The 71,879-nt window shown below is 43.5% G+C and overlaps 2 protein-coding genes and 1 non-coding gene across 6 annotated transcripts; 2 read left to right on the forward strand and 1 right to left on the reverse strand.

Moving 5' to 3' along the window:
* The first annotated feature begins 6,461 nt into the window (after positions 1 to 6,461).
* CDC42EP3 (CDC42 effector protein 3) lies at positions 6,462 to 35,613 on the forward strand. Of its 4 annotated transcripts, XM_061155582.1 has the most exons (3): positions 7,058 to 7,350; positions 25,402 to 25,484; positions 33,598 to 35,613. In XM_061155582.1, exon 3 carries the CDS (start codon positions 33,834 to 33,836, stop codon positions 34,596 to 34,598), a length of 765 nt encoding a protein of 254 aa, XP_061011565.1. In that variant the 5' UTR covers positions 7,058 to 7,350; positions 25,402 to 25,484; positions 33,598 to 33,833; the 3' UTR covers positions 34,599 to 35,613. The 4 variants fall into 4 exon arrangements, with proteins under 4 accessions (XP_061011566.1, XP_061011565.1, XP_061011564.1 ...); XM_061155583.1 differs by lacking the exons at positions 7,058 to 7,350; positions 25,402 to 25,484 and adding an exon at positions 6,462 to 6,677; XM_061155581.1 differs by lacking the exon at positions 25,402 to 25,484.
* Positions 35,614 to 41,606: 5,993 nt separating this feature from the next.
* On the reverse strand, positions 41,607 to 41,680 carry TRNAY-GUA (transfer RNA tyrosine (anticodon GUA)). The gene has a single exon. It is a non-coding gene; the product is annotated as a tRNA-Tyr (tRNA).
* A 23,250-nt stretch (positions 41,681 to 64,930) lies between these two features.
* On the forward strand, positions 64,931 to 65,893 carry LOC133065595 (N-alpha-acetyltransferase 20-like). The gene has a single exon (XM_061156306.1). The coding sequence runs from the start codon at positions 64,966 to 64,968 to the stop codon at positions 65,500 to 65,502; it is 537 nt and encodes a 178-aa protein (XP_061012289.1). The 5' UTR covers positions 64,931 to 64,965; the 3' UTR covers positions 65,503 to 65,893.
* Positions 65,894 to 71,879: the final 5,986 nt, after the last annotated feature.

Consider the following 71,879-nt stretch of genomic DNA (forward strand, 5'->3'; position numbering starts at 1 on the left):
TAGTGACTAAACCATCACCACAAAGGAGACAGCTACCTTTGAGAAAGCTCAGCATTCAGTGTTCACTTGTGTCAGTCTCACAGCGTTTCTGGGAGTAGGTAAAAAGCATAGGGTCACCATGTGTTGACTCTTGTGTGGTGCCTAATTTGCATAACATGTACTTCTGCTCAGACAAATGACCAGACCCCAGTCAAGGGCATCTAGATGGGCCCCCGATAAACTCGTGTTGAATGTGTGAAATGGCTCCCCTCTCCTCCTGCTCCAGTTCAGCCGGCCGTCAGGCAGCTCAAAGCACTCTCAAGGCTGCATCTATCTATTATTATCCTCCTCAAGGAATGATTGTTTCTAGAGGGTTGAGGACAAACTCTAACGAGTGGGCTTCAGAGTATCCACAACAGCAGGTGCGAGAGAGGCCTGATGAGTCCAGTCCATCAGCCGAGTGCGGTGCGGCAAATGGCCCTAGCCTAAGTGACCTCAGGGTCCTAAAAGAGATTATTGTCAGCTGTGGTTTTCAAACGTCCTTTGGAATGTTCTCTGTGAAGTAAACATAAGGAGAGTCCTGGGTGTCCCCCACTGCAGATTTCCTGGTTTTCTGTGAAGTGAAGTGAAGTCGCTCAGTCGTGTCCGACTCTGCGAGCCCATGGACTGTAGCCCACCAGGCTCCTCCATCCATGGGATTCTCCAGGCAAGAATACTGGAGTGGGTTGCCATTTCCTTCTCCAGGGGATCTTCCCAACCCAGGGATCGAACCCAGGTCTCCCGCATTGCAGGCAGACACTTTAACCTCTGAGCCACCAGGGAAGCCCTGGTTTTCTGTGTGGGAGTCCAAATTCAGTGACCTGCAATAAACCTCCAGAAGTTGGTCTGCCTTTATGCATAGGACTTGTGACACTGTGTAAGATAAGAAAGATGATAGAAGAAAGACAGGGACGGTGAGGACATCAAGTCCCTGGAGGGCAGGAGTATGTTGAGTGCCTGTGCTGGGGAGAGGTATCTGGGTACCTGTCCTTCCACATAAGTTCCTGACTGTATGTAGGGAAGCAGGAGAAATGGGGACGTCATTGAAGACCTTTCTCTTTGTCTCTCTTTTTTCATTTTCTTACTAACCAGGAACATTAACAGACAAAATTTTACTTTCTGCTCACCTTATAATCACTGTCAGTCATACAATGTTTGTTTTGGCAGGTACCAAATTGGATGAAAAAAGAAACTTTGACAATATAACAGTTTGGATTTGCCACCCGGTATACAAACAAAGAGACACTAGAGAAAGAACTAGTAGGGATTGAAATCTATGTTGTTGTTGTTCAGATGCTAAGTCGTATCCAACTCTTTGCAACCTCATGGTCTGTAGCATGTCAGGCCTCCCTGAAATCTATACAAGCCAAATTATCTGTCTGCATGATCTTGAATGAATCACACACCTTTTTCTAGTTCATTCAATAAAGCATTGTTTTATTCAACAAATATTTATCATGTGCCAGGTATTTGTACTAAGTTTTGAGAAGGTATGCATTGACTCACTCAACAAATATTTATTAAGTCCCTAATATGTGCCAAACACTGATCAAATTGTTGGGATGCAGCAGTGAATAAAACAAGCAAAGCTTTCACCCTCATGGAGCTTATATTCTAGTGACGTTGGGTAGAGGAGAGAATCAAGAAATATACAATATGTTGAATGGTAAGTGTTATGAGTCAAGAGGGGTAAAGAGACAGAGAGGGCCATTAGTGATATTTTATACAGTCAATCCTAGGTACTGGTTTCAGTTCTCCCTGAAAATCCCCAAATCACAGGATACTCAAGTTCTTTATATAAAATAGCATAGTATTTGTATATAACCAATACACATCCTCCTGTATACTTTAAATCATCTATAGATTACTTGTAATACCTAAGAAAACATAAACGCTATGTAAATAGTTGTCAGTGTATGGAAAATTCAGGTTTTGCTTATTGGAACTCTCTAGGACAGCAGAATGGACTTCCCCAGGGCTCAGTGGTAAAGAATCCCCCTGCAATCCAGGAGCTGCAGGAGACACAGGTTTGATCCTCAGGTCAGGAAGGTCCCCTAGAGGAGAGTATGGCAACCCACTCCAGTATTCTTGCCTGAAGAATCCCACAGTCAGAGGAGCCTGGCGGGCTACCAGCCCATAGGGTTGCAAAGAGTCGGACATGACTGAAGCGACTTAGCCCACATGCAAGCAGGGAAGCAGAATATTTTCAGTCCATAGATGGTTGAATCTGCAGGTGCAGAATGTTTGGAGATGGAAGGCCGATATATAGGACACGTGGAAGGCCTCTGGGGAGCTAAGATTTAAGCAAAGCCTTGAAAGAATATAAGGAGGGAGACATACAGCTATCCAGAAAAAGAACATAATAGGAATGACTCCTCATTACACACAGAAGCTTTTTACGTTGCCTAGAATCTCTTCTGGAAAGAGACAAAGTGTAAATCAGTCCTAAGGGCCTCACCTACCCAACATGGACAAACAACCTAAGATGAGAAAGAAAAGAGATGAATGTGTTTTCCTTTTTTCTTTTTCATTTTTTAAGCCTGGAAGACCATTTAAGTATTAGGTAATGCTATTTATTAGTCACTGGTTTTCAGTCAACAATCAAAACCAAGTATGCATCTATATTTGAAGGTCTTATCCACAAATAAAATCGGTGCTGCCTGAGTTCAAAAGCTAATTCAAATGCCAAGAGTTCTAGGATCTGGTGGTTCACTGTCTAACCTGCTCAGAGCTGTATGCTAGGACTGTCGTCTGCATGCTCACACTGTCTCATATATACCATTTCCTGCTGCATTTGATTAGGTGAAACTGAAATCTCCTAACCAAGATGTGACCTGACGTTCTTTATTTACAGGGAAATCACTGGTTAGAAAATTCCTTAATTTTTGGCAGCTGTTCAGTCAAATTTATTAGCACAGATTAACTTTATTTCCAGGACTGGTACAATTCTATTTGGGTAGCAAGGAGAGGAATCCTACAGGTATAAGGACATTCTTGTTCAAAATGTTCTAAACTTTCAGTTTCTCTTACATTTTTCCTTAAATCAAACTTGGGATAATCGAGAACATACAATACATATGAATTCAATCTGAATGTGGCATTTTGGAGGAAAACCCCAGCTGAGTACACACCAGCGTGTTTCAGCTTTGCTACAAGAGAAATAGTTATGCATTATACATGGGCTATATAGACATTTTTTGTAAGCCTTGCTTTTAAATGTTTGAATTTCAGGACTTAAAATGTTCCATGTGTTTAGTATTTCTTGTTCAGCTAGACTAAAGACAAGTGGTTGAAAACAGTCTCAGCATATGTGTGGTATATTTCAGGAATGTTTCATACTTTATTATTTGTGGAGCTATGGAGTTTGTGAACACGGCTTTTACGTTCTTCACTGGTTGTAGTCAAGGGATCACTTATTCAATATATATTTATTGAGTACCTACTATGTGCCAGGTCCCATTTTAGGTATGTAAGCTACAACAGCAAACAAACACAATACATTAGGGGAAAAAGGCCATAAATGAATCTATAAGTAAATATAATGTAATGTCAGGTAATGAAATTCTTCCTGCTTTGAGCAAGGAAAGGGAAGGTGGGTGAGGCTGCTATTCTAGAGGGACAGAGTCTCTGCTGAAGTCTCATTTGAATAAAGACCTTAAAAGGTCCTTTCGGTTACCTGAGGAAGAAGTACCCAGGCAGACGGAGTGCCCCAGGCATGCTGGGGTTCCTGGAAAAGCCTAGGGGCCATGTGGCCAAGGTCCGCCGAGGGAGAACTGATCATTGGAAATGAGGTCTTACATATTAACAGAACCACATGTCAGAGGGTTCCTGGCGCCTCCCACCCCGACCCTGCCAAGTGGAAGAGCCACTGAACCCACAGTCCAGTTTCATTTTCTCAGAGGTCCAAACAGTGAAAATGAATTGCAAGGAAACCCTGCTATCAAACTATAGTCTCCTCATTGAGCTTCCCCTTACTCTGTGTAGAAACACATGTCTGTTGTTTTCTCTTCCGGACCGATTTACCCAGGCATTTCTCTACCTGAAATGTCCTTTTTGACTCCTCTCCCTGTTTAGTCTCTCTCATGTTTCAAAACTTACTTAAGCAAAAAAAAAAAAAAAAAAATTTACTTAAGCTCTGCCTCCTGAAAGAATCCTCCCCTAACTCTTCTGGCTGACACTCAGCAGCCCCTCTGAAACTATGACTGGAGGTTTTACTTAGGACTTCCTCATCATTGACAGATTAGCATTCGGGGCAACCCTGAAATTGAATGCAAAAGAGTTTGTGTAATTCTCCCTTCATGTTTTCATAAGAGTGTTCCTAAGTCACATGAGATTTTTAAATGAGTCTGTGATTTAAAAGACTGAGATCCACACTTTTTGACCAGTGCTTCTCACACACCAAATGTGCACACAAACCATCTACATTTCATTAAAATGAAGATTCCAATTCAGTAGCTCAAGTGAGGCTGGTGCTGCTGGTCCCAGGATTATACTTAATGGCAACAGGCCAGAATATTTGAGTCTGCACTTGTTTGCATACACTGGCTTGTTGCTCTCTGCCCCCTAAATAGATGGGAGGTTTCTGCTGACACTTCTTAGTTCTTCTCCCATGGCAGAGACTAATAGAAAAATAGCTCACCATTGGGCCTGCCAGAGGCTTGTTCTATAGATACAAGTGCATTAATTGAACCTGATCAAAATATCTTCCCTAAGTCCACTTTCTTAGTCTCAGTTAGTTTTCTAAGGTAACCACCTATTTTTCAAGGTGCTAAACTTTTTTGTAACACAGAGCAGAATCGCCAAACCCTTAAAATCTTCCTAAAGTAGTTTTCCCCTCTCTTCCATATTGAAATAAAAATCCAACAAACCTAAAAAACATCATAGTACAGGAAATACCTAGCTTGGAAGGATAATCCACTATACAAGGGCATTCTCCCTCACTGGAGATGTTCAGTACCAAGATGTTCAATGCAAATAAATACTGTGGAATGTCAAAGAAGCCAGGATAAATCAAATTAGCACCACTAGGCCCGTGAAGGGGTAGGTTTGGGATTAATGGTTTAGAGCCCAGAAGTGAAGTCTCATGAAGAAAGGGTAGAGAGGGAAAGTCTCCAGAAGTTGAAGAACAGTGTAGTAAAGGGAAAATGGGGCTTGGGAATAAAATTGCTACCTCAAAAAACTTGCCACTCTATATTTGCTCAAGATATAAAAGAAGTTATTTAGTCATGTGGAAATAAATTGTTATTAACAGCATCTAATCTAACAACAGAGCAAAATGAAAAAAAATGTTTACACACAAGACACGTGTAAAGAATGTGTGTAAAAGGAATTCTTCATGTGGTATCTAATAAATATATACGTATTACTTGTACTTTTATCATGTGCAATAAGAGCTATGCGTAAATATTTATAAAATACCTTTATCTAAGTAGGCCAGTAACATTGAATATTCTTCAATAAATTCATACATAAAATATATACATTAGTGCCAAAGGGAACATATATTTTGAAATATGAACGTCTAGTAAAACTCTCAAGAATCTGGAGTAAAATTCAGCTATCTGCCAAAGGAAACTTCGGAGTAGCTGTCACTTGAAGAAAGGAAACGATGCTGTCTCTTATCTTCGCGGACTATTTGGCTTGTCAGATTTCTAACATCACTTCAGCTGAGTTTTGTATTTGACTTCCAACTTCATGGCCATTTGACCTGCCAACTATTATTTTCTTTGAGGCTTTTAACACTCCACCTAAGTATTTTGCTTTCCAGGGCAGTTGTGTCTTTTTTTTTTTTTCACTTCACCTTAACTTCAGCCGAGGTTTACAAAGTAAGGCTTAATGTGCATCCTCTAAGGTTTCAGACAGACCCAGGGACCTTGCGGTGATGACCCGAAGCTGATACCACACCGGAAAGTCAAGGTCCCCTGGAGGACCGCTCTCTGTGCCAGGCTTTCCATTCAATTTGAGAGCCCCGGGGGCCGGGGCCAGGCCCAGAGTGCCAGGCTCTCCTGGGTTCCAGTCCCCTCCCCAGGCAAGAACGTGCGGGCTGGGGCCTTACAACCGGAAAACACCGCCCTTTCCTGTCGCCTACTCATTCCCCAGGCTGACTGCTGGAGTAGGAAGAGAAGGAGACGGATTAAGAAAATTAATTAACCCGGTCCACTTTCGGCTTCCGGGCGGAGGGGCGGGACGCGCAGCGGCTGTGGCCCGAAAGGCTGGAGGGCGCAGGTGCCGCCCAGGGCGGAATTTTACGCTCCTGGGCCGCCGCCTTGCCGCTAGTGCCCAGTCGCTCGTCCCCGGCAGCCTCCACCCGCTTGCCCCAGCTTTGGGCAGATCTCTTTTAGGGTCCCCACGGGAGAGGAAACGCCTCCCCCTGGACTGCAAAAACCTGCAGCGTCGGCAGTTCGTGTGCCCCTGCTCAGCCAGCAGCCCCTGGCGTCTCCAATTGCCAAATCCACTCTCCGGGTTTTGGCGGCAGCTCCAAGGGGATCAGGCTGGAAACTGACAGAACACGACCCTCCTCCCAAACCCGGGCGTCGAGTGGCCCGGGGGCCCGCGGCCCGACGCGGGCGGCGCGGTCAAGTGGCTTCTCCTCCGCCAGAGTCCCCCCCCGCCGCGCCGGAGCCTTGCCGGGTTAGATCGGGTCGTTGCGACGGAAAGAGGTGGGCGCACGAGGTTTAGTACAGGTGTCTGGGGGTGCGGGATGAGTCCCTTTGTTTGGGGGCACCTGGAACTTGCACTCCAGGTCCCTCTTTGAACCGAGCGTCCAGAATCCTTTCTTTGTGCGGAGAGAGCTGAACGCAGCCTCTCGCAGGGAAGCCACATCCCTGGGGGTGGCGCTGGGGCCGTAACAATGAACGCCCATTGTCCTCCGGGGGCCCGGAGGCCCCGCAGCGGGTGAACCCAGTCCGCCCGCTCCGGGCCGGGGCGCAGGTACCCTGGCAGGGTGGGTCGGCCGGCAGCCCGCGCCCGCCGGCCCGCCCCGGCCCGCCCCGTGCGCTGCCGGCCCCGCCCCGCGCCTCCCCGCCCTTCGCAGGTTCAGTCCGGGAGTCCGGCGGCTGCACGCTCAGTCTAGCTCGCACCTTCCCTCCCGGCTGTTGCCCGAACAGGGCGGGGGGGGGAGCGCAGCTGTGGGGCCCGAACTGGGGGCGAGCCTAGAGACCCCGGCCTTGGGCGCCTCCACGCCATCTCGGAGCGGATAATGCTGTGAGCGGGCGCCGCGCCGGCCGACCGGGTTGGATCTGCGCGTGGCGGGTAGGGACTGCGTGCGCCCTCGGGAGGTCGGTGCCGGGCGCCGGGTCCCTGGGTCAGCGGCTGGGATCCTTGGCGCCGCTGGTGAGTTTCTGCCTGCCCACGGCTTCTTCTCTGCGCGTCTGCGAGTCTGTCCTACCGGCGGCCGTGGCGGCTTCCGGCGTGCGCGGCTGCTCGGTTTGGTAAAGCAGAGGGAGAGAGGATTACCAGGGCATCACCTTTGAGCTGGTGTCCAAAGGACATGGGGAGCACAGAGCAAGCTGGGGGAGTGGGGGTACACGCGGCCCGATCGGGACGCAGAGCTTCACCTTTTGTGCCTACCACTTTGCAGGATGAGGCTGCGCGGCTACACTGCACCCTCCGAGCCATTGACAGCCATTCGGGGCGCGTGTTGCATTTTTCCATCTGAGAACAAGCCGCACATGGCTACCGCTCCCCTCCCACCGTGGACTGGCATCAGGGCCGCACAAGGGTGCACGGCTCAGATCTCCGGTGCCCTGTTTCCACTTGAGGACTTTGTGGCTGAGGCTCCAACCTGCAGATCTGGCAGGTTTTTTTTGTTGTTGTTGTTTGTTTGTTTTTTTTACGGTGGTTTCTGAACAACTGAAGTGTTTTCAAGATTTTTTTCCCCTTTCTTTTTGAAACTGTCTTGACACAGACAAGTGTCAGACACGAGGACGAATGGATCTGGCCAGTCATTTTTTCGTTATGAATTATTATGCTCCATCCCCCTCTCGACTTCGGGAGGCATGTGTTTCATCTTATAAATAGAAAGTAGCATATTTTTTGGCAGGACCTTTATACTGTACAGCCCGAGAGGTCAGTTTAAAAATAAATATGCACTTGAATGTTACATTACCGAGAGCCAGGCTGTGGCAGGGACAAGCTGCGTAGACCGCAGCATCAAAGCCGGGAGCGCAGCTGTGTTGAAAGGAGTAAAAGCCCCAGAGTGCAGCCCAGGCTGACAGTCAAGTAATTACATTTTGTTTAAAAAAAAAAAAAAAAAAGTGAGTGAATTAAAACGAGGGCGGGAATAGGAATGTCACGAGGGTATTGCAACAGGAATCTTTTCCAGAGCTGGTGTATTTGGGGGAGTCGCTGCTGAGGCGTGCTGAGGGTGTGGGGGGCGGTGGCGAGGGAGGTGCTGCCTAGGCGGAGGGAACTGATGAATGTCTTAGGGAGACAAAGATTTCCTCCCCAACCCCTCCAACTCTTAGGCTTCATAATATCCTAGAGTTTCTTGGGGGTGCTGCCTTTCAAAAAAGAACACAAATCAGGAGAGTAGCAGATGTCCCAATTTGAATAGCAAAGCCTTTCTTGGGGACTTCCTTGGGAAGCACTGGGAGACAAAGACTCACCGAAATGGCCTGATGATGCCCCAGGGGTATTCCTAAAGTCAATTTAAAAGACTCCTGTAATCTTCTAACCTCGAAAAGATGTTTCATCTAAGGAGCAGGAAATGCAGCTTCTTTTCTGGACAGTTCCAGAGATCCTCTTTTTGATACCCGCTGAAATTTGTATGAGCTCTTGTTGACAATTAAGAATAAGCTACAGGGGTATGTTTTCAGATTAAATGTAAACACTGTGAGATAAGTTAGAGCAGTTTTGAAGTGTTTGGTATTGTCAAATGTGAAATAAGTAATAAAGGCTAATAGAGAACCAAGGAACGGTTCAAATTTCTTCATTAAGTCTCCTAAAGCATGTAGGTTTCCCAACAGGCCTCACTCATTGAATAAAACACTCAGCACCAGTCTCTGGGCACACAGATAAGAACTTTGGGGGGGAAATTTGGAAGCCTTTCAGGATCCATGGCCATTTCTGTTTTCCAGTGGTTATCATCTGCAAGAGATTTATGTTATGAATTTCATGATTGGAACATGGTGCTATGGCAGCAGCAGCTACAGACATGAAATAAGATGAGCTCCCCATTCCCTTAAAATCTGAGTAGTGAAGTCCTGTTTTGTATCTCAGTGGAACATGTAAAGACAGCTAGAGTAATGAGTGTTGCACTTTGTTTTGCTTTTATTGTAAATTTAAACGTGGTGCAAGATGAATAAATGCAAAGCCATAAAAATCATTGCAGAACTATTCATATGAGCTGGTTTGCTCTCCAGCTTTTCCTTTAAAGTGGTGTTTTATGTCCAACATGTTCACAAAAGCTGCCCTTTTTCCTTTCTAAAATTCATAGTATTCAACAGCATTGGGAATAGAGTTGTTTTAACCTACATCACCCAGAGATTTTTTTTTACCAGGCCATAAATTTTTCACGAGCTCTTTGCCCAGTAGCCATAACATTTATCCAATGGGTGGACTTCAGTTCATAACCTGAAAAACCTCCAGGAAGACTCCTCTGATTTTTTTTTTATTATTACAATTTTTGCTTTCAGTCTGATTTTATTTAGGCCTGGCCTAATTTCTTTTTATCAGAATCCTGCTGACTGGTTTATTCATTGATGGATTAAGAACTTAAACTTGTTTTTTAAATCCAGTATGTTTGCTAGAGAGCAAGGACAGTATAGTCATTTGAAATGACTAGATGGAGCCAGCCACAAAATCTTTACCAAGCACCAAAGCCAAAGAATTCTAATATATCACACTGTTCAGTGAATTTATATGTTAAAGCTACTTCCTACATGGAGCCTGCCAGTAGTGCCAAGCCCTGTTCTATCCTTTTACCTTGATTAACTCATTTATTTCTAATAATCTAGGAAGAAAGCACTGTTCAGTTCAGTTCAGTTGCTCAGTCGTGTCCGACTCTTTGCGACCCCATGAATTGCAGCACGCCAGGCCTGTTAATATCCCCATTTTACAGCTGTGGCAACTGAGGACAGATGTCTTATATAACTTGTGCCAAATTACACAATAAGTGAAAGTGTGAAAGTCGTTCAGGCGTGTGGGACTCTTTCCGACCCCATGGACTGTACAAGCCATGGAATTCTCCAGGCCAGAATACTGGAGTGGGTAGCCGTTCACTTCTCCAGGAGATCTTCCCAACCCAGGGATCAAACCTAGGTCTCTCACATTGCAGGCAGATTCTTTACCAGTTGAGCCACAAAGGAAGCCCAAATTACACAATAAGGAACATACCTAAACAGGTTTATGCAATTTAGCGACCCAATATGTGCATAAATGAATGGCTAATTTTCCACAAAGATCAGCATCTCCTGCTTAAGGAAATGGGAGAAAAAACTTTGAGGTTAAGAGCCTCTGAGACAGGCTGTCTGGGTTCATATCTTGGCCCTGGCACTCAATACATTTGTGATTTGAAGCAAATTATTTAGCTGGTATACCTCAGTTTATCAATTACAAAATGCAGATAGTACTACTCTAAGGATTATATAAGTTAAAAAATAGCACTCAGAATGTACCAGGTACAGAGTAGACAGAATAAAAAGTTGATGCTTTCATTACTGCTTTTGTTGTTTCCCTAGGTGCTTAATACTGGTCTTGTTTAATATTCACAATTTGAGGTGGATAGTATTGTTATTTTCCAGATGAAAACACAGATTCAGAAAGGTTTGGTAACTGGTTCAAGGTCACACCACTGAGTAAGTAGCAGAATCAGGTCTGAACTCAGACCTGTTTGACCTTGCCCTAAATGAATACTTCACCCTCACCACCAGAGAGGAAGGCCAGAGAAGCTGATAAATCTGACTCTGTTATAAGGGTTTTTAGCCTCTGGCAGAGAACTCACTTTGCAACACACTGTATCACATAGTACCACTGCCCCAAGGAAGATGACAGTGATTGCCAGCCTTTGGGAACACCTTATGAATCATTATATTTTTATTATTTTTTAAAATATTTTTATTTATTTAATTGGCTGCACTGGATCTTAGTTGCGGCACGTGTGATCATCCTTTCTGCATGTAGGATCTAGTTACCTGACCAGGGAGCAAACTCAGGCCCCCTGCATTGGAAGTCTGATCCACTGGACCACCAAGGAAGTCCCTGAATTGCTTTATTTATTGGAGATAGTTGAATCTCATAGTATAGTCAACAGTCACCTGCAGTGGATCCAGCTTCAAACTACTACTAGCAGTAACTCGAGCAGTTTAGTTTATATCATAAACAAAGAGATTTATTAGGAATTTCGGGACCCAAACGTGAAATGGAGTTTAGTGTGCGGCAAACATCCTTGTTTTAAAGTTCTTAGAAAGATGGTAACAATAACCCTATATGCAAGACAGAAAAAAAGACACAGATGTATAGAACAGACTTTTGGACTCTATGGGAGAAGGCGAGGGTGGGATGATCTTAGAGAATAGCATCGAAACAGGTATATTATCAAATGTGAAACAGATCGCCAGTCCAGGTTGGATGCATGAGACAAGTGCTTAGGGCTGGTGCACTGGGATGACCCAGAGGGATGGGATGCGGAGGGAGGTGGGAGGGGGGTTTCAGGATGGGGAACAGATGTAAATGCATGGCTGATTCATGTCAATGTATGGCAAAAACCACTACAATATTGTAAAGTAATTAGCCTCCAACTAATATAAATAAATAAATAAATAACATTCTGGACAGTCAGGGGTTACAGGGTCCAGCAAGCGAGCTGGATGGTCACCTCCTTGAGACTAGTGACCACAGCCAGGGTGCCTGACCCCTCAGTCCCTGGCACTCAATGGACATTTAATACACATTTCATAATGATGTTGCTCCAAGGGGAGCTAAAGCAAAAGGCAGGAGCCACCAGTAAGGCGGGCAGGAAGGCTCTGTTCTTGGAGGAAGTCTGCCCTTACTCCAGTTCTAAGTTCTGCACATGACCCAGACTCTGCCAGATAAGCTTCTGGTATGAAAGATAGAGCAAGGAGGCCTTTGAAACAGAGAGAGGTGCCCCGGATAACCCAAGAAGACTGCCTGGCCTCCACTGCCTTTGATACTTCAGGCTTGTGATTAGCTGTGGGAGGCTGCTCAGACTGAAGTAGGGTTTCTGGAAAGGATGTCTTGGCTTGAAATAATCCAGGTTGTCTCAAAACCAAGGGCAGTAAGTAGCCTTAGGGCTGTCTGCCACCATTTTCTTCCCTGCTTCTGCCCCATCCTCTCAGGGTTACAAATCAAAATGGATCCCACAGACCAGAATAAATAATATCAGTAGCCGAATAGCTCTACAGTAGCCGGCAGGTATGTTCTTTCCTTTAGGAAAAAATGCCTTCCCTGGCCTTGATGTACTTCCTGAGTGCCAAGTTTCACCAGTCTCATGGTGAAGGACGGAGTCTGACAGTACCTCTGATGGAAGAGCAGTTTTTTTAAGTTAAAGCATATAGTGTTATAATATAAATCATACTGATATGAAAAAGTTTGCTGTTTCTGAATAACCAAGAGAACAGATGAGTGAGTTTAAGGGCTGGTGAGTTCAAGTTAGTATTTGCTTGACCGAGTCATGAATTAATAGTAGAATCCTAGAATCTCAAATGTTAAATTGTTTAAAACCTGGATTTTCAGTGATTTGGGTTTTATTTGCACATTTGAGAAAGTCATCATCAACCTAGCCTTTGATTCTTTGTTAAACTGTCCCAGAGATCACACACCTGCAGTTAGCTCATTCAGCACTGAAAAAAGAAAAAGTGAAAGTGTTAGTTCCTCAGTTGTATGTGACTCTTTGCGACCCCATGGACTGTAATCTGCCAGGCTCCTCTGTCCATGGAATTCTCCGGGCAAGAATACTGGAGTGGGTTACTATACAGCACTACGTCATGTGAACTCTGAGACATGAAGAGGATCAAAAAATGGTTCTTTGGAAACCAGTCTGATAGAGGTCCCTCTGTGCAGGACTTTTCAGAGCATTTGATGTCACTGTGTGCAGTGAATCTCCACAGGGAGGAGGTATCTATCAAATCATTTTGCCCAGAGAGCAGCTGGCAGAACTAGTCTGACAGGAAACACTCTGGGAACCATGAAGCCAGAGGCTAAAGCCACACGCTGCAGCCTGCCCTCCAGCCTATTCAGGGGAACAGGAACAGGGCCACCAGAACACACTGGAAGATGCTGGCAAACATGCAGCCATTCTCCTATTTGATAAAACTCATGCAGAATTAAATGGAGACAATCCCAGAGGGATTGGAGATCAGAAAGCATAGATTCTGATCGTACCTCTGACCCAAGTTGTGGAACTGTGACCTTTCAGGGTCTTATTCTCAATTCTAAGATGAGACATTTGGTGCTGGAGGATTTCAGATCGTCTCTAGCTTCTAGAAGCCAGTGAGCCAGGATTAGCGACATCTATGAGCATAGCAATCTTACTATTATACTAATCATGTAAAACCCTGTGTTGAAAAACAGACCCAGTGCAGATCCAGGCAGAGCAGCGTGAGCCAGCGTTGAAGGCAGAGAACTTCAAAGTCAGGCCTCTATTTAGACAGCTTACATGTTTGGGAATCTGTCATGTTCTGATGACAACCTGAAGGTCATATTTGTAGACACATCATGCCAGTGATAGATGACTGTGTGTTTAGTTGAAAAAGACCTTTTCTGTTCAAAACCATTATAATCATTTAGGCTACACACAACTTTTTAAACAAGCAAAGACATTTTTTGGTGAAATGTGGCTTTGCCATTTCAGAATATATGTGAATTATTTCCCTTTTTTATATACTTATTTTCTAAACTTTTTAAAAAGACATGTACCATTGATCTTAAACACAGCAGATGAGGTTCTAAGCCCTTGATTGGCCAGCTGTGTCTCAAGGCAGATCCTTGCCCATCTCTGGGTGAGTGATGTCTGTGAAGATGTAGAAGGGGAGGGATGTAGAGGAAGCTATTGAAATTCTCCAAGCACTCTCCTGGCTCTAAACAGCTGTGATCCTATTACTCTTTTTCCTCCCCCCTTGTATCTTAGGCATTTTCCATAGTGTCTTATACTATTTTAACACTTAATGTTTAAATTTTCATTTATTGACCCTTGTGACCACCTAGAATATTGGCTCCATAAAAGTAGGGACTGAACCTAGTTTAGCTTGGCACTCATCTTTTTTATACCAGGAGTTAATGAAAAAAGGAACAATTAGTCCTACTCATGTTATTTTCTCTTATAGGTTGCCAAGCCAGAAATCTTTTTCAGTTACCCACCTTAAGTCTGACCATAGTAAAATAATTTCTTCCTAGGCTACCAAATGTTCAAATTCCAAAGGAAGCACCTCTAGCCCATCCAGGGCACTTTGAAATTCAGGCCACCACCAGAACTTCCTCAAAGTCTTCTTGGCTTGGCCGTTGCAACCTGCATGGAAGCTTTCTCCTGCCTGGGTGTAATTGTGGTAGCTCGGTACCATGTGTCCACTCGGAGCACAGGCCGGACAGCCCCAGGGGTGGAAGGATGAGCGTTGTTTCCTAGTGCCCTCCTGGACTGCTCAGCCATGCCTACATGAGCCATTCATGATGGGTATGCTTACCGATCATCTGTCTCCACCCTGGGATGTCGGCTCTGTGACACATCGTCGCTGTAGCCTCAGTTTCTGGGATGCTGCCTGGCACTCAGTAGGTCCTCGGTAGATGTTTGTTGTTGAACGAATGTTTTAGAAGGTGAGTCACTAGCCGGGGACTGGATGAAGGCAAGAGGAAGGCTCTCTCCAAGGCCTGCTGCTCGCTGAATGAATCAGCTTAAGCCACATGTCCTGCTGCGCACAGCAGGGCACCAGACCGGAAACTCTTTTCCTGCCCTCTGATGACTTCAGAGCGAAATGTCTTCCAAACTAGGGTTGATCTTTGGCCTTATCTAAGTTTCGTAGAAGTTACATTCATGAGTGGGTTTTGTTCTGTATTCCCCGTAAAGAAGCCCTTAAGCTATGGGCTCAACTGATGGGGCAGGTAGGGCTCCCCTGCCAGCACCCCGAGCCCTCTGTCTCAGAGGCAGCCTGGGGAATGGAGCAGGGAAAGTGAAAGTCACTCAGTCGTGTCCGACTCTTTGTGACCTAATGAACTATGCAGTCTGTGGAATTCTCCAGCCCAGAATACTGGAGTGGGTAGCCTTTCCCTTCTCCAGGGGATCATCCCAACCCAGGGATCAAACCCAGGTCTCCTGCATTGCAGGCAGATTCTTTACCAGCTGAGCCACAAGGGAAGTGTAGAGCAGTGATGTCTTCCCAATTCCAGTTTTTTTCTCAGAGTGAGGAATTAAGACAGTTGGCGCTCTCTTTCTGTGGGTTCTGCATCTGTGGACTCAACCAACCACAGATCAAAAACTTTTGGGGGGAAATAAAAGTTCCAAAAGCAAACCTGAATTTGCCACGTGCTAGCAACTACTGACATGGTATTGGGCATGATAAGTATCTAGAGATGACTTAAAGGGTATGGGGAGGTTGTGCATAGGTTAGATGCAAATACTATGCCATTTTACATAAGAGGCTTGAACATCTGTGGATTTTGGTATCCATGGGATGTCCTAAAACTAACACTGGACAGATAACTGGGGGTGACTATACTTGAAACTAGACCATTTCGGCTTTCACATTATTTAAAACAATCAGTTTGGGTAGACAGATGCCAAGTAAAGTTAGGAAAAAATTCTGATGGTGAACTTTCAGCTTGTATTGTTCCTTATGCAGTTCTAGGTTTTGGGATAATTAATAACAATAACTATATCTCCCATTGATTTTAAGTTCATTGCCTCACAGGACTTTGTCAAACATTTTATGTGTGTTGTCTCTCTCACTAGCTCCACTCCACAGATGCACAAGCTGAGGCTTGCAGAGAAAGTCACTGGCATTGCCTTGTACCCTTAACTTAATGTGAGGAAAGATGAGAAAAGATAATGAAAATGCAATTCTAAGGATAGTCTTAACTTCATTAAAAAAACATGTTTTTTTCTTAAAATTCCCTAGAAGCTAGAAATTTCTGCAAACATATAGAATCACAGAACTCTTAACATTCATTTTACTAACTATAAATAAACTTCAAACACAGATCTATGATTCTGAAACCTATCTGTGTGTATATGAAGTCTACATGCACATACCTGGGACTGCTGCTTGAAATGAGACCAGCAGGTATCTCCACTAACTCCTCTCCCAATGCAGGAATGCTCTCCTTCTCCCTCCCCTCTGGAATCGCTACCAGTCTCAGACTCAGCTGGAAAACTTCCCCTGATGGGCCTCTCCCATTCTTCAAGCTGATTAACTTAAGTTGGTTAGACTTCTTCTTCCTATCCAGCCCCACTTGCCCTCTCCTTGAACCCTAATCACACACCTAATTCTTTTCAAGGGATGGTACTGGTTTCCTCTCACCTGATAGCTCACCAAATATTTAAAGAAAATAACTGTATGCCCTTAAATTTTTCTTTATCTGACCAATAAATGACAGTAATTTTCCTAACTCAAAGGAGTCCCACCTGTTCTCAAGGCTGGAAGAATTGCACATGGAGATAAAGGATACATGTGTATGTATAGAAGTTAGCTCCCTGTCCTGTTGACAGAAAGAATTATTCTCTAATTAAGCTGGAAATTAAAAGACACTTGTTCCTTGGATGAAAAGCGATGACAAACCTAGGCAGCATATTGAAAAGCAGAGATATCACCTTGCCCACAAAGGTCCATATAGTCAAAGCTCTGGTTTTTCCAGTAGTCATGTATGGTTGTGAGAGTTGGACCTGAAAGAAGGCTGAGTGCTGAAGAATTGATGCTTTCAAATTGTGGTGCTGAAGAAGACTCTTGAGAGTCACTTGGACTGTAAGGAGATCCAACCAGTCAATCCTAAAGGAAATCAACCCTGAATATTCATTGAAAAGACTGATGCTGAAGCTGAAGCTCGAATACTGTGGCCACCTCATAGGACAAGCCGACACATTGGAAAATATCCTGATGCTGAGAACAATTGAGGGCAAGAGGAGAAGGGGACGACAGAGGATGAGATGGTTGGATGGCATCACTGACTCAATGGACATGAGTTTAAGCAGACCCCAGGAGATGGTGAAGGACAGGGAACCCTGTTATGCTGCAGTCCATGGGGTTGCAAAGAGTTGGACACACCTTAGCAACTGAACAACAACAACAACACTTGAAATAAGAATCCTTTTCAATTGTGGAGCTTGTGCACAGGGCAGACACAAACCATTTTAGCCCCATCTGCAATCATACATTGGTGACTGCTGCAGACAACATTTAAGGAGAAAATGGACTGATTATTTGGGGAATTAGAATGGTTCCCCTCCTTCACATTGCATTTCAGTAGATGTTCTGGTTTTTCATTTGAGATGAAGATGCTTTGTGCTTGCAAAGCACTCTATGAAGATTGTCACTTAGAAAGATTCTCATACTCAGCTCTTATAATCATGAGAGATATATGGGTTTGGGGTGATTATCCCCATTTACATAGGAGGTAACTGGCACCTGTATGGTCTGGCATTTTATAAGAACCCTATAGCTTTAGCTCAAAGTTTCTTTCCTCCCCTAAGGCCTACAGTAGCAGCGAGAGTTCTTTCTACCGTTTTGCTTGCCCATGTGTTCATTCATTTAATAAATTTTTTTTAAGTACATGATCTGTGCTAGTGACACCTTAATATTCAAAACAGTCCTTTTCTATAGAATATCCATTAGAGTTTCTTACAGGTTCCCCTACATATCTTGGGATAAAAAATCCAGTTCAGTTCAGTCGCTTAGTCGTGTCTGACTTTGCGACCCCATGGATGGCAGCACACCAGGCCTCCCTGTCCATCACCAACTCCCAGAGTCTACTCAAACACATGTCCATTGAGTCGGTGATGCCATCTAACCATCTCATCCTCTGTCATCCCCTTCTCCTCCCACCTTCAATCTATTCCAGCATCAGGGTCTTTTCCAATGAGTCAGTTCTTCACGTCAGGTAGCCAAAGTATTGGAGTTTCAGTTTCAGCATCATTCCTTCCAATGAATATTCAGGGTTGATTTCCTTTAGGATGGAATAGTTGGATCTCCTTGCAGTCCAAGGGACTCTCAAGAGTCTTCTCCAACACCACAGTTCAAAAGCATCAATTCTTCAGCACTCAGCTTTCTTTATAGTCCAATTCTTACATCCATACATGACTACTGGAAAAATCATAGCTTTGACTAGATGAACCTTTGTTGGCAAAGTAATGTCTTTGCTTTTTAATATGCTGTCTAGGTTGGTCATAACTTTTCTTCCAAGGAGCAACAGTCTCTTAAAAAATCCAAGTCCCCCTTTAATCCGTTTAGTATTGAAAGGAGAGGTCAGCATGCAAGCCCATTGTTTCTCCTGGGCCTCATTCTGTAAGATTGACTTAAATGTAACTAGTCAGTCTGCATTCCCGGGAAATGTATTGTCAAATTTTTCTAGAGTCTTGCCTGTCTCTCTGTTTGCACATGGTTGTGGTGGATGGAAGTCATTTCCCTTTGAAACATCATGTCAACAAATGTTCTTTGCCTTAATCCCAAAGATCTTGTATGAGCCTGTAGAATTAACTGTGGCTTGCATTGATAAGCTGTTAAATTCTTACCCTGCATGGATAGAGAAAGGAGAAATGAAAGAAATTCTTTGCCACAAGCAAATAGATGACAGCTCCTTGCTCCGTGGTTTTCTCTCTTTCTTATAGGAGTCACAGAAAGACTCAGCTTGCATTTTCAGTAGGACAGGTAGGTTTAAAGAGGAAAGAAGTCAGGGCAATCTCAAGCTTTCTCACTTGTTCATTCAACAAACATTTGTTCAGTACCAGCAATGAATTATAGTTCTCCCCCCAGGAGAAGGCAGGCTTGTGGAGCAGACAGTAGTAACTGTAGTATAGTATGAGAGCTGGTGGGGTGGTTGAGTCGCTAAGTCGCGTCCAACTCTTGTGAGCCCATGGACTGTAGCATGCCAGGCTTCTCTGCCTATGGAATTCTCCAGGCAAGAATACTGAAGTGAGTTGCCATTTCCTTTCTCCAGGGGATCTTCCCGACCCAGAATAGAACCTGGGTGTCCTACATTGCAGGCAGATTCTTTACCAGCTGAGCTACAAGGGAAGCCCAATGCAAGCTGGTAGGTTGAGGTATAAACAAGGTAGTGTGGACCATGGGATCTGGCTGGACTTGTAGCTGCAGGGTTGGGTGAGATGCTGTTTGCAGAAGTGGGCCTCTCCAGCCATCTTATCTCTAGGCTTTAAGGGTAGGCTTGCCACCCAAGGTTAAGGGAGCATTCTAGATGCCTCATTCTGATAGATATTGAAAGATAAAGGGGGAGGCAATGAGGTTGATGACAGTGAGACAGGTAGGGAGGCCAGTGCCCTTGTTTAGGAGAGAGATCTCAAGGGCTAGAAGTAAAGAGGATGGACAAAGTGAGACAATAGGACTTGATGAGGAGAAGGAGGCACAGAGAGGAATTCTGGGTTACCACTGGGTTTTGGATCTTGGTGACTTCCTGCCATTTACCAAAAGGGAAAAGTATAGGAGGTGAAAGCTGAGGGCCAACAAGAGGAGGAGAGATGGCATATTCCATCAGGGATAAGTTAAACAGGAAGTACCTGAGGGGAGCAAAGTCAAGTCTGAAAGACTAGAAAAGTCCAGCGCGTCTTTCTGTGAAGGACCAGTGGTTTTTAGCGTTTTGTTTATTTCAATTTCCAGTCCATTGTATACTGATAGCAGCCACATCGAGTAGCTGCTTGGACCATACCCAGCTTCCATGGAAACCTGATGATACACACTCTCAAACATGCCAAGAGTCTGACCAATGGGAAAAATCCACTGATCTGCATGCTTGATTACGTGAGAAAGTTTCTACAAGCTCCCTTTCAATTTCTTTCCATATCTCATCATGGACTGGCCCTGGGGCACAGACCCACTTTGAGTTTCACTGGTGTAGACTAAGGTATGTGTGGGCTGAAGACTCCAATTTGGAAGTCAGCATTAAAGGTGGTGGTTGAAACCGAGGACAGGGGTGTGATTGCAAGGGCACTGTTGAGAGTTGGGGGATGGACAACCACTGTCCAACCCTGTGAAAATGCCAACGTCTAAGGCATGGGTTCCAGCTTTTCCCATAAAGCATCAGACACACAGAGTCTGTCACAGCTACTCAACTCCGACCTCGTCATTGGAAAGCAACTCTACCAGGGTTTCCAAACCTCAGCACAACAGAGAATTGGGGCCAAATAATGTTTTGTTATGGGGGGCTGTCCTGTGCATTGTAGTGTTTCTGACTTCTGTCCACAAAAATGCCAGTAGCACCACCACCTCTACAAATATGTCTAGATACTACCAAATGTCCAGGGGTGGGGGGAACAGAGTCACCTTCAACTGAACTGAAGATAATACATAAAAGAAGGAGCACTGGTGTGTTCCAGTAAAGCTCTATTTACAAAAACAGGTACAGGGCTGGATTTGACTCACCTGTCATAATTTGCAGACCCTTGATCCAAGGGATGGCCATAGGGAAAACTAAAAGTGCTTATTCAATAAGTTATAAGGGTCTCTTGTGTTCACAGCCCAAGAGGCAGCTCTGTAAGTGATCCAACAAAAGAGGAGATTGTTATCATAGCAGCACTTCTTTTTTATACCACCTTTGCCTACCTTATTATGGTGCTTACTACCTATCAGGAGATACCAGATACAACATTGTAAAATCCGGGAACAGGAAAGAAAGCAAATATCAGCTCTCTAGGAGCCCTGAGAAAACCTCCAAGTAAGGCAGTAATGAGCCTAGATTGCGTGAGGTGAGTTCGAGAATTCCTGCAGGAAGGAAGTGACTGAAGCGGGTCTTGGAGGATGTTATGAATAGTGGTTGATGGTAAGGAGGTGGGAGGACAATTCACGTAAGGAACTCAGGGTTCTTGGTTTCAGAAATTCAAGAGGGAAGTGAAGTGTCAATAGCGGGGGAAGGGAGCCATTGTCCCGATGAAAGCCTGTGGGTGTACAGGGCGCCCCGGTGCACAGCCACGATGCACGTGCTTCCTCTGGGAAAAAAAATTAATGGCACTTAACGGTTTTTTCTCAAAACAGGATATTTGTTTTTCTCCTCGAGACTCAGGGGGCTTTTATTACCTCAAATTTTAATATTTGGGTGTTTCTTTCACATCAAGTCAAATACCATTTGAGATTCTCTTTGACAAGGGCAAAAATAGTGAAAATTCCTAGTGAGTCGGGGAGGCTGGTGTCTGGGACCATTCTACTCATTCTTAGTTAATGACAAGATCAGATTATTATCTCCGACTCTTGTTAATGTTGAGATCATAGTGTATCATTTCCCCTTAGTGCTGCTGGACGGCAGGACAGATGGCCTGGAACAGCCATTCCCGTTCTCAACCCATTTCCTTGGAGGACCTCACGTTAGTTTTCGAGTCAGCGGCGGTTAAAAGCACAGACTGCGGAGTTCAGCCATGACTGAAATCCTAGCTGCTCCATGTTTTGGCTGATGGGCCTAAGACACAGGTCTGGTCTAGCCCTGCTTCCTAAGAAGTATGTTCTAATACTCACCTGCCTGGCCCATAGCATGCGCTTGAGCCATTGCTGTTCATATATGTACAGTCTCAGAGGACTCAGCATTTCAAATGTTATACTTTTTTGCAGACTCGGACAGGGGAATGGTTCCTAAGCACAAAGCAACTATCTCTCATCATGGAAGGTCTAGCAGGTCTTAGGGATTTAAATAACACTTCTTAATTATTTTACTTGTGTGCCATGTGTTGTGGGAGAGAAAAAGAAATGAATTAAGACCCAGCTCACGCTCACAGTAAAACTCTCAGCCTAGTCAAAAGGGATATTCATTCATGCATTCAACAAATATTTGTGTACAGATATTTATGTACAAATAGCACAGAGGAGTTTGCAGTGAAAGTGGGTAGAGTATGCACTGGCCACTGGCAGGCTCCAAATATACCCAGTGCTGGTGTGATACAGAGAAGCCAAGCTTCAGTCCATCCAGTGACTGTGGATGACTGTCAAGGGCCCTAGCAGGATGGGAGGGTAGCATGGAAATCCCTATCTGTCCCCTCACCCCATTAGGGAAATAATCAAGGTAGTCAAGGGACCTAACGTAGAGGATGTGCTATGAAGACAGGATGAAGAAAACCATGCCTTATGTAGTATGAGTGAAATGATCATAGTGTGAATTTCTGGACACTTGTCAAACCTGTTTGGAACATTTGATATTCCTATTTCTAGAGTTTTCATAGAGTAATTGCTGACTTTAATATTAGTGGTTTTGGGTTTTGTTTTGTTTTTTTTTTTTTTGGTGAGCAGCTTTACCAGTTATTTAACTTGAGCTGAGTCTACAGATTCAAGCCAGTTCCTGGCTGAACATTGCTGACAACTTAAGGGTGAGGTTCTCAACCTGTATTGATTTTGTCCTTGCTGCTTCACAAACCAACTCAGATCCATTCGTTCTAGAAGCATGGAAGCAACTGATGGGAATCATCCCATTTGATTCACATCCACCAGCTAGAGCGTCTGCCTTGGTCCTTGTGACCAGCCCTGAGGCTGAGTCCCCTGTAAAACTAGTCATGATAAATGAGCCAGACCCTTCCCCTGTCTCGTTATAACTGCCAGGGATCCAGGTCCGCCTTAAGTCCTCCCCAATAACTCATTTTAATAGGGAGAAAGGGCGTAATGGCCTCTCTTCAAAAGTGCAGGGTCAGTACTTTGAGGAAGATGTTCTTTCTTCCAATTTTGCTTCTAAAAACCCTTTCAAATAGTACAATTAGATCCTATAAATGTGAGGAGTGTATGCACATTAGCAGTGAGTCTCCCATATGGTATTTGTGGGTCTCTGTATAGTCGGGGTTGTAAAAGAAAAATAAATACAAGTTGTAGCTGAATCATAAAAGAAAAGTCCATTTATAAATAACTGAGGGTTGAGATGTAGCATAGACTTTCTTAGTGGGTCTATAAAATGCTGTCTGCTCAGTCTGGCTATAAGTTCATTTGCATGACAGCCAGGCGGCTGGGAACTGAGCTAATGGCATCTTACAGCCTTGCAGCATATAGCCATGTCCTCAGTTCAGATAATATGGGGAGAGGAAAAAAAATCTAAAAATAGAAAAGGCATCTTCTTATCTTTTTGTGGGTGGAGTAAAACAGACTAAAAATATGGAAAGCATCCCTCCAGGATGCCATTTACCAGGGTATTCTCTGGTTACATTTACTTCTGTCTTAGGTTTTGTTGAATCTCTGATAGTATCCTTTTTTTTCTCCTCCAATTTTAAAATTCTTTGGTCCAAGGAAGTACTCCTAAAGAGGCCCTCATTGTAATGATACTTTAGTATTTCTGATATGGGAGGTTGTCATCCCTATATTAGTAATAACTGCTGTCTTCAAATGGAAAGTCTTCCAGGAAGTCCATGAGTGCTTTTTCTATAGGTGAGTGTGAAGTGGGGCCATAAGGAAGTGAGCAGTGATGGTTTTCCCCTATAGGAGACTCAGAATGAACAAGGACGAGACCCCACCCCCTGGGCACATCCTGGAGGCTCAAAGTCAAGGCTACCGCTGTGACAGCCTCGCACATGCTCAGTACACCGCCCCTCCCACCATGGCCACCCATTCCATCTTTCCAGAACCCTGGGTTCTCCCTTAGAGGATCCAAAATCTGCTTCTCTTTAGCTTCTGCCTTTGTATCCCTAGGGCTCTCAAAACAAGTTAATCCCTTTTACATTACAGTTAAATGAATCCTTCAGATCCCTAACGATTCCTTTTCCCTCTGTATTTGAGTTTTCTTCAAGCTGCCGCACTCTACCTTCTCACGTGTCCTGAGTCCTGTCGTCTCCCGATTGGACTCCTGGGAACATGCGGGAATATGTTCCAAGTCACCTTTATCCCTTTCAAGTGTGGAGCCCAGGGTGAAATCACTTTTCCAGGGCTTATCAGGGCATTGTCTCCCTTGTGTTTCTCTGTGTTGGCAGCGGAGAGTAATACCCCAAAGACAGTGGTGGGTGGGGAAGGAGTAGCGGGTTCTTGGCTGAGTTAACATCCTTCCCTGGGACTGTGGATTCAGGCACGAATGAGGAATAACTGAGCATTTTTGTTTGGGGCCCAGATGGTGCAGCATCTAGGAGCTGGGAGGAAGGGCCTGCTGATTCTACACTGAGACAAAGCAAAAAGTGAGCAGAGGCTGGGGGGTCCTTCACACATGTGACAACAAGCAAGAAAGGGGAAGTCCAGCACAGACTCACTTCCCACAAGTCGAAAAAAGGAAAAGGCCCACAGGTCCCTCAGGACAGACAGACACACACACACGCACGCACACACACACCTCACCCCCACCTGCCCTGTTTCATGCATTTGTGTTTTAGATTAGCAACCTATTGTTCAGGATGCAAGAATTTTTTTACCCTCTCTCTCCCCTAAGAATTAATCTAGAAACAATTAGCAGACAAGCCACACATTCCTTTCTTAAAATAAATGGAATTTAAAAAAATCTCAACCCCTTTGTTCTTTTCAGAGCCCTGTGACTTGCCAGTACTGCCAGCTCTGGTCATCTAGGGAGTGGTTTTTCAGGGTGTAACTTTTTCATAACCCTTTGCTTTTCTCCCACCTCCTGTTTTAGTCTTCTTAGCATCATTCTCTTTACCTAAAAGATGATAAGGACATGAAGCAAAAGGTGGCCACTTCAGTTTTATTTCTTCATAGAATTATTATTGCTGTGTTGATTTCTCTTATTAACACTGTCACCTATGCTTAAGTCAGTCACATGTGAGAGACTGGATTTGTTTAGCCTGGTATCAGAATGACCACCTGACAGTCTACCTTTCTTATCAAAACCATGTCTTCAACTTCCTCTTGAGTCTTTTTGTGTCTTGGAACCCTTAAGCTTCTCAAATTCCTGAGAGTGGGGACCTGTGCCCTTGCACCTGGACTCCATGCCCACCCATCCCCACCCATCTGCCAGACACCCTCTCTAACCTTGACAGAGGTTGACAGGCGACCGACTGGAGAGTTGAAACCTTTTGTTGGCATATCTATCCTCTCCAGTGCCCAGGAGCTGGAACCTTTGATTTCAGAGGCATCTAATTTCCCAGATGAATATCATGTCAAGTGTCATTTGGGGATGGTGGGTAGAGGAGCAAATAGTGATCCAAAAACTCCCGGAGAAAGGAATTAGCAATCTTGGAGGGTTCAGATTTCAGGGTCAAGGGGAGAGTTTTGAGAATGGTCTACACATAGGATGGTTGGTTTCTCTCTCACTTTCTTTCTTTCCTTCCTTTCTCCCTCTAGTCCTTCATCCCTTCCTCCCTTCCTTTCTCTCTTTCAGAGACAGTGGGAGTGGAGGAATGACAGCAATGCAGAAAAGCTGGCCAGCAGGAGAACCCTGAGTGTGGAGACTTAGTGATGGCGGTAGAGTTCTGATGCTTTTCATTTGGCTCATGGAACGCCCAGGAGGCCTCCCTCTCCAGCTCTAGTCAGGCCTGTGAGCCCTTCTGGTTCAGGTCTTCCTCTCCTCTTCTCACACTTTCTCCTCTTGGGTGTCCCCCTGACTCAGGCTTTCCCTCTGATTCATCCCTCGCTCTGTCTGCTGCCACGTGGGTCAACCTACATCCTCATGGAGCCCAAGTCTCCTTTTCAGAAATGGAGAGGAGGGACAGGATTTTGTGTTGTTCCACCATAAGAAGCTGCCCATCTGTGTGGCCACCATCTCTCAAGACAAGGAGCTATACCCCTGAGCCCCAGCACCTCCACCTTCCCGTGCTGCCTTCCATGTAGATACCCTGCACCCACCCTTTCCCCAGTGTCCTGGGTCTCTTTCCTCTTCTCGTTTCCTTCTGATGAAAACCCTTCTCTTCTAAGACCTCTTCCATTCTGCAAATATGGCCTGGGGGCACCTCTTAGTGAAGCTCTAATTAACGCAGAAAGGTGTGCTCGGTCCCATTGACAAGATGAGGCTCAGCCTTCTGGTGAGGTCTTTGTAGATCCATGCACTTCCCCTGCAGACCTTGGCTTTTGAGCCCACTTTCCCATAGTCGTGTTTGCATTACGATCAGTAACTTATCGGGTGAGTAGACTTTTCAGGACCTGTGTATAAAATTGTGCCTGCAGGAAAGTGCAGTCTGAGCCCAAAACAACCCTCTACTTTTTTTGTTGTTGTTGTTTTAAATAGCTCATTCACTTGTGTGGTTCAAAAATCCCAAATCATGAAAGGATATACAGTGAAAAGTTTCTCTTCTACCCTTGTCCCCTTCCACCTACTTTCTCTCCCTGTGGGCACTCACCATTATTCCCTGTGTGTGCTTCCAGAAAAAGTTAATTGACATACAAGCCAGGACAGATGTTATTTGCGCACTTTGGCACCAATCTTTTTTTTTTTTTTTTTTTAATTATTTTTTTTTTCCAGTGGGTTTTGTCATACATTGATATGAATCAGCCATGGATTTACATGTATTCCCAATCCCGATCCCCCCTCCCACCTCCCTCTCCACGCGATTCCTCTGGGTCTTCCCAGTGCACCAGGCCAGAGCACTTGTCTCATGCATCCCAGCTGGGCTGGTGATCTGTTTCACCATAGATAGTATACATGCTGTTCTTTTGAAATATCCCACCCTCACATTCTCCCACAAAGTTCAAAAGTCTGTTCTGTATTTCTGTGTCTCTTTTTCTGTTTTGCATATAGGGTTATTGTTATCACCTTTCTAAATTCCATATATATGTGTTAGTATGCTGTAATGTTCTTTATCTTTCTGTATAATGGGCTCCAGCTTCATCCATCTCATTAGGACTGGTTCAAATGAATTCTTTTTAATGGCTGAGTAATATTCCATGGTGTATATGTACCACAGCTTCCTTATCCATTCATCTGCTGATGGGCATCTAGGTTGCTTCCATGTCCTGGCTATTATAAACAGTGCTGCGATGAACATTGGGGTGCACGTGTCTCTTTCAGATCTGGTTTCCTCAGTGTGTATGCCCAGAAGTGGTATTGCTGGGTCATATGGCAGTTCTATTTCCAGTTTTTTAAGAAATCTCCACACTGTTTTCCATAGCGGCTGTACTAGTTTGCATTCCCACCAACAGTGTAAGAGGGTTCCCTTTTCTCCACACCCTCTCCAGCATTTATTGCTTGTAGACTTTTGGATAGCAGCCATCCTGACTGGCGTGTAATGGTACCTCATTGTGGTTTTGATTTGCATTTCTCTAATAATGAGTGATGTTGAGCATCTTTTCATGTGTTTGTTAGCCATCTGTATGTCTTCTTTGGAGAAATGTCTGTTTAGTTCTTTGGCCCATTTTTTGATTGGGTCATTTATTTTTCTGGAATTGAGCTGCAGGAGTTGCTTGTATATTTTTGAGATTAATCCTTTGTTTCTTCATTTGCTATTATTTTCTCCCAATCTGAGGGCTGTCTTTTCACCTTACTTATAGTTTCCTTTGTAGTGCAAAAGCTTTTAAGTTTCATTAGGTCCCATTTGTTTAGTTTTGCTTTTATTTCCAATATTCTGGGAGGTGGGTCATAGAGGATCTTGCTTTGATTTATGTCGGAGAGTGTTTTGCCTATGTTCTCCTCTAGGAGTTTTATAGTTTCTGGTCTTACATTTAGATCTTTAATCCATTTTGAGTTTATTTTTGTGTATGGTGTTAGAAAGTGTTCTAGTTTCATTCTTTTACAAGTGGTTGACCAGTTTTCCCAGCACCACTTGTTAAAGAGGTTGTCTTTTTTCCATTGTATATCCTTGCCTCCTTTGTCAAAGATAAGGTGTCCATAGGTTCGTGGATTTATCTCTGGGCTTTCTATTCTGTTCCATTGATCTATATTTCTGTCTTTGTGCCAGTACCATACTGTCTTGATGACTGTGGCTTTGTAGTAGAGTCTGAAGTCAGGCAGGTTGATTCCTCCAGCTCCATTCTTCTTTCTCAAGATTACTTTGGCTATTCGAGGTTTTTTGTATTTCCATACAAATTGTGAAATTCTTTGGTCTAGTTCTGTGAAAAATACCGTTGGTAGCTTGATAGGGATTGCATTGAATCTATAGACTGCTTTGGGTAGAATAGCCATTTTGACAATATTAATTCTTCCAATCCATGAACACGGTATGTTTCTCCATCTGTTTGTGTCCTCTTTGATTTCTTTCATCAGTGTTTTATAGTTTTCTATGTATAGGTCCTTTGTTTCTTTAGGTTGATATACTCCTAAGTATTTTATTCTTTTTGTTGCAATGGTGAATGGTATTGTTTCCTTAATTTCTCTGTCTGTTTTTTCATTGTTAGTATATAGGAATGCAAGGGATTTCTGTGTGTTAATTTTATATCCTGCAACTTTACTATATTCATTGATTAGCTCTAGTAATTTTCTGGTAGAGTCTTTAGGGTTTTCTATGTAGAGGATCATGTCATCTGCAAACAGTGAGAGTTTTACTTCTTCTTTTCCTATCTGGATTCCTTTTACTTCTTTTTCTGCTCTGATTGCTGTGGCCAGAACTTCCAACACTATGTTGAATAGTAGTGGTGAGAGTGGGCACCCTTGTCTTGTTCCTGATTTCAGGGGAAATGCCTTCAATTTTTCACCATTGAGGGTGATGCTTGCTGTGGGTTTGTCATATATAGCTTTTATTATGTTGAGGTATGTTCCTTCTATTCCTGCTTTTTGGAGAGTTTTAATCATAAATGAGTGTTGAATTTTGTCAAAGGCTTTCTCTGCATCTATTGAGATAATCATATGGTTTTTATCTTTCAATTTGTTAATGTGGTGTATTACATTGATTGATTTGCGGATATTAAAGAATCCTTGCATTCCTGGGATAAAGCCCACTTGGTCATGGTGTATGATTTTTTTTAATATCTTGTTGGATTCTGTTTGCTAGAATTTTGTTAAGGATTTTTGCATCTATGTTCATCAGTGATATTGGCCTGTAGTTTTCTTTTTTTGTGGCATCTTTGTCTGGTTTTGGAATTAGGGTGATGGTGGCCTCATAGAATGAGTTTGGAAGCTTACCTTCTTCTGCAATTTTCTGGAAGAGTTTGAGTAGGATAGGTGTTAGCTCTTCTCTAAATTTTTGGTAGAATTCAGCTGTGAAGCCATCTGGTCCTGGGCTTTTGTTTGCTGGAAGATTTTTGATGACAGTTTCGATTTCCTTGCTTGTGATGGGTCTGTTAAGATCTTCTATTTCTTCCTGGTTCAGTTTGGCACCAATCTTTTTTTACTTTGAAGACACACATCTTTGAAGCTTTTTCTATATCAACATATCAGGAGCTGCTTTGTCCTTTTGTAGACATCCATTTGTATGGATGTACCTTAACTTGTAGAATTAATCCTCTAAAGGTGGACAATTAAGTTGTTTCCAACTCTTTTTTTCTTTTCTTTAATTTTGTCTACACAGTGTGGCTGGTGGGGTCTTCGTTCCCCAACCAGCAACTGAACCCAGGCCTTCGTCAGGGAAAGCTCTGTGCTCTAACCACTGGACCATCAGGAAATTTGCAGTAGTTTATAACTCTTGGCTGCTATAAACTATGCTGGAGTGACACCTTTGTATAATATTATTTCCTTATTTCCCATATACATAAATTGGATAAACCTATGTAAATGGAAATCTGGGGTGAAAGGCGTGTGTTATGTAGTTTTCATAGATAAATGACTTCCGCTGGGGTTGGACCAGTGTATGCTTCCCTACTCTTATTAGCCCAGCGTGTTATTGCATGTTATATCTTAAACAGGTTTTGGAAGGCACCCCCTTTATCATTTGGAATTCAATCACTGACAATTCACAGGGAGCATGCTCCTTAAATGTCAAGACCTCTATGTCTGGAATTCAAGCCTAGACACTTGGCTTAGTGCCTGGGAGCCATGCCATCTGGCAAAACCTGTGCCTCAGTGCTTTGTCAATAAAATGGGAATTTAACAGGGGTCCTTGTCAGTGACCTAGAACACATCAAAGGCTGAAGCAGTGCCTGGCACAGTGAGACGCTCTCAAACATTTCCTGTCATAGGAAGTGTTGGTGGTTCCCAGGAGACACACACATACCGTCTCCAGGCCAGATACTTTGTTCCCTATGAAGACACTGCCTTGTCATTTCCTACTTTAGTGAGTGCAGAGAAGATGCTGAGCAGTCGGCCTGAGGCATGGCTGTCCACTGACTGATAAGCCAAGGAGCCCAGGAACATTGAGAAAGGAGGGGAGCAAGCGATCAGGACAGAGTCATGATATTGGATGGTCTCTCCTGGGATCAGGCATGGTTTCCTTTGCGTTGGAAGAGGAAAGATAACAGATATAACAGGCAGATGGGTCTGAGCGCTCAGATATTTCCCCACAAACATAAACTCATCTAAAGCTATAAAACTGACATTTTTGCACCAAATTTCTTTCTTTTTTTCACCCAAACTTTCAGTGAACTGGGGGGCTCCTCACCCTGGCACACAGTAGAAATTCAATACCAATTATTCTTTGCAGAGTCCTACAGGCCTCCAGCCCTGTCATGCAGTAAAACTGATGTAAATATTTGTAGAAAGAAAGAAAAGCGCCTTTTAAGGTATCTCCTCTCTTTTCCCACTCTGGAGAATCTACTGCCTGCAGCTTATCTAGCCTCTACTCACCAACTCTTTTCTTACTTTTTCCTCTATTTTTTGGTTCTTTTCTCCCATCTTTGCATGCAGTCCACTAACATAAAATCCAGCTTCTACCAGACCAGGCAAGCCTCTGCCGAAGGGCCTGCAGTGCCTGTGGCCATGGCCATAGCCCAGCAGGGACTGAGGACTGGGTGTTCCTCCCTGAGCCTCGCAGGTACAGCGGGAGTAGCCTTTACCTTTTCTCACGTTTGCTCCCAACATCCCCAGTCTCTGTACAGGTAAAGGGTGGATGTGAGTGATTCAGTCAGAGTGACCAAGAAGCAGTCTGGCTGCATCTTCATGATATTTTTATTTTTCTAAAGAATCTGAAATGAATGCCATGCCTGTTCTGGCCTTGCATAATCCTGGCTCCACCAGCCGACCACACTCAGCCAGCCCTCACCCTCGCATGCCCCGGAGTTGTGGTGGACACACAGTATCTTTCCATGGCAGCTGCTCTCCTGGCTGGACACAGCTCCGGTGGGCAGCTGCTGTTCGGGGCTGCCCTCTACCTTCTGCGGCCCCAGAGCCCCTGCTGCTTCTGCAGGTGCTCACTGCAGTGCCAGCCTCCTGGGATGGCAGGGGCTCTGGGCTGTTGTACACTTAGAGGGGAAGGGTGTTCTGATGTTTTAGCAGGAAGACCCAGGGCTTCCCCTTTAGTTACTATTTCAAGACCCAAATGAGAGTTGAAACTATGAGAATGACAGACCCAGAAGCATGTCTTCCTGTGCTGGGGTTCCCCATTGACTTGCTTGGTATCAAGCATCTCTTTTCATAACGTAGTATCTCCATGGCTTCCGAGTCTGAAGTGGGAAGGCAGAGCCACCAGGCTCCTCCAGAGAGTGTGAGGTCTTTTCTGGCAGCTTCCAGGGTAGCCTGCTCTGGTGCAAACCCTCATGCCACCTCAGCCTCCTCCCTGCTCCCAAAGCTGGGGGTGGGGGTGGGGGTGGGGGTGGGTCTCTCCAGCTCATCCTTCCCTGCCTTCTCAGGCCTGTGTGACTTCCCAGAGTCAGTTCTTACCTTGCCAGTGGGTACTGGAGCACAGTTCTCACCACCTGCCACAGGCAGATGAATTTAAAACTTGTGCTGAAAGGAAAGAAATATGGGGTATGGAACAGATGCAGACGGCCTCCAGCTGCTACAAAACAAATGTAGCTCCCCTCAAGCCACCAACTAACCCAACCCTTGGAGGATTATTTATTTGCTCTGTGGATAAGGGGAGAGCCCAGTGGAAGAAGTCACAGCAGAGCCATTTCAGGAATTCCCACAGTGGGGAGGGTTTTAGCTTCTCCAGGTCAGCTGATGTGACTGAAGATTTGAAGGATTCTTTTCAACAGATGAAGAGATTCTCATCTGTAAGATGAGAGCCCCCAAACCTTCTTGCAGCCCATCACTTCTAACTGTATCATGCAGCATGGGCAGGGAGGGTGTGATAGTTTTCTACACATGTGGTGGTAGATTATAAATGTGGTGGCTTACAGCCCTGCCCGTGTATCGTCTCCCAGCATCTGCGAGTCAGGAGTGCAAACAGCTTAGATGCATAGTCGCATCAGGCTGTAAACTAGGGGCTGGAGTTGTGGTCTAATTCGAGGCTCAGCTGGGGAAAGATCCATTTCCAGGTTCCCTCGGCTTAATGGCAGAATTCAATTCCATACGCCCTCTCAGTATAGTGGCCTATTTTTTCAAAACCAATAAGGGAGTCTCCCTCCAGTGTGCTAAGATGGTGTTTTTTATAATGTAACCATATCTCATTACCTTGCTTGGAATCAAGTCACAGGTTCCGCCTATTAATACAAAGGCATCAACACCAGGCGGCAACTCACTGGGGTTACTTGGAACCTTGCCTAATATAGGGAAAGGATACAAGCTTATCAACAAATGTTTCAAAAGTACTCACAAGTGAAGACCACTTGTGAGTGATATAGGATCCCACTTTTTTCTTTGAAAAGAAGCAGTTTTGTTCTTTTCCTTCTGTTTCAGAATGTCTCCAAATCCTAAAATTTTTGCTAGCCCTGTTCTCTCTACCCCAAGTTGATTCCAGCTCCAACTTCCATAGTGACTGTATGTTACTGAGCAAGGCTGTTGGGTTTTTTGTTGTTGTTGTTTTACTCCCAAATCTCAGTTTTCTCATCTGTAAGAATGCATTTTCACTGAGATTTTTTGGACACTAGCATCACTGTCACTTAGTAAATGATAGTTCCAGCTCCTTATGGGACTTCATTGTATTGCATTAATTTTATTTATATATAGAACTCAGTCAACAACAAAATAGCCTTGCTGGTGTGAACATCAAAGCACAAGAGAAAATATATCTTAAATTCAGTTGTGTCTAAGGAGCTGCAGTCACTCTGGTCATGTGCTGACAGCAGTTCTTAGAGGAAAAGGACTTAAAGCTTAAAAATATCCAGAAAATTTGTGTCCATTACCATGTTTTAAAAGTGCAGATATCATATGTTTGGGTTTTTTAATCTCTCTTTCTCTCCCTTTTTTCTTTTTTTCTCCTGAAGTAAGACTAAGATGAGTGGACCCTTGCTAGGATTAAAGTTTTTAATCCTACTTAATGGAGGGAAACATAATAAAGCTTGACTTCAAATGGGAACTGAAGTCCTCCATTATTTACAGGCGCTTGTGGAAAAGTCAGGCCCACGTGACCTGTGTGTGTGTTAGTCACTAAGTTGTATCTGACTCTTTGTGACCCCCATGGACTGTAGACCACCAGGCTTCTCTCTCCATGGAGTTCTTCAGGCAACAATACTGGAGCGGGTAGCTATTCCCTTCTCCAGGGGATCTTCCCAACCCAGGGATCGAACCCAGGTCTCCTGCATTGCTGGCAGATTCTTTACTATCTGAGCCACCAGGAAAGCCCAAGGGACCCCTGAAGGGGCAGCCAATTTTAACCTGCTTTGGTTTCTCTTCCAGGTTTCTCCCTGCTGTGGAAGAGGCTGGAGGATGTGAGTGGCTCTCCAGAAAGGCCTGCTTGGCTGTGCGTCCAGGAAGCCCTCTTAGCTTCCTTCTTGTTTCAGAGCCACTTCTGGAGCTATTTGAGAAAAATGATGTGACAGTACCTATCCAAAAGGGTACTGGGAAACTTGTAACATCCGTGAAGAAAGTGGCCCTCTTTCCCTTTTACAAAATCGACATTCTCAAACTCCAAAATGCCAGCTAAAACCCCGATTTACCTGAAAGCTGCCAATAACAAGAAAGGAAAGAAATTTAAACTGAGGGACATCTTGTCTCCCGATATGATCAGTCCGCCCCTCGGAGACTTCCGCCACACCATTCACATCGGCAAGGAGGGCCAGCACGACGTCTTCGGAGACATTTCCTTTCTCCAAGGCAACTATGAGCTTCTGCCCGGAAACCAGGAGAAAGCGCACATGGGCCAGTTCCCTGGGCATAACGAGTTCTTCCGGGCCAACAGCACCTCCGACTCCATGTTCACGGAAACGCCCTCGCCGGTGCTCAAGAACGCCATCTCTCTGCCGACCATCGGAGGGTCCCAAGCCCTCATGTTGCCCTTGCTGTCCCCGGTGACATTCAGCTCCAAGCAGGAGTCCTTTGGGCCGGGAAAGGTGCCCCGGCTTAGCTGTGAGCCGGTCATGGAGGAGAAGGCTCCAGAGAAAAGCAGTGTGTTGGAGAACCGGACGGCCCACCAGGGTGACGTCTCGTGGGGGTCGAGCGGGTCCGCGTCCCAGTCCAGCCAGGGGAGGGACAGCCACTCTTCCAGCCTCTCGGAACAGTACCCCGACTGGGCGGCGGAGGACATGTTGGACCCTCCCGCCCCTTGCGAGCTTGTCAAGGAAAAGACTAAGTCGGAGGAGTCCCTCTCTGACCTCACCGGTTCCCTCCTGTCCCTGCAGCTTGATCTCGGGCCCTCCTTTCTGGATGAGGTGCTGAATGTCATGGATAAAAATAAGTAACGGGACACCGCCGGGCCCTTTTCCTTTGGTGTAAAAGATACCAAAAGACAGAATGGAAGAAAACTAACCACAAAGAGGAGAGCTTCACTGGCTATACTTGCTGTCATGTGATGGGTTTCTAAAAAACCTTCCCACAAAATATTTTTTTACCTGGGATACCCTGTTTGCAAAAACAGTATAAAGGAAAAAAAAAAAAAAAAAAAAAACTTGTCCTGGCAAAAGAGAGGAAGTGAGTCAGAACCCATTTTCAGCGGGCCATGCTGATGTATACAGCTCACATTTTTTGTTTCCAGACACGTGAGAAATCTGGCTTGGCCAGGACTGGTATTACTTAGCTATGAAGGGCTGTGCCAGTCACATTAAGGGCCTTTACAGGACTCGCATTTTCTGAGCAAGAGGAAGTCAAAATTTATTTAACACCCACGCCTTTTTTTCTAGACTCTTTTCTATATTATGTGGTTTGGGCTCACCATAGCAAATTCTTCAGTGTTAAAACTTTTCTCTTGTTTCCACATTTGAACATTTTGGGTTCCGGGGATTTGCTTGTAGCTCTTATATATCCCTATATGTTATATCTATATTGCGAAATTTTGACTGTCAGCTACATGTTGGTAAGACACAAGCGAAGTATTACTGTAACTAAGTTATTTTTAAAGTTAAAATATATTTTTATGTGCCTTTGGCTTTTTATTGCAAAGTCTACATTTTATAGATACTACATCGAATGTGGTCATTTGACTTTTTCCATTGGGTTCCATTGTAAGCTGTGTATGTGTATGTTTGGAAAAGTGTACTCATACTTAGCTTTATTTTTTTTTTCTTCATCTATTATACTTTTCACAGCAGCCAACAGTGGATTGTAAAGTGTAAAGGCACAGGTTACTCACAATGCTTCTGCAGAGACTGTGGGCTATACCACCTAATGTTCTTTGGAAATATGGGTATTTTAGTGCAGTACATACTTGCATTACATAGGTACTTCATACAACACAATAAAGAGTAAATGTTAAAATCAGCTTGCTTGGTTATAGTACTAAACAAAAACATAAGACAAAGGTTATATTTTCTTGACATCCAAGGCTAGAAAAAATTGCTTCTGTAAAGTGTACACAAGTCTTTAAATGAGGTAAGAGGTGTATTCCACTCACTCAGTAATTTTGATTATTTTGATTATTATCCAGAAACAAGGCCCTTCAATTTTAGGAAAACTGAACATGTGAGATGATTTTTCTTTCTTTTTTTTTTTTTTAGGCAACACTGACGCCAACCTCTCAAAAAAATTCATTTCCATGAATCTCCAACCTAAATTTAACACAGCAAACTCATGCAGGCCTAACCTTGTCCCTATCAGATGGATGTCTCCTTGCTGCGGGTACCATACAGACAAGATTAAGGAGGCCAAAAACAGGGCAGTAGAAAGCACTTGGCCCCCAAGGAGACAGAAATGCTCTGAGAATGTTGGTTAAGGAAACAGGAACAGGAAATGTACACATCGATTCCTGTCCTGTTGTCAACCACCCTTTCCCCCTCCAAGACAAACACTCACAAAAACTTTCATTCTTTCATTTCTCCTTGAAATGTATCCCTGAAATGACTACTGCTTCCAAACACTTCAGCGATTCTCTCACCATGTCTGAAATTGTTGCAATTCTGTCATCTGGTTAGCTGAAATAATCTTTGAGTTAGAAGTGAAACACAGTAAAAGAGGCAACAAGCTCCCCTAATGCACTGAGTTCTTGCCTTAATTTCCCTGCTGTCTTTCTGCCTCACAATTTCCAGTGTTCTTTTTCTGCTAGACCACACGCACTCATGGTTCAAGTTCCACACAGAGACTTCCCAGCCTCTTCTAACTCTTACGCATGAGCAAGAGTCCAGTATATCTCAGCCTTTTTAAGCAGACTCTTTCAACACATCTTAATTTTTTTACTGATCATATTCTCATTTTACTCTTCATCTGCAGATTAAACTGTTAGGTGAAATGACAAGGAACGTCTGTGTATTTCCTCTGCTCCCTCTGTGACGGGTAGAGAGGACAGCTCTGCCAGGGTTGGGTTCGTGTATAGAATCTAAGCAATCATGCATCCGCTAGACTTTCTCTGAGCCCTTTTACATATGGTCCCTCCCGTTCGGTTAGATACCATTGAGATGGCAATAAACATACCCTGTAAGAAAGGAAACAGCCACATCCGGCTTTTGAACCATACTGTTGAGTCATTTCTCCTGTGGCAGCCCTTCTAATGCTCAGTTCCTTCTCTAGGGAGCAGGTGCAGGGCTGGTGGACATTTTCTCCTGCAAAAAGGCTCTTCCTCCTTGCACCTGCTGAGAGCTGAATTGATGTTCTCAGCCAGTGACCATTCTGCCACTTTTACCCTAATTTACCAAGATACACTTTATTTGCAGATCCAGGATGTGAGCCCCCGGTGACCCAACAACCAGAAAAAAAGACCATGCAGTTTGTACAGGGTAGAGACCCTTGGTGTTGTAGCAGTCAAGGTTCTTCCCTTTGAGTAGGTCTAACAAAGAACAAGACAGATTATTTGTACCTAAAATTACCTGCTGAAAAAATATCAAGGTACTTAGGTCTTCACAAATGTAAAGTCATTAAGTATCACATTTCAGTGAGTCAGAGTCACAAACAAAAGACTAAATTGGTTGAACATAAAAAAGAGTTTCCAGAGTCATGGTCTATTCCTTTTTTATGTCACTGAAAGTTACCATTTTTTCTCAAGTCTCCCCATGAAAACACTTGAAATCATGGTAAGGAGGAATTTCATGAGTCCATGAGTTAACTTGATAAATATTTTGAAACAGAGAAAATAAAATTGTACTTTAGATGATGGTTCTGATCCTCTTAATGTGGCACTTGATGAGACTCAATTTTACTGCAAAATATATCAATACAGTAGAACAAGTCAACATGATGGTTTCTCTCCAATAAGAGTTTCTCCCTTGGAAAGTACGTTCCCAGCCTAGTCCAAAATTTAACAGGTCTAGTAAAGAGAATTCTCAGACTTTAGGATGAGTCTATCAGATAAATATGAGTGACTGAACTTGTTTTTTCTTACATAAGTCAGTCAGTCATATAAATAGGGTTACTGGGTGTTACCCTGTGTCTCCACCCATATTTTTGCGTCAGATTCAGCAAAATAAAGTTTTTTGTTTCCAGATGCCAAGTGAAAAGCTACTACTGACCCAGATGGGTAGCCTTCTGGTTCACTTGACTATATGTGACTCAATAACATCATGCAACTCAAAACCATACTTGTACATATTCAGCATGTTGGTTTTGAGAAAGCAGTATGTTTATTTTCTAAAGCAGAGGGTTTCCCTTGTAGGTTTTCAAGAAATGTTGTTTCATCTGACAATACCTGGAACATCACATGCTTTATTCTGATGGCATACCATCTTATCCAGCCAGGCTTCCCTTTCTGAGAATGTTTAATTTTCACCTTATTCTTAGAGCAAGTGCTTATCAAAAAGTAGGCCTCAGCATCTAACTTGAGTTGTCAGGGAGTCATTATTCTGTGGTAAAGTGCTGCAAAGGAAGTTGCGAGGAAGAATGAGAGGTATGCTTATTTTATGAAGTGAGGTACAACACAGTGAAATCTGTTTTACAACTAATGTGCTGCGTTTAATTATCTTCCATCTTTACTTCAGATACTCTGATAGAGAATTTACTTCCATTGGCTTTTAAGGGAGGTCAATAATCATCCTTTGAAGGTTAGCCAAATTTCCTTTGTGGGAAGCAGATTGAAGCAGGTAATAGGTTTTAAAAATCTGCCCAAATCAAGACCACTATGCAGAATAGAGTTAATATTTCAGAGACATCACAAAGACAGAGATGTCTGCCATACATCAAAATTAGTGATGCTGAAAACGTGAAATGGGTATCATGCTCACCATTAAGAAATTATTGGAGAAAGTCGTCAGGCGTGTGTGTGCTTCATTGCCAAATCACTGGAAAAACAGAGCTTTGAGTTCTGGGGAGGAAAAGATCTGGGATGGCTCCATGGAAGAGCAGGACCCAAATGGGGCCTCAAGGGACTGGTGAGTTTTTGTTTTGTTTTTTTTTTTTTTTTAGGGGGAGGGACATACGGAGGAAGATTTTGAGCAAATAAAAGGATCCACTACATCCTAGCAGAGTTTCTACTCAAAATGGGTCAGAAAAGGGATTGACATAGAAAATGCTCAGTTCCAGGGACTTCTCTGGCAGTCCAGTGGTTAAAAACTTCGCACTTTCAATGCAAGGGACGAGGGTTCAATTCTTGATCAAGAAACTAAGATCCCACATGCTGTGTGGCACAGTCAAAAATATATACATTTTTAAAAAAGTAAATTAAAAAATGTTCAGTTCCAGGCCTGAAAGGATTGGGTCTGAGCCTGATAAGTCTTTCCCTGTGGATTAAGAAAAGATTGGAATCTGAGAGTGCTGAAGAGGTGGTTCCCAGGGTTAGGAATCTGTGTATAATAAGCCACCATCTTGTGAAAGTTCCTGCCAGCCTGCCTGTGCTGTAACCTGAAGGCAGGCAGACTGCTGGGTATCAAGGAAAAGTCATTCATGATGAACGCAGCGAGAGGGGCTACGTTTCTCCTGAAACAGCACCATGTAAAACGAGTTCATGTCCTGGCACCTGGAATGAACACTCCTGGGCAGCTCTCCCACCAGCAGCACTCCGGAGTTTCCTCTGGCCCCCTTTTCAACTTATTTCCCCAGGTCTTAGTTGTAATTTCTGATTGAGCAGCCCAGGGTTAAAGGAGAAAGTGCCTCAGAAAACAGAAAGGAAAGTATCAGCGAAGAGTCTAGGCTGAGGATAAAAACCAGCTAAATGGAGTAGAGGCGAACAGACCCTTCCTGAGATGCTCTCCAACTCCTTCGAGCCCAGTCTCACAAAACTGAGGTCCAGAGAGACGAAAGTCCAGACTTCCAGACTCTGGTTTCCTGTCTCAGGACCTGCATCTTCCCAGGGGTGACTTGTGGGCTGTGCACCTCTCAGCAAAGTCCAGATTCTCTCCTAGCATGAGCCCTTACTCAGGAGATACATCAGGAAAAAGGTCATCTCAGCACAGCAGGAAGTCCCCAACATTTACACCACAAATATCCACAGTGAGAAGTGGAAAGATCCTTTCATTGCATTTGGGTCTTAAACAAAGAGACCCTTGAGGTTCTGCTTCCATGGAAAATTCCATCTTTAATAGGAGTCACAAGAAGTATGTATTACAATCCCCAAAGGATGTTGTCCCCATATCCATGAGCAGTCTTATTTGTAAGTGAAATTGGCAGAACTTGAGGGACCCTAGAAAGACAAAACTGCTCAAAAAATTTCTCCTCTGTGTAACTGCCCTAGGGCCAGAAAATCTACCATTGGAGATTGGTTCCTTTAGATAAGGTGTTATGCCAAGCATGGAGTCTCCTTAAAACACTCCCAGGAATATTGGCATCTTAAAGCCACCAACAGCAGGATGTGAACTCACTTATCAGGTGTCTATTCTAGGAGCATAAGCCTCTAGCAATTGGACTGGGTCAAGGGAAACACAGAGAATAAGCAAGAACAGGAAGAGCATGAAGAGTGAGTTCATGTAATGCAATATTTTGCCTGGCACCCCAAAAAAGAGGGAGTGGGGAGACAGTCTTTTCCAAAAGATTTACCCATTACCAATGGGGCTACCTTCACCAGAAGAGATAATAAAGGTTATAGTTGACTCATGTCCCTGGTGTCGGAGGAATAAATGCAAATAGTGCAATTAAATCTAATACTGAATTGGTGTGGAGAAGGAAATGGCAACACACTCCAGTACTCTTGCTTGGAAAATCCCATGGACGGAGGAGCTTGGTGGGCTGCAGTCCATGAGGTCACAAAGAGTCGGAAATGACTGAGCGACTTCACTTTACTCACTTCACTCGCTTCATATTTTATCACTGGAGAAGGAAATGTCAACCCACTCCAGTATTCTTGCCTGGAGAATCCCATGGACGGAGGAGCCTGGTGGGCCATGGTCCATGGGGTCGCAGAGAGTTTGACATGACTGACGTGACTAAGCACACACGCACGCATGCACTGAATTGATGCAAATTAGATAGTACAAGAGAACATGAATATAAAGTTCCCAGTGATAAACATGGTTCCATTCACCCTACAGATCACCAGGTATAAAAGGATCAATGCCTTGACACCAAATGTTGATATTTCTAAGTCACTGTCTAACCTTACTTCTGCTTCTTCCTCCCCATCCCTTAACAATGGCATTTTAGTGAAGTGGTTTCCTAGAGGGGATTATGCTTTTATCCTGAAGTCTCCTTCATAATAGTTTCTATTCATTTTAAGGTAAACCATTAGTAATGCCCCAGAAACACACAAAACTTTGAAAAGCCTGAAACAATATTCAAGTTACATATTGAATTTTTCAGAGTAAGCAGTAACATAGAGCACAGTAAGCAGAGATGTTGTTAAATGTGGGAGAAGAACATTGCTAATTATCTTCCAACCCCTCCTCTCATTGTGAGAAAATGAAATTGGGATGAGACTAGAAAATGAGAAGCAAAACATTTATGGTGCTCTGGCTTCAGATTTTTTACCATAAATGGCAAGAAAAAAGAGCAGACAAATATAATTTTAGATGTTAGATTAGCATCCAATAAAGTCCTCCCATCCTAATAGTGGACCGTGGATCCTGTGACCAAATAAAGCACTGTTTGTGAAGATTGATTCTGCAGTACCCTCTTTGTTAAAACAAAACAAAAAAGTGGTGCTTTCACCATTGATTAAAATTGCTAATTTTCAACACAGTTGCCTCTTTGGACTTCATATGACCCCATGGACTATACATACAGTCCATGGTATTCTCCAGGCCAGAATACTGGAGTGGGTAGCCTTTCCCTTCTCCAGGGTATCTTCCCAACCCAGGGATGGAACCTAGGTCTCCTGCATTGCAGGCAAATTCTCTACCAGCTGAGCCACAAGGGAAGCCCAAGAATAGTAGAGTGGGTAGCCTATCCCTTTTCCAGCGGATCTTCCTGACCCAGGAATTGAACCAGGGTCTCCTGCATTACAGGCAGATACTTTACCAACTGAGCTATCATGGAAGCCCTTGGACTTCATAAGTAAATTGAAAATTGATCAGGTGCTTTAAGTAATCCAGAAAGGGGAAATAAAGCATCATGACACAGAACACAGATTAGGGACAGACTCTGTTTTGTAAGAGGGGGGAAAGCAGAGTCTTACTGCCCAAGACTCAGCCTGGAGATTGCTCTAACTAGAAGTAAAATTATTGCAAGTGAAATGGCTTATAGGAGTGAGATACCCACCACTCTAATCAGCCGTGAAATAGGAATCCATGGAAGATGCTCTCCTTTCCTTGCTCTCCCATCCTTGATCATCCAAGCATTTTCTCTCCAGGGAGACTTCTCAGCTTCTCAACCTCCAGACCACCCTTCAGGTCCTAGGAGTAGACCACAGCAAAGGACAGAGCAGCTGTCCTTTGGATGGACAAACCTGTCCAGCAGGATGGTTTGGAGGGGTGTGATCCTGCCTACACACACCCAAGAAAGACATCTTTTAAGTCTTTCATAGGTTGAGCACGTTACTAAAACACCAAATGATAGTGCGTGTGTGTGTTCAGTCGTGTCCGACTCTGTGACCCCACGGACTGTAGCCCACCAGGCTCCTCCAGTCCATGAAAGTTTCCTGGCAAGAATACTGGAGTGGGTTGCCATTTCCTCCTCCTCCATGGGATCTTCCCAATCCAGGGATCAAACCCACATCTCCTGCATTGGAAGGAGGATTCTTTACCTTTGAGCCACCAGGAAAACCCCCAAATGATAGTATAAGAATTATATACCTGTAGTGGAGTGAATAATGGCCCCACGAAAAGTAGCAGGTCCAAGTCCCTGGAACCTGAAAATGTAACATTTGGAATACAGATCTTTACAGATAGGAGTAAGTTAAGGATCTTGAGATAGGTTGTTTTCCTGGTTTATTCAGGGGGTCCCTAAATGCAATCTCAATTGTCCTCATGAGAGAGTAGTAAAGGAAAATTTGATACACAGAAGAGGAGGAAAGAAAGTGAGCACTGCAGGGGCAGAGGTTGGTATGATGTGGCCTCAATTCAAGCAATGCTATTAAGCACAAAAACTGGAAGAGATAAGGAGCAGGGTCCACCTTAGAACTTCCAGAGGGACTGAGGCCCCGCTGGCAGCTTGATTTCAACTCAGTGATACCGATTTTGGACTTCTTGCCTCTTGATCAGTTAGAGAATAGACTAGTGTTGGTTTAAGCCACCAAGTTTGTAGTAATTTGTTAAAGCAGTCATAGGAAACTAATGCAATACCCAAGCACTGGAGAAAATGCAGAAAAATAGAATGTGCTAAAGATAGAATGTTATGGACTGGATTGTGTTCCCCCAAGGTTTATATACCTTTACTTGGTGGCTCAGAAGGTAAAGCATCTGCCTGCATTGCGGGAGACCTAGGGTCAATCCCTGGGTGGGGAAGATCCCCGGGAGAAGGGAATGACAGCCCACTCCAGTGTTCTTGCCTGGAGAGTTCCATGGACAGAGGAGCCTGGCGGGCTACAGCCCATGGGATCGCAGAGTCAGATATGACTGAGCGACTAACTTTCACTTTTTTCAAGATCTATATGCTGAAGTTCTAAGCCCTGATGCAACTGTATTTAGAGATGACACCTTTAAACAGGTAATTAAGGTTAAGTGAGGTGGTAAAGTAGACCCTAATCCAACAGGATTTGCGGACTTACAAGAAGAGAAAGGAAACTCTCCCTTTCTCTTCCTCCTCCTCCCTCTCATTCTTCCTGTCTCCCCTCCCCCACCCCGGAAAATGCTCTGTGAGGGCACAGCAAGAAGGTGGCATCTGCAAGCCAAGAAGCGAGGCCTCAGGAGAAACCAATATCATTGGCACCTTGGAACTCTGAGAAAATAAATCTCTGTGGTTTAAGCCATCCAGTGTGTGGTGTTTTGTTCTGGCAGCCCAAGTAGTTGACAAAGAAGACCCCTTTTAAGAGTTAGGCTCTTCAAGAAAATAAAGCCCAGCTGACCCCACCTCCCTGGTTTCAGTCTCCCCTGTAAGACAAGATTTACCCTGAGTCAGTGGTGATGAGGGAGGGGAAGATACTCCAGGCAGGAGATCGGCAGGAGCAAAGTCCAGCCCCGCATTAACAGTCCCAGGACGTGTACCTATAAGAGCCCAGGAGAAAGCTACATTCATGCACCATGTGTTTCCACGGGGTAACACAGTCTAATCAGACACTGGTGTGATCCCTTGGCCCGTGGGGGTGGAGTCAACTGCCTTCAGGAAGGTCACTGTCACTCACGGCATACAGGTCAAGGGTGTGCATGGTGGGCAGACTTGGGGAAGATGGAGGGGAAAAAGGGATTTAAAGTGTGTTTTGAGGCTTGTCCCAGCCCCAGACAGCATTTGATGTGGGCAGGGGCCAGACTGTCCCTGTCTCCAGAGAACAAGGAAAGGGAAGCGGAGAAGACAGACAGCAGAAGGACTCTGTTACACTAGGAAGAAAGGGTATCTTCCCGGGGCGGGAAGGCGGGGCGGGGAGGGGGGTTTGGAGTCCTGTAGGGTAGAGCTTCCCACATCACAACTCGCAAAGGAAACAGGGATTCAAAAGTAAAGCATCTGCCTGCAATGCAGGAGACCCCGGTTTGATCCCTGGGTCAGGAAGATCCCCTGGAAAAGGGAATGGCTACGCATTCCAGTATTCTTGCTTGGAGAATTCCATGGATGGAGGAGCCTGGTGTGCTACAGTCCATGGGGTGGCAAGGAGTTGGGTATGACTGAGCAACTAACACTTTCACTTTCTTTCAAAGGACAGCCTGTGGGAATGAGAGGGCTGCTAGACTGAGGCAGCCCTGCCCCCGCCTACTCCAGCTGCTACAGGGGCAACACCTCAGCACCCTTGTAATGCATCCAAAACCCAAAAGTTGGGGTGTGGAAAATCCCATTCCAGGGTTCCTATCATCACACTGGTCACCTGGCTACTTATGGGACCATGCCGGGCTCTTGCTAGGACTTGGAGTCCTGAGACCCATGTGGGCACAAGTGGTGAGGAGCAAGTATGGGTCTAGAGGGGACACAGAATAAGGCAGAGGTGAGGCCTGACTGCCAGGTGGCAGTGGAGGTGGTGATAGTGGAGGCGGCGGCAGGGGCATGGCGAGCTGCTTGCCTCTGACAGTGGATGGGAAGCACACCCAGGACCGGGAGCCTGGGAAGCTGGCGAGACATCTGGTGAGTCAGAAAAGTAAAAGTAAGGTCTTCCATCTGATAGGAGAAGCCCAACTGAGACGGCTTCTAACCATCGGTGGCCAAAACAGTCCTTTCAGCATCGTGGACTGCTGGAGAACATGAGGCGGAGAATCTATTCAAGTCTCTCCCACTGGAAACCAAACAGCAAGCCTTGAAGCTGTGACCCATTCGTGACCTTCAAAGGGAAGCTGACACCTATGTCCCCAGCTTGTGACCTCGCTGAGCCCCGGGTTTCTATCCCTACCACCATGCCACCAAAGCTGCATTGAACAGTCACCAATAGATTCTGTTCCTAAAGTCACAGACGTCTCCCATCCCACCTCCCTTCCTTCTCTGCAGACTTGGACTCCACTGGGCGCTGCTTGGTGTCTCACACCCTCCCCTCCTCCGACCACCCCACTCTGGGTCCTTCCTGGTTCCTCTTCCTCTATGTGCCTTGTCCCTGCTGCACACCTGGGGGGACATCCTTGTCCTTCTCTTGGTCCCTCAGTTTGGTTGCAGAGCTTTAACTTCCAGCTACTTCTGATGACTCCCAAATCTGTGTTTCCCGCCCAAACTCAACTCCCAGGCTTCTTACTTGAATGTGCAGCCAAGGACTGCTCCTCTCTACTTGTTGGTCCTCCAGGAACCCCCAACTCACTTTATTCCAAATGGAGTTCACCATCACCAATAATATGCTTTCATTCTCCTCCTCTCCTAGCGAATGACACCACCAGCCAGCTGCCTGAGATGAAAACCTGGGAATTGACTCCATCCCACCCCCAGCAACCCTCGACTTCTACCCCCTTGACATTCTTCATGTTCAACCTCTTTTCCCCATTCCCACTGCCACTAACTTTCAGATCCTCATTATTCCTTGCTTCTATGAGGGCAATAGATTTGTAACAACTTCCTTGTCTTCAGTATGACCTCTGCCAATGTATTTTCTTTCATTTTGTTGGTGATGTGTTTTTTTTAAAGGTTTTGATCATTTAAATGGATAAATGGATATAAAGCAGATAATAAAATTGAAGTTCACCAGAAGAATTCTTTTTATTAGTCCACAAGATATAAAGTCCACAAGAAGTTAAGACTTCTCAGGAGCCTTAATGAATGAGAAAAATGCCATAAATACTGAGAAAGCACTTTTAGGGAAAAAAAAATAAAGTACAATGCATGTTTTCAACATATTCAAAGGAGGTGGTAGAGACTAATAGGATTGAAACATTTAAAAGCACCAATATATACACATGTAAATGTTTCCACGGATTGTTTTACATGTTTACACATTTTCGTTATTCTGAAAGAAAAATATAGCCCTATAGAAATTTATTATTATTTGCTCCAAAAAGATAAAGCCATTACAGCATGCTTTTAAATATTGTTGGTTTAAAGAAGGACGAGAATGTAATTTGGAGTCTATAAGCACTCAGAGTCCTGAACAAGCCTAAACAAACATTTTTAATCAGCGTTAGTGCTTTATGAAATTTTTAAGCTGCCTCTTAAGAGACGCTAATGTATAAGTTGGCAAAAAAGAAAAAAAGGCCTGTCACCTTTACCATACATTATCTAAATATGCTCAAGCAAATGCATTCAAATACCCTACCCTACTGCTGCAGGAATACATAATAGGACAGGAAGTCAGCAGTAACTGATTTCATGTCCTAATCAGTGGCACTGGCTATTTTTAGAACAGTCAAATTGTGTCAGGAATAAAAACATAAATTATTCACAGTAACCAAGGGGAATAACATGTAAAAATTGACTATATTTTCTCCTGGTAGACAGCAAAGACTGAATCTTAGGCTATCCAAATATTTTTAAGTGATATAAAATGTGATTTTAGTTAAGTAGCTTTCCATACTGACAATGTAGACCCCTAGCCATTGAATTACACATAACATCCCATTATTTCATCTAACACTGCAGCTGTCACAAGTCACAGGACACTTGATCCACAGGCAAGTCAAGATTCAAAAGAGCTAAGTTCTAACCACAAACTGGAATACCCAACAGACATCTAGAAGAATTTCCACTTGTGCCATGCTGGACATCTTGGCATTCTCAGCATACAAGGACTTGGTTGTCTGGATGCCAAATCTGAGAATGACAGTAAGTAATCCTGGACTGTATTTTCTGCATCAGATATGGCGCTCTTTGTTTTATGAATTTCATGTAGATGGTGACTGCAGCCATGAAATTAAAAGACGCTTACTCCTTGGAAGGAAAGTTATGACCAACCTTGATAGCATATTAAAAAGCAGAGACATTACTTTGCCAACAAAAGTTCATCTGGTCAAGGCTATGGTTTTTCCAGTGGTCATGTATGGATGTGAGAGTTGGACTATGAAGAAAGCTGAGTGCCGAAAAATTGATGCTTTTGAACTGTGGTGTTGGAGAAGACTCTTGAGAGTCCCTTGGACTGCAGGTAGATCCAACCAGTTCATCCTAAAGGAGATCAGTCCTGGGTGTTCATTGGAAGGACTGATGCTGAAGCTGAAACTCCAGTACTTTGGCCACCTCATGTGAAGAATTAATTCATTGGAAAAGACCCTGATGCTGGGAGGGATTGGGGGCAGGAGGAGAAGGGGATGACAGAGGAAGAGATGGCTGGATGGCATCACCGACTTGATGGACATGAGTTTGAGTAAACTCCGGGAGTTGGTGATGGACAAGGAGGCCTGGCGTCCTGCAATTCATGGGGTTGCAAAGAGTTGGACACGACTGAGCAAGTGAACTGAACTGAACTGAACTGAAAGCAAGGGATAAATTCTATGTAAACATGCTGCCTATTCATTAAAGCAATACGTTCATCAGTTGTGTGTGCATATTTGTGGTATGGTGTGTATGTGGGGAGAGCGAGAGTGAGACAGAAAGAAAGAGAATGGCAGACTAAAACAGGCAGATGATCAAAGAGATAAAGAGAAAGGGTGGCAGTTTATCAGCCTGAAAAGAAGTTGAGGGGTACACAATATTATGAGACATAAGTTGATTTTTGAAACAGAGACAACAAAGAAAGAGCAATCTAAGTAAGCAGAAAACATGCAAGAAAACACAAGCCTTAAAAGAGATATGAGAAATTGCAAATAAAAGCAAGAGCACCTTAATAGGAAAGAAAATAAGATGACCCCAAGGCAGACAGTCCCTAAGGTGAGTGTCTCCAGACAAATATACTTTTCAGGGTCCCTGCCATTTGGCTTTTTAATATTTTTAAAAATTCATGGTTCTGCATGAGGCATACTAATTATTGATGGAGATACAGAACACTGGGTAGAGAAGAGGTATTTTCGCATTTGTTTGTTGTCTAATCAGTGTGAGTGAAGATTATTCACAGTATGTAGACACTTCCTATGCAAGTGCCACAACCATCTCTTTGTGTTCTTTATTGTTAGATGTGCTAATTTCACCTCCACCCACCTCCTTGTCCCCAGGAGAAGCTGTTATTATTCACAGCATCATAGCCCTTCAGAACACGTTTGCACTGAAACAACATAAGATCTGCTTGCCTCTGCATTTCCCTGATACTATTTATGTATTTAATGCTGATTATGTCACCTATCCTGGCACCCATGAATTCCAGCTTCCAGTGACTCTCTCAAGGGTTGTTACTGGCTTTGTGGATGGTGACCACAAAGGCAAGCCTTCCCCTTTTATACTCACCCTGAGTATGAAAGAAAATGTGAAGTTAATTGGCTTTCTGACAGTGTTAAATTCACTGCTTGAAATTTTCTGGAATAAACCTAGAACATCACATTTTCAGGCCATAGCTTCTCTTGAACTCCCTTGGGGAATTACTGCATTCCTAGAATGTGATTTCTTCCAGTGTTGTCTGTACCTCTGCCTTCCACAGACCATCATCAGAGGGAGGGCGAGGGGAGGGAAGAGCCTGGGAGTATACAAAGATGAGTGGTCCTATTTGCGCAAAGAATGCCTATCTCTCACCAACATGGCTTAAACATGAATATTTGGAGCCTAGTGAAGGTGTCAGTCAGAAAGGATTTACAGGAATTGCAGGCCAACAGCTGGAAAGCCCTCTGAGGAGAATGTCACAGATCTCTGGAGGACTGGGCAGGGAGGAGGTTTGACCATCCTGGTGCCAGTGAAGGGAGGTTCTCAAAGTAAAGGAAGTATGATTCCACCATTGCTGCCCTGGGGCAGGGGTGGGGGGATGGAAACCAGACAGTGCCATATATCAGAACATGGAGGGCTGAGAGCTGATGCATGGACCCGACACATGGCAGCCCAAGGGTTGACAGTGGGCCATGGGTACCCCAGAGTCATGAACTCGTGTCTCCCAGATGGAAGTCACCAGTGTGTCTGTACTTGTATGGTGACTTAGTCTCACCAAGTCTCACTAGAGAAGACACAACCCTCCTGAGGAACAACTGCTTTTCAGGTCACCCTCCTAAAATCAGGGCCAGGGCAGGGACCCCAGAATGATCCCATAGATATAAGGCCTGGAGTTCTTTGGGGAATCTAGTCAATTCAACATGGTGGATGAGGAGTAGAGATCTAAAAACACCCCCAAAGGGAGAAAAGGGGACCAGGGTCCACAAGGACCCTGCCCAGATAACACTGCTACCCTGGTTGTTCTTGAGTATTTGAGGGGTACTTTGAAAATGTTGAGGAAATCATTTTAAAGCAGACAGACACTGGGGTCCGAGGGCTGTGCTGATGTCAAGGATGACCAGCAGCAGGTATTACCAACCGGAAGAGTTGTGGAGAAATCTGAGACACTGCGCAGTCAAGCAAATGTCCAACGTGCAGCTACGAAGTGGTACAGTGTGATATGAAAACAAACAGTCTAACTTTAGGACCTGTGTCCTCTGCTGTGAAAATATCTAAAAAGACTATAGATTTTATATTCAGACAGACCTGAGTCTAATTTACCACCCTTAACCAGTAAGTGACCTTGGCAACGAGTGGGGATAACAGTAGTTACTTTGTAGGATTGTTTTCAGGAATCAACTTTTTCTATAAAGGACAGATTCTTTAGGCAGCCCATACAGTCTGTTGCAACTACACGATTGTGTAGCATGAAAGTAGCCTCAGGCAATGCATAACTGAAGGGGCGCTCCTGTGTTCCCATAAAACTCTATACAAAAACAGATGGTGGGCTGGATTTGGTCCATAGACCTTAGTCTGGTAACTACTTGTTTTTAGCATTAATTCAGATAATACCAATAAAAGCTTTATAATAGTCACCCACACTTAACAAACATTTAATAAATATTAGCTGTTATTAAAACAACAAAGGGTTTCCCTAGTAGTTCAGCTGGTAAAGAAACCCCCTGCCATGCAAGAGACCCTGGTTGGATTCCCGAGCCGGGAAGATCCCCTGGAGAAGGAATAGGCTACCCTCCAGTATTCTTGGGCTTCCCTGGTGGCTCAGACAGAAAAGAATTCACCCGCAATGCAGGAGACCTGGGTTCGATCCCTGGGTCAGGAAGATTCCCTGGAGAAGGGCATGGCAACCCACTCCAGTATTCTTGACTGGAGAATCCCCATGGACAGAGGAGCCTGGTGGGCTACAGTCCACGGAGTTGCAAAGAGTCAGACATGACTGAGTGACTAAGCACATACATACCAACAAAATGAATACAACTTAAACTTACTGGCTTAAGGTTCTAGTCACTATTTTTTTCGGTCTCCTTATTTTACAGTTACACTGTACACACTCAAGGAAAAATGATAGGTGAATAAATACTTCATTACTTGAGTTCTTCCTCATTACTATTATTTTTGAAAAGTTCTCCTTAGAGTTATTTTCCATCTGAAAACTGCCAGTCTTTAAAACGTGTGAATCAAAAGTCTTTAAGTATACCTTTATTATGTATTTAAAATAGAAAGTTTCTGTTCATATTTCTACTTCAGTAATATAAAATAGTGGGAATTGTAGATGTTACAAATCAAATTTTTTGAAGAATATATATATTTCAAGAGTACATATAATATGTAAACAATCTGTTTACCATCATTTACGTGTGATTCTCATAACCATTTATAACATCATTTATCTGGAATCTATACAGCTCCTTTCCACACTTCCTTTATGAATAGGATTTCTTCTTATCTTTGGGAGATAATCTCTTCCTCCATCCTATTCAAGTGGTTTAAAAAATCAGTGTCAACTGGTTTAGGGGGTGAGCCCTGGACTTAAGTTATGAGCTGAGTGGACTGGTTGCTTCTGCTGGTCTTATTTCCAGCTGTCAGGAGGACGTTGTCAGGCAGAATGGAAACAAAAAGTAGAGTGCAAAGAGGCCATGAAAGGAGGGATGGAGGCTTATAATGGTTGAGTTCTCATCTCCTTTACCCTAAAGCCCAACCACATCCCTGGCCTCTCGTGGTTTAGTTATGAGAAACAATGAGCTCCTCTTGTGCCTAAGCAAGTTTCAGTTGATCTTGGACTATGACATCACCCTTGGGTGATATGAATCATCCCCATTCGGCTTATCCTGGGGGAAGCTCTCCTGTCTGCCACTCACCAGATGTGTGGCTTTGGCATCAAAGAAAGTAACTTGCAGAGAAGAAAGCTCATTTGAGGGCCTTCTTTCATCTGGAAGACCAGATGAAACCAACTAAGTCAAAAAGATAATTATTTTAAAAGACTATGCATGACTTTATGCATTTTTTAAATCACTAATACAATTGGGAACATTGTACTCAATTAGGAAAGGGGTAAAAGGAAAACTCCAAGCTAATATCATTAGGTTAAGAGAAATTATGGATTATTTTGTAGCAAGTGGCTTGTACTCAGAGTCTCAAAGCAAAATATAATTTTAAGAAAACCTAGTAAGAAGACACCAACATAATTTCCTGTTTTTTTCCCAAATTCTTTCTCAGTTTCTTGGGATACATCAGGTGAGCATTTGATAAGTAAAAAAGATATGGCTAAAAACACATTGGCACAATGGTCCTAGTTCTCTTTGCATTCTCCTGTATTAGATTGGGCTGCCACAACAAAGTATCACAGATTGGGTGGCTTCAACAGTGGAAATTTATTTTCTCACAGTTCTGGAAGTTAGAAGTCTGAGGTCAGGGTGCCAGCACAGTCAGGTTTTGGTAGGAACACTTCCTGACTTGCCCTGTTCTGTCTCTCACATGGCTGAGAGAGAAAGCAAGCAAGCTATCTGGTGTCTCTTCCTCTAAAGGCACTAATCCCATCGTAAGGACTGCCCCCCCTCCTTGTGATTTCATTTATGCATAATTATAAAGGAAATCAACTCTGAATACTCACTGGAAGGACTGATGCTGAAGCTGAAGAAGCTCCAATACTTTGGCCACCTGAGGCAAACAGCTAATTCATTGGGAAAGATTCTGATGCTGGGAAAGACTGAAGGCAGAGAAGAGTGCAACAGAGGATGAGATGGTTCAATGGCATCATCAGTTCAATGGACATGAACTTGGGCAAACTCCGGGAGATGGTGAAGGACAGGGAGTCCTAGTGTGCTACAGTCCATGGGGTTGCAGAGTCAGACACGACTTGGCAACTGAACAACTACAATCTTCCCCAAAAGCCCTCATCTCCAAATACCTTCCCACTGGGGTTAGAGCTTCAACATATGAATTTATTTGGTGGAGATACAACTCAGTTCATACTCCCTTAGCAGACTGCTACTTTTTAGAGATTGGGCTTCCCAGGTAGAGAATACACTGGCCAATGCAGGAGACATAAGAGACTCGGGTTTTATCCCTGGGTTGGGAAGAGCCCCTGGAGGAGGGCATGGCAACCCACTCCAGTATCCTTGCCTGGAGAATCCCATGGACAGAGGAGCCTGGCGAGCTATAGTCCATAGGGTCACAAAGAATTAGACATGACTGAAGCAACTTAGCATGCACACACATATACAACTCAGTTCATTGTACCCCCTTAGCAGATTGCTAATTGATGGAGATTAAACTATCCATTACCCTATTAACGGAATTTGAGAGGAATCAACTATCTAAAAATATTTTCCCCTGTTTTTCAGGCAGCAGAGTGTGAGGGAATGGACACAGCCTCTTGGAGTCAGTGATCTGGGTTCAAGACCTACCTTGACTATTTTAGTAGGTTGCTTATGTTTACTGAGCTGCAGTCTGTAAAACTAGGGCTTCCCAGGTGGTGCAGTGGTAAAGAATCCTCCTGCCAATGCAGGAGACATGAGCGATGTGAGTTTGGTCCCTGGGTCAGGAAGATTCCCTGGAGTGAGGAAATGGCAAGCCAAGCCAGTATACTTACGTGGAAACTCCCATGGATAGAGGAGCCTGGTGGGCTACAGTCCATGGGATTTCAAAGAGTCTGATATGACTGAGCACACATAAACACTGTAAAACTGAGATTTGCATCACAACAGAACAGGATATAAAATATTCTCAACCACTTGACTTTTAAAGGTCTTCTATAATGAATAACCACTTTAATCTTATAACCCTCCAAGGGCACCAAGCAATCACATATTTGTGTAAATTAGTCACTTTGCTTCTTCTGAGGCTGGCCCTCAGGGAATTTGTTGTTGAGTTGCTCAGTTCAATTTTGAACCAGTCCGTTGTTCCATGTCCGGTTCTAACTGTTGCTTCTTGACCAGCATATAGATTTCTCAAGAGGCAGGTGAGGTAGTCTGATATTCCCATCTCTTTAAGAATTTTCCACAGTTTGTTGTGATTCACACAGTCAAAAGCTTTAGGATAGCCAATGAAGCAGAAGTACATGTTTTTCTGGAACTCTCTTGCTTTTTCTGTCATCCAATGGATGTTGGCAATTTGATCTCTGGTTCCTCTGCCTTTTCTAATCTAGCTTGAACATCTGGAAGTTCTCAGTTCATGCACTGTTGAAGTCTAGCTTGGAGGATTTTGAGCCATTCTGAAGAGATGGGTTATAGGAATCATTTTGGAAGGTGGGGTATTGGAGTAAAAAAAAAAGAAGACTTTGGTGGTATGCCAGAGGAAGATTAAATTGGACATTTAGAGAGTAGGACAAAGGGATCTGTCAGCAGTGAGGATGAGAGTGGTGTGGAGGATAGGGTACACCAAAAGGACACAGAAGATGATGGTCAACAAAGGTCAGTCTCATGATTTTCTAAAACTTAGCTCTGGGAACTGGGTTTCTGGCCCTTCCAGAAAAACCACTATGCTCCCCTTCTTTTTCCTCTGTGACCCAAAAGAAGGCAGGAATAATCCCTGTTAATAATATCACATCTGGGGCAGGAGAAGGGAGCAATGATTACTGGGTCTCTTTGGCTGAGGGCCATCACCACCATAACCACACCTGACCCAGAAAATTCTCAAGCCATGCTCAGGGCCAGCTGTAGTCTGTGAAGCACTAGAGCAGATGCTGCCGACCTGGGTTTTCTGTGAGACACTGTTTGTAACTCTCTGCCAGGAAGTGCTTTTGGAAGGCAAAGAAACAGAGACCAGACACCTAACTTCATAAAAACTAACAAGAGTCTGATCCTCCCGGCAGCTTGCTTGTACAGCTGTAGCGGCTGCTTGGGACATTTCTTTTCCTCACACGCTTGCCAACCGTAATACACAAGGAGAACACTCTTTCATACACATACAGGGAAAGAAGAAACCAAACACGGCCAGGATTCTTTTCAAAAATGATTTGAGAATACCCTTCCTCTCAAGATTATTTGATCCAACAACATTCATCCTACTAATATTTTTCTGTCAGAAACTGTACTTCAGTTGACAAAACTCTATTTTCCGGAATCTTCCACACTGGAACTGCCTATTAATTACCTTTGCTTGTCAGCTGGCCCCACACACATGGCTTAAATGTTTAGTCTGCCGTTTGTATAATCATTCTCCTGCTTCATAATTACTCTCCAGAATTACTTCACTCTGAAGGTACCACCACAAAGTCTGTGCTTTTCATGTCTTATAATAATGCCTTATCAGGTCTGCATTCATAAAGCCTTGTTCAGGAATTGAAAGGAATCTTGAAGGAATTCCCTGCTGGTCAAGTGTTAGGACTCAGCACTTAACACTGCAGTCTCCTGGGTTCAATCCCTGGTTGGGGAACGAAGATCCTGCAAGCCTCATGGCACAGCCAAAAAAACAAAAAAACAAACAAAAAAAAGAATCTTGATGTAATACTTATCACACAAACAAATTCTCAATTTTATACCCATTTCTTGAGTTCTTGGGTTGAGAGCCAAGTGAATGGGTCCTGGGGATAGTAAATAGGAGAAGCCTTTCTGTTTTCACCGTGCACATAGAGGGAATTTCCATACACTCAGAGGCAAGAAGCCTTCACCACTCCATTTCCTAAACTGGCCCTGTCCAAGTTGGAATAGTAATGAGATTTAAGGAGTTCCTACATGTCCCTGGGTCGGGAAGATCCCCTGGAGAAGGAAATGGCAAGCCACTCCAGTATCCTTGCCTGGAGAATCCCATGGATGGAGGAGCCTGGTAGGCTACAGTCCATGGGGTCACAAAGAGTCGGACATGACTGAGCGATTTCACTACGTGGCCTTGACACTCACCTGCCATGCCTAAACTTGTGTCACACTTGGACCACTGGAGCCAGGAAGGGCAGGTCTATCCAACAAGAACAGACTCGGCTTCAAGGTTAAAGCTGAAAGGGAAAGAAAGCCAAGATGACTTGAAGGGGAAAGTGGATTCGGAGATGGTTACCATGTCAGAGCAAGTCTTTCATGGTGCATGGTGATTATCCTGTTCCTGATACTTGAGCCAACACACCAGCTATCTCCAATTATTTATCATCCTAAAACTTTTTCACAGGCAGATTGGCTTACTCATTTCACTCTCGTGCACAGAAACCATTCACCAGCACTGTGATTCTGCTCATGGCTTCTGCTGCCTGAAATGCCCCCTTACAATACACAATGCAAATTTACCTCCTCTTGAGAGATTGTCCTTTCCTGACAGCCCCAAGTAACCTCTTACCTCTCTGAGAGAACTCCACATGTTCCATTTAAATACTCATCATCTCTGTCTCTCTTCTGTTGTTATCTTCTAGTGTCGTTCACATCTTTTATAGTGGCTTAATTTTGCATTGTTAATGTATCTTTTTAAAAATGTAAATTCCTTGAAGGCAATTTACTTATCTTCACATCCCTCACCACATCAACAATACTCAAAAAATGTCTCTACTAGATTCAGTTCATTTGCTGCATCACACTCAGAAATCGCAGATTCTTTGCCTTTCTGGGGAAAATAAGAGTAAGAATCAGTGAACTTGTGATTGAGTCTTTTTAGCAACAATGCTTAGTTCATTTATTAATTGGTACTATGATTTTAGGGCTTTCCACTGGTTCAGTGGTAAAGAAACTGCCTGCCAAGCTGGAGACATGGGTTTGATTCCTGGGTCAAGAAGATTCTCTGGAGAAGGAAATGGCAACCCACTCCAGTATTCTTGCCTGGGAAATTCCATAGACAGAGGAGCCTGGTGGGCCACAGTCCATGGGGTTGCAAAGAGTCAGACATGACTTAGTGACTAAACAACAACAACTATGCTTTTAGGAACTGCATTTGTTATCTTATTTCTGCATTCTACCTGTATGTCTACTGCCAGAATGCACATAGTAACTTGGGGTGTGTGTGTGTATGTGTAGACTGAAAGCCAACTTGCTCTCTACTCTCTGTGTAAAGGGGAATTAGTCATGGTTACTGAAAAGAGGGGAACATATTCAAAGTAAATATCAGTGCATGAGATTGCTTTTCACTCAAAATCTGAACACCCACATGAGACTGAATTTGTAAATATTTACTGTAACTTATGGTGAAAATATTGGCTTCCTAAGCTATACTGCTGCCAAAATGTTCTGCTTCCCAGTGTTCTGGCCTGTGGCTGGAAACTTAAGTTAACCTCCTAGCACTGGTAAAGCTAACCACCTCGCATTGGTAAAGCTTTATATGTACTTTTTTCCTTAATTTTTATTTATTTATTTATTTTTGGCTGTGCTGATTCTTTGTTGCTGTGCACGGGCTTTCTCTAGTTGTGGCAAGTGGGGGCTACTGGTCCCATGTGTGTGCCTCTCCTTGTGATGGCTTCTCTTGTTGTCGAGCATGGACACATGGGTTCAGTAGCTGCAGCACCTGGGCTCTAGAGTGAGGGCTCAGTAGTTGTGCTGCAGGGCTTAGCTGTCCCGAGGCATGTGGGATCTTCTCAGACAAGCAATCAAACCTGTGTCCCCTGTATTGGCAGGCAGATTACTAGCCATGGGACCACCAGGGAAGTCTCTGGACGTGTGTGTGTATGGAGGCATAAACAGAAAGGAGGAAAGAGAGAAAGAGAAAAAGCAATAAAAGATAAACTTGAAAGAGAATTTTAAAAGCATCATAATTAGTGACAAAGTATCAGTACTGTTTCTCATGATGTCTGAAGTCTACTATATGAGTTACACAAAACATGGACCTAACCAATGCAAATGTTTTATAAACCGCCCGAGTAAGGATGACAAATCCCAAAGCTGACAGGCTCACAGCTTACACAGGCTTGACTCTGCTCACGGGAGCATCAACCATCCCCACCACAGTCTGGGCCACAGACCCTCATTCTCATGACCCGACTTTATCAGGAAGATCACAGCAGAAGTGAAATTCTCACGGAGGTCACACCACCCAGAGGCCAATGGCCCACTCTCCCTTTGCTCTGGGTCCTGAGCCCATGTGAAAAACTTTATTTTCAGGTGAATCAACTTGGATTCAGAATTTGCCTTTTTTTTTTTTTTTTTTTTTTTTTTTGAGTTCCCAAAGAAATTCACTAACACAAAAGCATAAGGTGCAATATCATCTTCACTGAAGATATTATAGAAGAGTCAGAGAGAGCTAGGTAGGTTGCACTGCACATTCACTGCAACAATTAACCCCCTTAAGTACTTCCATTTTACTGAAGGCCCTTCCTTGGCCACTTGACCACTGTGAATTGTTCTCTCTGTTCCTCTCCCAGCAGAGCCCACCTGCTGCTGCAGACACCACCAGCACAAGGGTTACGACAAAGAAGGGACTGAAGAGGAGCCCCCCAATCCTACCCTGTATCCTTCCAGGGTGACTGCACCACATTAACCTAAATGGTCTCTGTCAGATGGGATTTTAGGCCATGGGGAGATATTTGGGGCCAATTCTTTCTGCAAAAAAAAAAAAAAATTACACAGACCAGAATCTTCTGCTCATCCTCCCACCAGGTAGTTTCAATAAGACTTAAAGCCAGGAACTTCTTTGGTGGTCCAGTGGTTAAGAACCTGCTTTGTAATGCAGGGGACATGGGTTCCATCCCTGTCTGGGGAACTAAGATCCTGCATGCTGCAGAGCAGCTAAGCCTGCACCTGCAACTAGAAAACCCGAGTACCAGAACTAAAAACTGACACAGCCAAATAAATTAAAAAAAGAAAAAGTCTTTTCTAAAAAGAAAAAGACAAAGCTAGCCGAGTCTGGCTTCTAGCTTAAGGCAGAGGCCAAGACCAGAGGGAGATGAGGGTTGAGAAAGAATTCCTTTGGAGCACTTCCTTCCCCAGTTCCCCCAGTACCAAAGGGCTCAGGGGCTGCCACTGACTTCCAGCATCACCTCATGTTTTCAAACCTCCAAATGCATCTTTCCTGTTTCTCCACTCTCTCCATCAGCAGACCCTCCTCTTCACACACATTCTCAGCCTCCCCCCTTTACAATCAGCTAATTTAAATCACTTATTTTCTGAAAAGCTAACTTCCTCCTTCATCCAGGGGAAGAAAAGCGCCAGGATCTTATAAGTAACAGGAGAAGCCCCCCAGGCTGGATTGGAGGCAAGGACTCCTGAATTGGAATTTCCAGAGAAGCGTGGTCTCTCAACCCTCTGCCCAGTCTCTCTGTGTCTACCCCTTAGCCTGACCTGATTCCTTGCAAAAGTGGATGGATGTAAAAAAGGACTTACTATATAATTTGCATACAGTGTAAAGGGAAAATGTGGGGCCCCCTTGCTCAGAAATTATTAACAATTTCAAGACAGTAACAGCAGAGCTTTAAACCAAGCATAGTTTCTCCAGAGCACCGGGCCACGTGGGACTACATGGCTTGCACGCCCATAAAGCTGGCCCTGATAAGAAAAGTCACAGGAATTGCAGCCGTTCATGTGAAATATGTGCCGTTTGTGGTCAATTACTGTGCAGCATAATAACAGTTGAGCATTTCGTAATTATGTAAGTGAAAATATGTAATCATCACATAAACACTGCTTTGTAATAACACAAAGCAAGATATTGTGTTTTGGAGAAGGAAATGGCAACCCACTCCAGTATTCTTGCCTGGAAAATCCCATGGACGGAGAAGCCTGGCAGGCTACAATCCATAGCGTCACAAAGAGTCGGACACCACTGAGCGACTTCACTTTCACACTCACATTTTTACTTTGTCAAATTGCATACTGATTATAGAAACAAACCCTGCATATACAGACAGTCGGGCAGGCGGTATGGGGGGAGGGAGGGCAATGCTGTGGCAATTCCTTCACGTACAGATTTTAATTTGAAGAGGCTGTGAATGTGATCCATAAGGCATTGCCTTAAACAACACCAATCAAGACCAGCAATAGTGGATTTAGGAGCTGAAAATGAATCTTCTTTCTTCCATTTCATTCAGAACAAACTAGTTAATTGAAATCATACTTAATTACACATCAAGAGAGGTAGTTTCTAGAATTTGGGGGTTTAGAGATCAATGAAATTTCCAAGAAGTTTAGGAGACGGACAATTTAACTTTGCCATGTAAGGACATCAAAAAAAAACCATCAATTGATAAAGGACATTTTTAACAAAAAGATATACAAAAAATATAATTTTGAGATAAAGACAGTCCTTTAAATTAACTGATTTAAGTATTATAAACAACTCACATTTTCGCTGCCTTTCCTCACTTAGCCAGACGCAGGTGAACACTTTTCCTGTAACCTCAGCATGATCAGCAGGCTGGTATTAATGGACTGTGGGTCTAAAGATCCGTGGCTGCAGCAATGTCTGTAAAGAGTACTGAAGAAGCCTTTTGCTTTAACAAGAGTGATTCCTGAAGAATCACAGCCAACTCTTTACTTTGGAGGAAACTCCATTTCAACGTTGTCATCCAGACATCAGCCACGTCCCCCACCGCCTCACTTCCTCCCCCCATCGCTCAGAGCCCCAGCTCCATTTCTTAGAGATTTGGTTAAACCCAGCTCAAACCCCAAATCAATGCCTTTGGACCTTCAGGAGTCCTCCTCAGGCTTTCTAGGAGTATGTGAGCCTTGTTTTCCTCTCTGCCTCCCTCCTCTAGGATTCACGAAAAATGACTGGTTCAAGTCCATCCATTGCTTCCTTAAAAAAAAAAAAAAAGTCTACTCAGTTTAAGCTCTTCAAGATTTAGGCGACTTTCACTGATTATAGTCTTCAGTCATCTTTCTCAATCTATCTCCATTCTCCTCTTACTCATCCTCTATTGCTTTGGGATTTCAGATAATTCTCTTCCTCTTAGAGAACAGTTCTGGCCTCAAGCAGATCCCTTGAGTACTTAGCATTACTTTGTGTCCACCACAGTGGGGCTTCCAAACCATAGGATTTCCTCCTTAAAGGGATTCTCGTGAATTCATTGCTCTCTACCCCGACTCATTTCCTATCATTAACTAATACCACACAACTTACTGGTCTTTCCCTGATTACTTAAGCTTTAAATGATCTCATGCTCATATGACTTTATGTACCGCTAAGGGGTGTACGTATCATATCATATAATCTATTGCTCTGTGTACTTTGTTAGCATTTCATGTCTCTCTGTCTTGCCCCTCAGTCAGGTTGCAATGTATCTGCAAGTCAGGGCAATAATTCTTATACCTCTAATCACTCAATAAGCAAGACTTTGGGTATCTCCCTGTGCCAGGTACACTTAATACAGATGGTAGCACCTGCCCTTGAGAAGCTCAGGGTTTAGGAAGGGGCAAAAGCAGATATATAAACAGATGAATTACAGTACACTGTAGGAAGTGATATAACAGGAATGTGAACAGTGTATAGGACCCCAGAAGAGGAAAAATTAACTCTACCCAAGAGAGTTGGAAAAGGCCTCTGCAGGATACATAAGAACTCCTAGAGGAAGGGTGTTACAGACAGGAAGACTAGAATATGTAAAGGAACAGAGACAGGAAAAAGCAAATTATGTAGAAAAACTTTAAAGTTCAATGGGATTAGGGCATGGAGCTTCTAGAATGGATGGGAAAGAAAGAGAGGTTGTTAGGACAGACTATAAACAAGCTTTCTGAATTTCTCACAGCTCCTGCCTTCTTGCTGGGTATATCCGATCCTTTGCAGAAAACTGGAGTGGGTAGCCTTTCCCTTCACCAGGGGATCTTCCCAACCCAGGGATCGAACTCAGGTCTCCCACATTGCAGGTGGATTCTTTACCAGCTGAGCCACAAGGGAAGCCCAAGAGTACTGCAGTGGGTAGCCTATCCCTTCTCCAGGGGATCTTTCCAACCCAGGAATCAAACCAGGGTCTCCTGCATTGCAGGTGGATTCTTTACCAACTGAGCTATCAGGGAAGCCCTAGGTATATAGTCTATGCTTAATAAATAATAATAGTATATCTTTGTAGAACACATCACCATTTTTAAAGAACTTTTATATTCTTGAATGATCTTTCCACATGGTTTCCACAACCCTGTAGATAAATATTGTCCCCCCAATTTACAGATGATAAAATTGAGTCTTGGAGAGCTTTACTAATGTGCAACAAGCCACTTGGCTATGTAAATATAAGGTGGGACTTTAATCTAGTTACTCCTTCTAATTCTAAATCTAAAACTCTTTTCACCACCCAGATCAGAGATGAGAAGACCCATGGCCATCATTATTATAAAGGCCTGTGGAGGGATGTGTGGTACAGTTCAATGGAAACAGATTGAGCTATAGAGCCATAACATCCAAGTTTGTGTCCTGGTTCTATCACTTACAACACATGCAACCTTTTGTTGCTATTGTTCAGTTGCTCAGTTGTGTCCAACTCGTTGCGACCCTATTGACTGCAGCACACCAAGTTTCCCTGTCCTTCATCTCCTGGAGCTTGTTCAAACTGACATCCATTGAATCGGTGATGCCATCCAACCATCTCATCCTCTGTTGTCCCCTTCTCAATCTTTCCCAGCATCAAGGTCTTTTCCAATGAATCAGTTCTTCATATCAGGTGGCCAAAGCATTAGAGCTTCAGCTTCAGCATCAGTCCTTCCAATGAGTATTCAGTATTGATTTCGTTTAGGATTGACTGATTGGATTTCCTTGCGGTCCAAGGGACTCTCAAGTCTTCTCTAATACCACAATTCAAAAGCATCAATTCTTCAGCGCTCAGCTTTCTTTGTGTTCCAATGCTTGCATGCATACATGACTACTAGAAAAACCATAGCTTTGATTGTATGAACCTTTGTTGGCAAAGGAATCTCTCTGCTTTTTAATATGCTATCTAGGTTGGTCATAGCTTTTCTTCCAAGGAGCAAGCGTCTTTTAATTTCATGGCTGCAGTCACCATCTGCAGTGATTTTGGAGCCCACAAAATAAAGTCTGCCACTGTTTCCACTGTTTCCCCTCTATTTGTCATGAAGTGATGGGACCAGATGCCTTGATCTTAGTTTTCTGAATGTTGAGCTTTAAGCCAGCTTTTTCACTATCCTCTTTCAGCTCCATCAAGAGGCTCTTTAGTTCCTCTTGGCTTTCTACCATAGGGTGGTGTCATCTGCATATCTGAGGTAATTGATATTTCTTCCGGCAATCTCGATTCCAGCTTGTGCTTCATGCAGCCCAGCATTTCTCATGATGTACTCTGCATGTGAGTTAAATAAGCAGGGTGACAATATACAGCCTTGATGTACTCCTTTCCAATTTTGAACCAGACATTGCACCATGTCTGGTTCTAACTGTTGCTTCTTGACCTGCATACAGGTTTCAGGAGGCAGGTAAGGTGGTCTGGTATTCCCATCTCTTGAATTTTCCACAGTTTGTTGTGATCCACACAGTCAAAGTCTTTAGCATAGTCAATGAAGCAGATGTTTTTCTGGAATTCTCTTGCTTTTTCTATGATCCAACAGATGTTGGTAATTTGGTCTCTGGTTCCTCTGCAAACTTTAGACATGACAAAATCTTTCAGCCTCCATTTTGCCACTGACATCTTTGCATGAGAAGCCTTCTTCACAGAACTGCTGTTGAGATCAAAGTATACAATCTCTTCCTAAAACTAAAAATCATTTTATGAATGTTACAAAAGCATTTTTAAGTGACTATTCAACAGAGGAAATTTTAATTGCACATTACCTTTCAAAAAATAAATATAGACTTATTTTAAGTTATACCAAATATTTTTATTTTGGCCCAAGTATTCTGATGTGCCCTTAATGTTATTCATTCTTCCTTATTTTTCCTGGACTGTACTTTACGAGCTCAGCTTTATTTCTAAAATGAATTATAAACTCACACATGAATCACTTGCTGTCCTCACTTCACACCACAAGGTCTATTTTTGAGGGGTGGGAGGGAGAGTTGACAGTGATTACAAGCTTCTGTAAGAATTTGTTATTTGCTCAGATAAAATGATCCTTTTCTCTATGGACTTCACTTTGAAAGAAATTGGTTAAGAATACTATTTTCCAGGAACTTCATGCCATTAAACTACTGCCACTAGGGTGCAGGGTGGGGGGAAAGGACACAGGGAAGTGCCATGCAAATGTCAGTCAACATTCACTCCAGGGATTTGGTAGACCTGTTAGTCAGATTTTCCTCCAAGTGCCTACATTCAGAAAAACCAAACACTCTACTTAAGATTAAAATTACCTCTAAAACCAAAATAATAGTGAAGTAATGAGACAACAGAGGGTTGAAAATAAAATAGGAACCCACCAACCCTGATAAATCAAAAATCACATGAGCTGATTTTATCCCTCCCTCTCTGGGAGTCTCTTCAAACAACCAAGCCCTTCCATCATTTAGTGCCATCTAGCATGAAAAGGGCCAAAAGAAAAAAAAAAAATCACAGCTGACATTTTCCACTGAGCCAGCCACCCTTTTTTCTTTCCTAAGGTTAATAGTGAAAGCTCTGTTTGTTTCACAATGCTTTAATTCTTACTGCTTGCAAGAAATTATTTTTGGAGGTATCATATTTTAATATAAGTTTCCATTAATCTTTCCACATGATTCCCTTGATTTTAAGAACTGCCCTCCCAACCAGGCTCACCCAACAATGCCTGTGCTTCATACACTCTCAGCCCTGAGACAGGCCAAACACTGTGTTCATTGCCTGGAACACAGCCGTGGGTCCTGGTGGGGAAGAAGGGAACATTTGCAAACCGCATTCGAGTGTCATGGTGGTTTTCAGCTGGCAAAAGCATCTGAACATAGGTTGTTGCACTTTTTATGCCTTAGAAGGGATTTTCCAAAAATCGGAGCTATGTTTTGAAATCTGCATTATTATAGGGTCTAGTTGCCTCCCCTCCTCTTCTTTCTCCAGCTCTCTGCTTCCTAAATGGTTTGGGGAAGAACTTTTGAAAACATAGCCAGGGTAGAGACTGGCTCTTCTTGCCAAGGATTAAAACAAGAGCTGATTAAAAGAAAAGTTGCATTATACTCTTTTTGCATTTTGATTAGTCTAATTATACCCAATCTTGTTTACTGACTATGTTCTCCATTTGAAATGCCAGAATTAGAAAGAATGACTGCAAATGAAGAACGTCAGTCTTGGGACAAAGAAGGCCCCAAACACACTAGAACACCCTGCACAGAAAACCACTGACTAGAATCTTTCTTTTTCCCTTCCAAATTCCAAAATTCATTGTTACATTAAAAATACATTTTCCTCTTTTAGAAAAAAAATTACTTCTCTGCATACCACACTTCTATCTATTATACTGTGTGTGTATGCTCAGTAGCTCAGTATTGTCCAACTCTTTGAGACCCCATGGACTGTAGCCCACCAGGCTCCTCTGTCTATGGAATTTTCCAGGCAAATATACTGGAGTGGGTTGCCATTTCCTTTTCCAGGGGATCTTCCTGGCCCAGGGATTGAACCTGTATCTCCTGCATTGGCAAATGGATTCGTTACCACTGTGCCACCTGGGAAGCCCCATCTATTATACTGGGATCTTGAAAATAGAAAGACCAGGAGGTGGGTCCGCGAGCCGGTCCCGCGGCAGCGGCGACGCGATGACCACGCTCCGGGCCTTTACGTGCGACGACCTGTTTCGCTTCAACAACATTAACTTGGATCCACTTACAGAAACTTATGGGATTCCTTTTTACCTGCAGTACCTCGCCCACTGGCCAGAGTACTTCACCGTCGCAGAGGCCCCTGGAGGAGAGTTAATGGGTTATATCATGGGCAAAGCAGAAGGCTCAGTGGCGAGGGAAGAATGGCATGGGCATGTCACAGCTCTGTCCGTTGCCCCGGAATTTCGGCGCCTTGGTTTGGCTGCTAAACTTATGGAGTTACTAGAGGAAATTTCAGAAAGAAAGGGTGGATTTTTTGTTGATCTCTTTGTAAGAGTGTCTAACCAAGTTGCTGTCAACATGTACAAGCAGCTGGGCTACAGCGTGTACAGGACAGTCATAGAGTACCACTCGGCGAGCAATGGGGAGCCCGACGAGGACGCTTACGATATGAGGAAAGCGCTATCCAGGGACACTGAGAAGAAGTCCATCATACCATTACCTCATCCTGTGAGGCCAGAAGACATTGAATAACCATGAGCAGTGGTTCTTAGGCTGATGATGCTCCAGATAGAATTATGGACAATATTTTTTCATTAGATGACCTTGGAGCTCTATTAGGAGAGAAGGGGATTGTTTAGCTCTTAAAGACTTCAAGAAAATACAGGTTATCAACTTATTTTAAGTCATCTTGTTTCCTGTTAGCAATATCATACCTTCTAAAGCTGTTCACTGTAATAAAATCCAACCAAAAAAAGGCAGCTAGGTGAGAAGGAAACCTTCCACTGTCATGGCTAATAACACACTGTTCACGGTGTGCCAGGGAAAACGATTGCTCTAGTCTCCCCCTAAATTCTGTGCCTGAGAACCACTGCTGCATATACAGTTTTTATTTTGTATTGGACTTAAGCTTTAAAAGCATATATGAAATGTATAAATCTAAGATGTATAATAAAATGCACTGTTGACTCTAAAAAAAAAAAAAAAAAGAAAAGAAAATAGAAAGACCAGTGTTTGAATTCACTCTTGTCATCTTAGCAGGTTAGAGTCACTGAGCCTCCATTACCTTTCCTGTGAAATGATAAAGATATCAAGATGATAGGCTATGTTACTATGATGATGAAATAGAAATCACATTGACATGGTATGTGCTCAATAAATGACAGATATCACCACTGTTATTATTATTACTGGTGTGGTAGGTTGTTACATTGTGGCCTCCTTATCCAGTGATACCTCCTGGTATTCACTCCCTTGTAAAGTTCCCTTTTACACACAGAAGTTGATCTTGATCATGTGATTTGACTTGGCCAATGAGGCTTTAGCAAGTGTGACACAAGCAGAAGTTTCATAACCAACTTAACAATTAGGTTTGTTATGTTCAAACACTCCCTCTTGAATCCCAGCTTCCATGTTGTGAGAAAGTCTAGACTATCTTGCTGGAAAGAGGCCACCTGAAGAAGCCATGGAGGATGAGAGAAGCCATGCAGAGAGAAACCATGTGGAGGAGAACTGAAGTGCCCCAGCTGAGTTCCCATCAAATGGGGCCAACATCACTGAGAGCAGAAGAGCTGCCCATGGTGGAGAAATAATAAATTATGGTTGACAAATCACGGAAATACCTAGGAAGGAAAAAGAAAATAAATTTAGAAGATGAGTTCCACTCAACTGATAAAGACTGTCAGAACACCCATAGGTTGAGTCAATCACTAACCTTATGATTGTGGGCAAATTAATTCTCCTCTCTAAGCCTCATTTTGATCATCTAAGTTTTAATATAATAGTATTGATAGCTACTTCACAGGATTATTGTGAGGATTAAAAAGATGATCCATATAAAACATTTAGTTCAGTGCCAAGAACACAGCTATCCTTTAAAAAGCATAAGCGATATTATCATTGTTTTCCTTGAGACAGAAGGACAGCAGTTTTGTTTTTTTTAATACTGGGAAGTGAAATTGTCCAACTCTTTGCGACCCTATGGACTGAAGCCCACCAGGTTCCTCTGTCCATGGAATTCTCCAGGCAAGAATACTGGAGTGGGTTGCCATTCCCTTCTCCAGGGGATCTTTCCAACCCAGGGATCAAACCCAGGTCTCCTGCATTGCAGGCAGATTCTTTATTGTCTGAGCCACAAGGGAAACCCTTGAAATACTGGGATATCTTGTGAATAATAAGTTGGCAGAGGGCACTGCCCAACTTTGTGACCCCAAGGACACACTCAGCTGCTAAAGAAGCCTGTCATGGGTGATATCTAAGTCATCTCTGCTATGGCAGCTGAGTCACATAACCTACAATTGTGTACACTCTCTTTTCCTTCACTTTAAAGAAAATACTAACTTTGAGTTCTCACAGGTGCTTTAAATTTACTCAAAGTGTCCTTTTTTGCAACCACTTGTCCTTGTTTTTATTTTACACGGGAAGAAGAGACATTGCTAACCTCAGCAAACCTGATTTAGCTCCAGGAATCCAGCCTGCGAGAGAAAGAACATGCACCGTCTTTTTACCAGAAATGAGAAGAGTTTATCAGAGCAAACATACCAAGACCAGGTTTGGGGAGATTTAACTCCCCACGCATCATTTGGGCAGTCAGCCCAGGTTCAGCCTTAACCAAAGACCACAGTTTTACAAAAATCCAAGCATCCCTGGATTGCTCTTGGCCAGCCCTGTGTTTCCCTGGGGCAGCTCCTCCCTCCTCCTATCTGCCTGGTGGTGTCTGTGAACCTGGAACCACCTAGCAAATGTGTTGAGCCTCTGTGTTAACCAGAGGGGCTGCTAGGAAAAAATGCAGTCAGTGCATATTAGAAGGTGCCTAAAAGATGTTATTTTAAAAGAAATCAGGCTTGAGTAGGGGTAGTATAAACCTCAAACATCTGTTCCAAGGCCCATAACCCCATACATCTTTAGAGGAAAGCATAGAATTACCTTTCCTGCCAGTACAAGCTTGCTGATAAGGAAAGATTGAATGTTTTTCAGGCAAAAAACATACTATTTTCTGAGTGATTTGGAAATTTTTTAGAGGACATTTGTGAAACGGATTTTCCCAGAATCCTAGGACTGGAAGGATTTTTTTCAAATCCAATCTTTTTTCTATATTTTAGTCAAAATGGAAGGAATTCTTGAATTGACATCCATTGTGTTTATTTTCTTGCTTGGAATCCTTAAATTGTTTAGAATGTAACGATGGCCTAGTCCTCCAACTGTGTAATTCCCTCTGATCATGTGACTACCCCTAAGCAGGTGGGCTCAGGGCCCTGTGGGTTCTTGGCCAACTCTGTTTCTCTGGAGCAGCTCCTCCCTCCTCCATTCTGCCTCGTGGCATCCGTACTCCAGCCCTTGCTCATTGGTCCCAGCAGATCCTTTCTTATGCCTGCAGATCAGCTCAGATAAACTTCCTGACTTCCACTGAACTTCCTTAGATTGCCTGGGGAGCTTCTGCTTAATTCATTATATAAAGTTGTCCAAAACACTCTCAATGTAGCAAGTGACAGGGACAGATGTAGCTGAACAAAAGGAAAAAAAAAAAAAAAGTACAGAAAGGCTGATGTCACCAAGAAGCTAAGACTATGAGATGGCCCAGATGATGTGACTGAAAAGGGTAGGGTGAAGGCCTGTGAGTTGCAAAGGAAAAGACTGGGCAGCCAATGGTAAGGCAACAGAAGCAGGAAAGGGAGGTGACTGCAGGCTGAAAAAGGGAAAGGCCCGCATATCTGCCACTCCCACCCCACGGTGCTGCTGAATCAGACAGGAGATTCAACTGAGCACTTCAGGGAACAGCATCTGGGCCTCCTCACATGGACACACAACAGGCTGCTGCTGAGGCTCCTCAGAAGATCTGATTTCTGTGGCTCCTCAGGGTTTATGGTGCCCTCAGCCACCTCTGGCCCACAGCCCTGCCTCCCCTCGACCTCTATGACAGCCTGACACAGTCAGCAGTCATCCCTGTGCTTGGGGAAACCAGGAGGAGAAGGGGTGACGCCAGCTCCCTCCTTTCGCCTCAGCCTCACTCAGAAGCAGGGTTTGTCCACCCGCCCTGACCCCTCCCTGGTCATAATCTAACTGCGGGTCTCATTCAGAATTTAAAACCAGCATTGCTTTGACCTGGATCTACAATGGCTGTTCATCCACTTGCTTGATCAGAAGAACAGGTCCTAGGAGAGGCAGGAGGAATGATAATGTTCACTGACTAGGGAGGAATATTGAGGGCAGAGCTGTGTAAATTCATATTTTGGATATTTATTTTTGAGTCCCTTTAAATCAGTAATTTTTAACTTTGGGGCAGGAAAGTAAGCAAGAGGAGAGTCATAAGTCCTTTGGTTAAATTAGTGAAAACCAGAGGCAACCTCTCTGCAAAAATGCACACGCACAATATATTGATGTATATGTATCAATATATAAATATATATAAATGTGTATATATATACATATATAAAGTATTATATAATACTTTATATATACATATATGTATGTGTATATAAAGTTCACATATCCTTTAAACCTATATATATATATATATATGTATATATATGTATGTATTCCAGAATAAGAACCGTGCTTTAAATTATACAGAGTTTAGAGACATATAGGACATTAAATATATTTTGGTACAAAAGAGGGATTTCAATTGAACTGGAAAAATTTTTCTTTTAATAAATTGACATTCTATGCTCTTTTAAAAGTTGAAATACAGATAATCAAGAAAAGAAACCAATTACTGAGAACTATGTGTTGTTTTCTAAAACTCATGGAAGATACAGAAGATTTATAAAGCACGGTCCTTCTCCTTAAGGAGGAAAGAATAGTTTTCATTAAAAAAATTCAGAAACTGAAGGCAATACGTGATGGGTCCCATGTTCCTTCTATAAGTGGAGGCTAGTTAGATTCTATAAGAGATAGTCCTGTGTGATAAGAGAAACAGAGAGCATTACTTACAGGAAAATACCTCTAAAATTCATGAAAAAATAAATAGGTTTAGAGGAAAATCCAATTTGTGAAAGGGAGGGGTCCATAAGGAGTTCTTCTATCAGCAGATTAATGGAGTGCCTCCAAGAAAGGTCTCCATCCTCAGGAAGACAGGTGAATACTCAGAGTCAATTTGTGTCTTCTCAAGTATTTCTTGAGAACACAAAGATAGTGTCATAGCCAAATTTTCTCTTTCCTTAGAAGCACTGATTCCAGAATAGCTGCTGGATTTTACATTTCCCTTAGGATCCAAAAAACCCCCCAGTTTCAGTCCATTTGGTCTCTTATATTCTTCAAGGGTATCTTTGGGAATGAGCCTTCATGAAACATGGCTCCATCTACTCTTTCTATGAGATTCAGCGGCTGCTGAAACAAGCACTTCCCTCCACCTCCTCTGAAAGCCAGGGAAGGCTGACCTGCTTCTCCCTGTTGCTTGAGTTAGCACCTCCTCATCTCCACCCTGAGTTCTCATTTTTTTAAAAAAAACTCGCAAAATAGGAGAAAAAGCCCTACAGACTGTGAAATTACCTACCTAATATTTAATGCTTTTTCCCCATGAAGAGCATGCCCCCCAGAGACTGGCCTGCAGGGAGGCCAGTCTTTCTGGTACAAACTCCTGCCAGTGAGCTGATGATCCAGTGGCTTCTGGGGACTTCAAGGTACCAACAAGGAAATCACAGGAGAGAGCAAGGACTCAGCTCTGCTTGAACCCGCTGGTTCTCAAGGCTGGCTGCATATTAGAGTCACCTGGGGAATGATCAAAACTACTGATGCTTGGGGGCCCAGGCTCCAACATTCAGATTTAATTAGTACAGTTTTAAAAGTCCCCAGACATCGGGTTTTTAAAAATGCTACAAATGACTCCAAAGTGCAGTAACAGTTTGAAAACCACTGCTCTAAACTCTTTTCACTTACAGATGCCATCAACTTGCTAATGATCAATTACCTGGTCTTCACTCAAATACAGTGATAAAGTTATCCCAGGCCAGAGATTAACTGCTGATACTAGAAGTTGCCTTCCAGTACAGTAAATGTTTCTACTTAAGTCACTGATTTTTTGTTGTTGTCATTGTTGTTGTTAAACAAATCAGTCCCCTCACTAAAGGGCCAACTACACAATTCCTGATTCAGATTTTAACTTGATTTTGGCAGGCCATTGAAGTTCTCTCATTGCATTCTCCAAATTTGGAATGGTTTGTATTACACAAGATTCTCTGTTTCACAAAGGAATTCCTGCAAGTTTTCTTGAAAGTGTGCTTAAAAATAAAATCTGATTTGTACTAACTCATAAATCAAGCTCATGGCTCTTGTGATGATGATAGTTTATATGGCCCTGACACTGGCAGAAGCTTCTTTCAAGACATGTTTGTTCTCACTGTAAGATCTGATCAACACTTCCCCTCTGAATTCCTTTGTTAATTCTGCTGCCCAGAAAGCTGTGGTGAGTGATAAGACCTTCAGAAATCACTGAGCTATTTGCCCAGTCCTCTGTTTCTAAAACAGACATGGACACAGTTCAAGAACAAGTTAACTGATAGTGTGTTTTTCTAGGGAAAAAATCTAGTCCAAGTTATTTATTCCTTAATTTTCATGAAAAGTTCTTGAGCCAGTTAAATGAATTTTGCTCATTATGCTATCAGAGATCAATCCACTCCTGTGTTTCTGAACTCACACTGATGTTCTTTCCTAGCACAAACCTGAAAAAGATTACTTGGGGGAAATTTTAATAGATTCATAAAAAGAGGAGAACAAGATGCCAACATAAATTCAAAATTACGATACAACAATTGAAGATCCAGTTTGGATCATATCTATTCACCAAACTGGTCTATGAATGCAGCCCCTAAATGTACATATATATATACACACACACACATATATATTTATCTTTAATGGCTTCCCTGGTGGCTCAGACGGTAAAGAACCTGCCTGCAATGTGGGAGACCTGG

The sequence above is a fragment of the Dama dama genome, chromosome 11 (genome assembly GCF_033118175.1).
Source record: "Dama dama isolate Ldn47 chromosome 11, ASM3311817v1, whole genome shotgun sequence".
NCBI lineage: Eukaryota > Metazoa > Chordata > Mammalia > Artiodactyla > Cervidae > Dama > Dama dama.

Coding starts and splice junctions, on each gene's coding strand:
- CDC42EP3 (XM_061155583.1), top strand. CDS start 33,834: ATGCCAGCTAAAACCCCGATTTACCTGAAAGCTGCCAATAACAAGAAA.
- LOC133065595 (XM_061156306.1), top strand. CDS start 64,966: ATGACCACGCTCCGGGCCTTTACGTGCGACGACCTGTTTCGCTTCAAC.